General features: G+C 37.8%; 1 protein-coding gene across 1 annotated transcript; it reads right to left on the bottom strand.

Moving 5' to 3' along the window:
• Window positions 1–1,144: 1,144 nt before the first annotated feature.
• LOC145942358 (protein Wnt-6) lies at window positions 1,145–37,433 on the bottom strand. The gene is made up of 5 exons (XM_083048985.1): window positions 35,748–37,433; window positions 20,893–21,113; window positions 4,701–4,817; window positions 4,156–4,352; window positions 1,145–3,675 (listed from the first exon to the last, which is right to left on the bottom strand). Exons 1-5 carry the CDS (start codon window positions 35,813–35,815, stop codon window positions 3,214–3,216), a joined length of 1,065 nt encoding a protein of 354 aa, XP_082905111.1. The 5' UTR covers window positions 35,816–37,433; the 3' UTR covers window positions 1,145–3,213.
• Between the last annotated feature and the right edge of the window lie 23,515 nt (window positions 37,434–60,948).

The raw sequence follows: 60,948 nt of genomic DNA, 5'->3' as shown, positions 1-60,948 counted from the left end.
TTCTTTTCCTAATTAAAAAGTTAGGAAAAGATTATAAAGTTGAAAAAAAGAGAAATAAAACATTCCCTGAAAGATACATCTAACTGTAAATCTGGACAAGCTTTATCATTAGAAAATTAATTAAAATTAAGATTAGTTTGCTGTAAAAATATTATTTTCATAAATACATGTCAATCGATATTTAACATTAGTTATATTAAAATCAATAGTCTCAACATACACTGCAAATCTAAACTCTCTACAATATTCATAAATCAAAAAGAAAATCTGCCAACTTTCAGAAGTTTAGATTTGAGAAAACAGAACCTCTCGACAGGGCGGAAAATGTAATAAAAAATAAAGGAAAGGCTCGCTTCTTTTCGGCTTTATGGCTTCCGTTATCGCCGAAACGCGCCGAGTGCACACGCGATATGACGCGAGTCTTCGGCAACCTTTATGGTTATGCGAAATTCCTTTCTTTTGACGGTGGCCATAAAACTATTTTACAAGAAATGGTGGTAGTCCTTTACTGCCCAACTGTCATGTATAAACCTGAATTACAGGTAACTTCCATGTTTTACATCGTACCTTGATATACGAGGCCTCCAAGTTTTCGATGTTTCTTTAATTTATCCCTATTATCACGTTTTTTCAAGCATGTCTGAGAACGTACATATATACCAAAAATTCCTCATTATTCGAGGACGTCTTTGGAGATTAATTTTTTAGCGCTTCGTTTTTACTCAAAGTTTGACAAAAGATTTTTTTCTTAAGAGAGTGTCCTATCCAAATAAAACAAAATCAGAGAGAGAAACAAACAAGGCAAATCTAACACTAACAATAGTTGAAGACTGTTGACACGTCTAATCTTAAACTCTAAGGAGAAAACTAATGTACAAATAAAATAAATTTTATAACACCGATCTCTCTTTCACGACATTTTTAAATTTATCTCTGCTATCTAAGTTAAACATTTAAAGAGAAAAAGATTTCAAAAATTTCAAACGTACACAATATAATATGCTTTATACTTGTCAAATATTACTACAATTCATTAAAAATATATAGGATAGTTTTACACTTACCTGCAATCATATAAGAGGGCGGAGGATAAAATCGAGGGAGGATCATTCGAAGTAAAATTGAATGAAGTTAAATGCTGAAATTTCAAATACAATTAAAATCATATATTTCTTCCTTCTATATATATGTTCGCATCCTAAAATAGGGGTCGTCACTACTAATAAATCTTAATATAGTAACAACGAGATTCGTCCGTAGATACAATTTTTTTCGCACCTAACTCATATATTGCGCAAGAGTGCAAACATTAATAAATTCAGTCTTATGTACACAAAAGAGGAAGCCCTGTAACGCGATAAGGCTCGTTAACCGATTAAAAAGTGAATTATTCGAGAAACGGAAGAAGCTCGTGTATAGTTCATTGATCGATACATGCGTGAACAAGTATCGATCGATCGAATCGCGATGTATGGCACAAAAGCTTATATATCACGCGAGAAAAAAAAAGCGAAACATATAACTGGATATAGACGCGCAATCGAGAGCAAAATCCCAAATTTTCCCGACTATAATCAAAAACTTGATGCGACATAACGTCGAGATGTTTGTGATACGCCGTTAATGTCGAATTGATCATTCGGGATTTCGCTCGGAGCCCGACCTCGCGGCGATTCAAGCAGAGAAAGCGAGGCATTACTATGCGAATTGATGACGCGTTATGATGGTCCGACGGATATACTTTACATAAATTCATCATACGACTACGTGCGTATTAATATGTATTACGAGCACTGGAGATACGTGGAAAGCTTCAGCACGAGTAAAAAAAGGAAAGATCACGTTGCGTTGACGGCGTCGACGATGCTGATAACAACTATTATATGTAGGATCGATTCTACATAGCAGAAACCCCTTAGAAATCTAGTCAAAACGGTTTTCGCTTTCATTAAAATATATTCAATTTTTTAAAATTAAAAATATGAAAAGTATATTAATGAGATTTATTAAATCCTGAGGGGATATTTAGACATTTTGTTATCGCTAAGATTAGAGAAAAATATTTTTAGGTGATGTTGCTAATCGAATTTGGAGAAGAGATTAACAGTCTAAAAAAAAAATAAAAAAAAGAACCGATCTCGATTATAATAATAAAATTCTTTGGCCTATATTCTGGATCTTCTTTTAGCGATAAAAGCACTTTTAAGCATACAGTTTCTGTAACAGAAATGATATGCTTAAAAGCGCTTTTATCGCTAAAAGAAGATCCAGAATATGGGCCTTTGACTGCAACCTGTGTTGTCAATATTGATATTTTATAACAATAAGAACTACATCGAGTTCTATATCAAAAATATTCAATTTCACAACTACAAGCATTCATAGATACGCAGTCGAAGATACTGTCCTGCAAAACGCGAAGAATCGCGTCTAGTTGCATCGCGGACTCGCGTCTGACTCTGCACGCGCATGCACTACTGACGTTCTCGATCCCGCTCCTTGCGCGAGCGCGCGCGTTCGCGCGTTCGATAAATCATTTTATAAATCCTAAACACATACATCTCCTAAGTAACCTAGATTTAACTGAGACCGAAAATATACGGTCGCGGTATAAATCGTAAATCACATGTCATCTGAACATTCGTCGTTGAACATTCAAGATCGAACCGTATATAAATCGTAAAAGTTCTTATATATTACAAAACATTATTATATAATAGAGCATTATCACGAGCGTACCAAGGGAAAGATTGCCGATAGCAATGGCAATAAAAGTCGAAAAGTTTTAAGCATCAATAATGAATATAAAAAAAGCATGCTTCATATGCCAGTCAATTTATACAATATGTATCAGACCTGGTTTGGATGCTGCAATAATTAACACAAGTTAATTGCTAACGTCTCCCACAGAAATTGATAGTGAGACAACAAGGAAAAGTTTGATTAAATATTCGTGAATATTCCTTTTCATTGTTGAAAAAAATGCATTTTTTAACATTCAACAGTATAACTCTCTGCGAAACTCTGCAACTTCGACTATAATTATATTCTGACTCACGCAAAGAATATAAATCATTCCTCTCGGTACATTGTGTCACCTCAGTCTATTCTAACACGTATAAAATCGCTGCAAAATCAACTCAAAAAATTCTCGACGTTGTCATATATTTGTATCGATATATGAAAAAGTTTTTCACTTACTACTTCGACACTCTAGCGGCAAGTGTTGACGGTCTTCTTGACGAGGCATGTGTTGCACGTGACCTCGCAACACCACCGAAACCTACACTGGCAATTGGTCTTCTCCTTGATGATCTTAGTGTCGTAACCTCTGCCGCAGCAGAGCAACTCACAGCCCTCGATCCCGGGACTAGTCGCGTTGCACTGACGATCTGCCGTCCCTAGCGAGCCGGTCTTACGATTCAGCTTGCAAAAGTCCGGCGAGTCTTCGCTGTAAATCAGGTCGAATCTACCGGGCGGCTTGATCGTGGGACCCTCGGTGATAAAACTGTGACCGTCGTTGCTGGGAATGACCTTGGCTGCGCCGTCGAAGGACTCCTTCAAGCGATTACCGACCTCCCGGAACGGTGGCATTTTGCGCCAACAAGTGCGCACCGTACAGGAACCGGAAAGTCCGTGACACTTGCACTCAGTCTTCATAAAGTTACGTACAGCCTGAGGAGCGAATGTAAGCAACGCGTCGAATTGCAATCTTTCGATCTTATCTTTCTAACGTAATCTGACGGTTTTAAGATTCTAACAACAATGCATAGTAAATCGAGTTGAAGAATCAATAGTTGAATGAAACGGCAGTTGTATATAAATCACATTGCTTATTAAATATAGCCATGATAATTTTAAAATACAGCCTCTAATTTTGTTAGAACATTTGTTGAAGATGTAAAATCAGTGTCATAAAAAAATTAAACTGAAATATATATATTTCGTGAATAAATATTTTCCATTGCATTTGTGTGTAATTATCAGAGTAGTATACAATATTCATCAAATTGTGCATTATGAAACTAATAGTATAAAAAATTATAAAAGAATTAATATCGTTTATCATCAAGTATGATAAGCATTGATAGCAAGCAATAGTAATACACAGTGAGTTGAAAATGCATAAAGAGTAAATATAAAAATAATTCTTACCAAACGTCCAGCATCATTGTTGTGGAGCTTTACCAGCGTTTTAATGTCGCTTCGTTTACGATAAGGCGCATCCATAAAGTCACGAGATTTTCTGAAGCCGAAATTAACGTTATCACCGCATCCACCCCATTCCCATTCTCCCTCTGTTGGCAAACTTTTCTTGGCCTCGGCTCGCGCGAATTTAGCCAAACGATTACCTACGCAAACAATCGCCACATTTTCTTCCTCTTTCAACATTTAATTTTCGCGAAAATACTGATAATATCACATATATAATGAACAAAAAATTGCATATTATATGTGCAATTTTGAGGAATTTATTATCGATATCATGCGTTACACAATTTTTTTTATTAAAAAATAGAGATATAAAAATATGCTCCTCTTTTTTACTTATTCTAGAAAATAATAATGATTTTAGTGTATATTGAGAAAAATTTTAAAAGTCTATAAATTATTATAGATTCTCTTCTATATGTGAGATTGATGAGAAATCGATATGCGAATTAAATTATAAGAGAGATTAAAGAAGCAAGAGCTTTTACCCTTCGTCATCTTATCGCAGGAACATTCCACGAGGTCACCCATAGTACAGGCTCTCGTAATCGCATAAGTAACTCCAGCTGCGGTGATGGCATTCACGAAACCCGTCTCCCGCGTATCTGAAAGCACATGGCGGAGAATCCAAGATCAATTAATGGACTATTACCTTGGTAGCAGTGTGATCTGCGACGTAAATCACCGATCGTGAAACAAAAAGAAACGCGCCATGTGCACGGTAAGCAAGTAGAAATAAAAAAAATTAGCAAGAATCTTCTCCCGGTTGCGTATGGAGAGTCACGAAGTCGGAGAAGGATGCCGGGAGATAAGAAGCAATGTCGGCGAATAAAGTTGAAGAAGGTCACGTAATCAGATCGCTCGAGAAACAAATCGGATTACGCGTCGACCGGCGAATAAGACAATTTAGAGCCTTCGTGTGTGTGTGTGTGTCTGTCTGTGTCCGGAGATCTTTGAAATATATATTAATTAATAATATATTTCATACTTAAAAATAAATTCCAGAAAGTTTCATTTAAGAATACTTTTATGCTAATAAATTCCACGATAATCAATAAAATTGATCAATCAATCGTATAACTTTGACATAGTTACACTTGATGCATCACGTAATACGATTAATAAATGTATACAATATAAGAATAATAAAGGTTTATAATATTATTATAATATTTATATATTTATTTTTATTATATTTATTATTAATTATTATATTTATTATTATTATAATATTATAATATAATATTATTATAATAATAAACCTTTTTGTCGTTAATATTTCTTAGATTGATAAAGAGTTTAAAATCATTTGAGCAACTTTTCAACAAACGTATCTTGCGGAAATCATTACTTGGCTCTCTGAATGATCTAGGTCAATTGATCTGCCTAGGTATAGATCTGATTACGACAGCATTTAACCATGAACAAGTTATACAGATCGGAACATCTACGATATCACAAGATCTCCGTACGTTGTCATCCAAATGTCAAGTATAAAATAAACGATGCGATGTAAGGTATAATTTAACACCTGACATTTATTATTAGACGCGCTGCAGTAGTTGTTTATATGGCAAAGTAGAAGTCATATATAACAATTATCGATGTAGCAATATGCGATTAACGCTTCTTCGAATTTTTTTTCGCAGACAAATCGTCAACTGCAAATAACAAAATTATTTCTTATCGGGTTACATATAGGGCACGCATTCTTTAATACTACAACTTCCTGCCTTCAATCACTTGACCTTGAATCCGTACGCACCCTACATCCGAGATATCAAATTGCATTATTCTGTCCGGTAATTCGGTGAGTTGTGGGTGGCGCCGATCGCGAATAGACCGCACGAAAAGATCAGCATGAAAGGGGGATAAATCGTCAATGTCGAAGGTCTTGGGAGCAGAGGCCCATTGGTGGGTCCCACAATCCCAGCCCACGCTTGTCTGACTGCGATAGGTGTACCCACGGGGATCCAGGGAGACTCGTGGAGCGTGTGCGTGTATTCGGTTTCACCTGTCACGTCTCCACTCAATCATTAAGCGGACAATGCACACGACGCGGAATTTCACCCCTTTTCAAAACGGAATATCGCTCGGTCGACCATTGTCTCTGGCCTCCTCTCGAGCATCCGGTTTTCGCAGGGTGCATGTCAGATCATGTTCTCATTTTTGCATTCTACGTATGCATTTCACCCGTTTCTTTAACTCTTACCTTATCATTTTTTTATTTTAAATATGTTTCTTGCTTACGATTTATTTAATAGATTATTTATTTATTTATTAAACGCGTGTATAGAAAGAATTTTTAACGGTGAATATTGTACAGATATATAGTGCAAAACTTCAATATGAGATGCGACACCTCATTAAATTGACGTCGTCCTTCTTGCGAGATACTCGTCGTGGATCGTCGAGAAGGTCTCGCGGATCTTGAATTGATATGATCTTCACTTCAACGCCGATACGTCGGAATTAACTCATAACGGGGAATGCCCACCCAATTACGGATTCCAGGGAAAGGAGAGAAGAGCAAAATCGGTAGCCATCGTGAATATCGAGCAGCGATGCATCGACGATGCGAAATTGCACCGCGATCGCATCTCGGTTCCTTTTCAGAAACTTGTTGTGCGATTCTCTGTCAATTATCTCGATATGGACGGTGATGTCGATAATATCGATCGTTGTGCCGCCGACGAGAAGAACAACAACGTATTGTTCCGATCCCTCTTTTTGCATTTTTATTATCTCTTTTCATTTTTGTTGGCTCTTATACACGTCTATCGTATCTTATAAATTTATTATTACATAGAATTTCTAAAACGATACATTATTGTCTCATACTATTTAAAATAATGTCAATATTATTAATATAAAAAAGAAAAAAATAATTAAAAAAAAAGAAAAAAAAATAAATCGAGTGGAAGAAAGAGAAAGCACGTATGTGTATCAAAGTAGTGGACCGGAGGCAAACGCGGAGATGAGACGTACAGGGGTCCGAATGCTGGACTGCGACGACGCTAGGGAGGAGTTATACGCGTTAAGCCTGGTTCTCCATGGTTCCCATGGATTCCAAGCGGGTATCTTTAGCGCGGATCGACAGCGCGGACGGAACGGGAGGACGCAGGCCTGGGGAGAGAGAAGAAGGCTGCCTGCCACCGCCCGCGTATCTTCTGATGCATCGCCTCACCTTTCAGTGCGTATTTAAACGATACGATAGTTTTATACGAGCGATCTGATATCGGTGCCTCGAGAGCGAGAGAGGCCTGGCTCTGGCTCTCTTCTCGTCTCGTCTCCTCTCCTCTTCTTCTTCTTCTTCCTTCATGGCCGATCGATCGCTCGTTCCATCTCGTTCCGGCTCCGGTTCGAAACGGCACATCGGGCCCTTTAACATGACGGAAGCATCGAGGCTCTTTCGAGCTCACGCGGCTGGATCGTTTACGAGAGTCCTCGCTGCTCCTTTTTCGCAGCCTCCTCTTTCTTCACTCGGATCTCGAGGCGCCGTTGAGATCGGTCCTAAATCTGAACGAATCTCAAGAAAACCGAGAAGAAAGTAGTCCTCGAGGAAATTTTCTGAATTATGACTGCGACACGCAGTCAAGATTTTTTTTTTTTCTTCAGCGAAGATTATTTTAATCTGTCATATTGCTGTGTGTGATTTATATCTGAATAATCACAACAAAGTTATCTTATTTAATATCCGCCATAATTAAACCCTAATAAATCGATAGTTAATTAAATTTGCATTAACGATAGATTCGCGTATAATAAAAGACATCGTAGATTGGTCGAGAAAAGTTGCTTTCGATCTGCGTCTCGAAATATTTCTCCGAACGACAATTCATCTGAGCATTTTGATGATGCGCGGGGAATGCCGGAGAAACGGCAGATAATATAAATCACTTGGAATCAATTAGACACGAGGGATCGCGGGACCGATGATCTCTTCGCGATGCCAGCTGCACCTGTGAGCCCTTCGTCTCGGGTCGTCCCGGACGGTTCGGCCAATTATCAGCATTCCGGGGCATTATCCTCGAAGCGGGACTTACGCCGTGTTTAATTGCACGAGTAGTCTCCTCTTCTTCTTCCTTCCTCCTCCATCTCCCTCGCGACCTTCTTCGACTCTCTTTTTCGTAACGTTCTCTTCATTATTCTAGACGAAGAAATAACTCAGACGGCAATAAAATGCGTCTCCGCTAGTAATTTCACTTCCGGAAAATATCCTTTCCGCGAAAATATTTTTTCAATGTTTTTTTAAAACGTATAATCGTCTCAAGATAAGACAGCACGAATGGTGTAAAATAACATGGATATAGACATGATTTGTAGTTAAAAGAAGATATTGTTAGATAATTATATTAGAGACTTTAATGCGTCATGTAACATCAGAATAAATTAAATGCAATATACTCTGTCTCGAATCTTGCCTTCAATGTATGGAGAAAGAGCGACTCGCGATGCACCTTTTAGTTTTACGAACCGCTCGTATCACCTTAATAATGTCGAGCATATCTTCGAATTCTTTAACGGAGGATTGAGTCAGGGACCGTTTATGGGTAAAAAGAGATTATACCGCCTGTCTCGCGCAAATTACTCGCATTGCATCAGCGTCGCCGACTGACATATGCATATAAATATACACGGTGCATCGGCGGCATTCTTTCAATATTGCTGTATACTGTGAAGGAGGAATATCGCGAATGACATTCCACTTGCCGCAAACATATACACACGTCGTTCCGTCGAGATAATCGTGATCCATTTGCTTGTCAATTATGTAACCTCGTGAATTACGCGAGATATCCTTGCACTGTGGAAATATGCGCGTTTTTTATTCACTACATGCGGCACAATCCTATAATAGTGGCGAATCTTAAAAGATTGATTATGCTAAACCTAGATTACTAATTCGAATAACACATTATTCAATTTATCACATTTTTCCATTTGATTTCCTTCCACATGCATAATTTCTTCCAATAATCTCCTCCAATCGTACAATCTTTTTTGCAAAATAAATCCGAGAAAGCCAATCATAATTTACAGGTACATCGTTTTTATAATAAAATTTTCCGTGAGATAAATGAAATAGAGAGCTAAATGAATATAATATAAAATTTTATGTTACAAAAAAAACTTAAGTTTCTTAGAAATAAATCATTAACATCTTCTACAACGCTAGATTAACGCTACATATAAATCCGATATATATTTGTGAAAATATGCAAGAGTGTGCAAATGTGCAATTGCATTACACAGCCGTGCAAACCTCTCTAGGGATTGAACAAATCCCTCGTAAATCTCGCGGTGATTAATCGATCGGTCGGATCATGCAAACGCGCAATTTGCGGAGATGCGTCGGGCCGCCATTGTAAGAATTATGTCGCCGTTGTGGCCGATCGACGCACGTAGATGGTATCGATCGTTCGTTCGCAATCGAGTGATTTGTTTAGCCGCGTGACGATCTATCGAGCCGGATGCACCGATTCATGCGCAATAGAGATCGTACTTGGTACTCAATCCTCGTTCATTCTCGCCGATTCTTGTCTTCGATAGTGCTTCGATCTATTCTTAACACATTTACCGCAAATTTTCAATGTATTATATTTTACACCATATATCTAATATACTTTTCCCTAAATAAAATAATTCATTATAATGCACCTATAATAAAATATCTCAAAAAATAAGGTGTCGATAAAGTTATAGAAATAATTAAAATTTTTGACGGACGATTATACCTTGCAATTGCACATTTGTAAAGTATTATTGTATATTAATTGATAAAGAAAATAAAGATTTTTTAGAAATAAGTTATCATATTTGATCATCTCTCTAGTCAGACAAATAAATGGCAGTTAATTTGAAGAATACAGAACAATCATATTTTTTTAGAATAATTTACATATATTTCTTCCTCGTGTGCATCATTTTCGTACGTACCGCGTGATACCGTAAAAATACGATGTACCTGAGGGCATAGAAGAGAAAGAAGAAGAAGGAAAGAAAGGGGGAAGGGAAGGAAATAACATTAGACGACGTAGGCGAACACGAGAAAGGAAAGAGCAGACGACGTTGAAGCAGGTTAAAGCGAAAAGAGCAGCGCGAACGACGATAAATCTCGACGGGCATCCGTAAATAAAGTGGAGAATATTCAATGAGAGAGGAAGGTAGCGTGCGCGCGCTTAGGGCCGCGAGTGCAGAGGATCGAGAGGAGGGAAGAAAGTAACCACGAGGAGAGATCGGCTCGATCGCTCGCGCGAGTACCACAGATCGTCGCGACGACGGGCCCCGTTTCTCGACTCTTCGAGGGCGCGCGGATATATACATATACCAGAGGGGGAAGAAAACCTTTCCAATAAATACCGCGCGCGAGGAACGGACGCATGAATGCTGGCAAAAATCGCGGAATGACCAATTGCGGCGCGGGAGCTCCTCCGGCTCGCTCGCCTTTTCCTCGCGCGGATTCCAGAGGATTTTTGAGCGCCGTATCACCGCCGGATTTCTGCACTCTCTTGCAGGAATTTCTCTATCGCTCTTTCGCACTAAGCGTCTCCGAGTTCTAAGCTGCGTTTCACCGCAAAGATGCACCAAGCGCGCCTCATCGTCGTACGATGAGATACCGTGGCAATTATCAAAAAAACTAGAGGTACCCCGAAGGAAACGACGTACTATCGTTTTGTTCACCCTCTTTTGTATACCGTCTAACGCGTATCGAGAGTGTAACTCTCTTCGAATTGTATGCTTTCTATATTTTTTTCTTAAAATTATCCGAATTTACATTAACACTCAAGAAACGAAGCAGTTGATCATCAGTGAATATTTTAAAGAGAACGAGTCAAAATTATTAAAATACCCCCTTCTATTTAGATGAAAATTATCTTGAAAATTATTTAAAGATATCCAGAATATCGTTAGAATTAAGATAAGAACAGAGAGATTAAGACAATTAATTTCTATATCTTGAAAAAGAATAAAAGTTCGCGAGACTGTCAAGATTCACGAATGCGCAAAAACAGTCAAAGTGTCTGACAATGAGATGACAACTAAGTTTCAATTTTAAATATGCGCGGATGTTTTATAAAGCGTAAGAAAAATACACAAGCACACACATCAGAAATGTCACATGACTAGATTTAAATATAATGCACGCGAGAGAGTATGCGAGAAGAAGAGCACTTATACTCGCCCGTTGTTCATTCTATAAAACCCGCGAACAAATACACCAAAGTTTGACAAAAACCCATAAGATACGGTGAAAGAAAGACAAAATAAAGACGACAATCGCGTCGGTAAGTCCTTCCTCTCTTTCCAGTTTCTCCCGTTCTTCTTTCGATGCCGTGGAATCGACGAAGCATTCAAATGTCAGGCCGACAAGGTCTAACGGAGTAACAGATCTGTCCTGTTCCGGTTCTTTTTTTTTTCGTCAGTCTGTCCTATGTTATCTCCTTCTCCTCCTCCTTCCACACCCTCCCACGTCCAACGACAGAAGAGTTAAACGTACGGTAGTCGAGATACAATAAACGCACGGGACACTAAACTGTTTGCTGTTGTCAATCCTTTGTGAAGAGAATACCGGTCCAGGTATCCTCGCGATGCAGTGGGCCTATTGCTCTTTCAAGTACAGTTCTTACAAAGAGTAATCGCACAAAAGCTTAGTTAAAATTATCGATAATATATCGATAATAGCTGACGAAATCAAAGATTCATCAATTGAATAAATGCACAAATGTGATACATCGCTACTTTTTTAAATATTAATTAAACAATTTTTTGTCTCTGAGAGAAGAGATTAATTGCACATGGCATGTGTATGCAGTCACACCTCGCACATTCCGTTCCATTTATAGATTTCGTTCGCCGAAAGAGCACGCACGGTTCACGTTCACGGTTAACATCGGAGCTAATAGTGTTAATAAAATGACACGGACTTTCGTCCTCTCGGAAAGCAACACGAGAAATATTCCTTCTCTCTATCTCTCTGTTTTTCTCTCTTCTTCCTTTATATGCGTTTATTTCTTACGGGATACTCATGTCAGGATCGGTCGTCTTTAGTCACGGATAATTTCCTTCCTACCGGTTTTTACGATCTCTAGAAAAGCGAGAAAAATCAAGCTATTCCTTCGCCTTCGATTTCGACACGCTTTCATCATGATTGACGCTCATGATTGCCATTGTTGCCGCTGTCGTGAAGATGATCTTTACTTCATAAATAATTCATGTGAATCGGCGCTCACTCTGGACCCATCGTGCGCCAATAGTATTTTGCGCATTTTTGTGTCAGAACCGAAAGCGAGGAAACCCCCCATAGCGAATTTGAAAATCCCCATAGTGGTCGTGACAAAGTGGCACCGCGGGTGATAAAGATAGTCACTATAAAAGTAAAGTACTCTTGATATACACAACTTGCAGTCACGATTGTATTTGCTTCATTAACCTTCTTTGTGACAAGCAAGCGAAAAGTCAGGGTATCGTCACAACGTGAATATAATTTATTTTTAAATTCTAGTTTAACTATCGCTAGATTATTTCAAATAAAATAATGACAAAATACGTGAAAATATTTGACAACCTATTTTTTCGCAATTATTTAAATATTAATTTTATAATTTAAAACATTGTGATGCACAATGCACTTTATGCACATTTTATTTTAATAGTAACTGTAAAAGTAAAAATAAATTGTTCTTTCAAAATCGTCCTGCATTCATCTAAAAAAATATATCTAATTTGAATTTAAAACAAATCTAAAATTATGTAATCGACATGTGTTTTAAAGTTAAAATAATTTTCATTATTTATAGATTTAAATAAATATGTTTACTAATCTTTATCAAATATAATTACAAACTCACTGCGTTTTTAATAGTTTCCTCTCGCGATAAATTTCCGTAATCCTGCATGGTACTTTAACATTTCGTCGACAATGATCCACGCAAAGATCCACGCAAGAATCGGCACGAAAGGGACTGACGAAGCTCGAACGACGTGGCGGACAAACATCTTTTAAAGGCCTTTTAGTAGGTGCTTGACACGTATGCGTGACGTTATTTAATTTCCGTATACGTGCGAGAAAGACGGAGAAATGGCAGAGACGCGAAAGCGGGCAGGCCGGGAACGCTATACGGAGCGCATTAGTTAGCGCCGCATTTTCGCGAGGCGACGAAACACTTAGCGCCGTACCGCTAAATCCGTTTCAGTCCCTCTGGTTATCGCTGCTTCGCGTTCGCGCAAATTTCAGCGCGCGGTCTTAATCCGTTTAAGGGACGAGTCAAGGTCGCGGATTTCGCACAACAATATTCCCGCGGACATTCCAATTGATTAATATATGAAAATCGTATAACAAAACGTATAAGATATAAAATATTAGATAGTATTAAGATATGAGAAAGATCAGGCTCTATTATCTAATAAAAAATCAATATTTGAATATTAAGAAGAACATTTCAAAATATCTCTCGTTGTAGAACTTTTCAATCTTCTTCGAATTTCCCAAATTCGAAATTTCACGCCCATTCCTCATGCCCTGTGCATTTCTGTGTTCTATAAGAAGTCGTCCAGGGATCGTAAAATAGGATGAACCGAAGATTTTACGAGCGATATTAGCGGGATAGTCGGCGCCCTCACTGCCAAATAATTAGTACCCGATTTAGTGGAGATTCCATTAAACTTGCCGCCCTGTCCTATTAGGGATAAAATCCAGACAACCCCGCGAGAAAGATTCGGGAAGCGCGGGCGTACCTGTCGGACCACCTTCGTGGAGGAGCTGCGGTAACACATTTTATTACGCGTAAACTGTTCTTTTTATTTTCATCAGGTATACCAGCGCATCGGAGGATCCTCCCATCTTCCTGCTCTTTCCTTCTCTTCTCTCCGTTTTCTCTTGATAATCTCGTATATATTTCTCAATTTATACCGCATCATTCTTTTGATGCGATGAAAGCTAGAATGTGTGTGTTTATAAAGATAAAATATATATTTTATATCAATAAAAATAATAATAAAAAATATATCAAATAAAATTTTTTAGTTAAACGGTTTACGTTTTGCTGTATTCATCATTCGCGAATCCCGTATCTCGAAGAAATTTCAATTTGCAGGAACATAAATGATTTCGCGATCGTTCTCGCGGAAGAAAAGTATCGCGAGTGAACGGACAAAGGCACGGACTCTCGAGGCCCAAGGTGAGCATCCTCGTTAAAGAGTTGGGAAACGGCGAAGAAAAAGAGACGTCTCCATGAGGTAATCCCAAGGTAGCAGAGAGCGTTCAAACGCAGTAAAACAAAGTCATCGCGAAAGTGAGGCAATCAATCCAATTGCTACCGATAAATGACGCGGTTCGCATCGCGACACCTCAACTTCGAGAAATTTCTTCAGGATTCGAAAAAGCGCGCACGATCCAGCCATTAACTTTAAGCTTCTTCTCAATAAAAAAAAAATAAAATAAAATAAAATCATTTTACGTTAATTCCTTCCTTTTCCCCTCATACCGTTTCAGAGAAAAGAAGAGCAGAAAGAGAGGGCAATTTGTTGATTCGAGAAGGCGACCACTTAGGCGACCGTTTTCTTCGTCACTCCATGGATTCCCCCGTGGAATCTCGGAATGAATGAAGGAAAGCACTCTCTTAATTTGGTCGAAGCCCATCGATTCGACGATCGTACCTGCGAGGAGAGGCGAACCTCGCAGCAGAGGCTGTGGATGCGCTGCATCACAATAAATTCCTGCCTCCTCCGTTTCCCTTTACCCCCAGAGGTAGCTCTTTCCACGGGTTTTGACGCCCGTGTTCGTCTTATCGCGACACGCGGCACCCCTCAATTAAGAGGTGCTGCTCGTCCACGAATGTTATACCAGAGGCCTCCGTGGGCCCCCGGGGACCCCGCAGGACCACACAGCGGGAGCTACCTGCCGGGCCTTAACCTATCGGCCGCATCGCGCCCATAAAAATTAAACGTCGCCAGATAAATAAACGTCAATCGGGAATTAAGATAGGCGCCGCCGGTAGCGTGGATCCTCATGCGCTTTTCCCCTCTCTCTATCCGGCATCCGTTAGGAATTTTTCCTAGAGCCGTATCCGGGAGTGGACGATAGATAAAGCGACATCGACCTCTGATGTATCGTCAGTCGAATTTTCGGCTTGGGAAAAAGAGACCCGTTGACACATATCTCCGTGAGTAATGGATAATTACCGAATAACCTCGAGTACATAACCGGACAATTCATTGAAACAACCCTGTCCAAAGATTGCTAATCCAAAAATTATCGCTTATACAATACAAACGGAAAATATTGTATATTCATTAACATAATATGTTATTGCTTTCTCAATAGTGTCATTATTTTTTTAATGTCTCTGCTATTTATAATAAAATACTATTTAATTATTTTAACCTTGTTTTTGTCACAAAGGAATCTGCTGAAAACGGTCAGAACATTTGTTACCTTATCCTGTTTTCGTTCTCACTTCTGTTGAAAGAGAAGGGACATTTGCTTTCACATTTCTCGTAGGACTCTTTTCTTTCTAAACTACTCCGAAGAGAAATTACATTGGCGACAGCCAATCGAACAGCAGGATTCGGTAGCTAGACTCCACGTGTTGCTTGAAATCTTTCTAGACGGGTGGCCCCGAAACTCGTATATTTCTTCCGCCTAGATTTCTAACGACGATCTGTCTTCAGCTTGTAATAGATAATAGTCTCGACGTGTATCAATGGACCCTATTCACCAAATTCTGCACTCGTAATGAACAAACTGTTACGTTGAAGATTAAAAGCGATAGATAGATAATAAATTTTTTCTTCAATATAATTTCGGTACGCGCAATTTCAAGTTTTATATATATTTAAAATATATACAATGCTCTCTAATTTTATATATGAGACAGAAAAAAATTTCGAAATCTTATTTTGTTTGATCAATAAAATAATAATAAATTATTTTACAAATTATCTGACAAAATTCAATTTTTGGCTAAAAAATCAAATGTAAGCAAGAAACCATAGCAAATTAATAATAATGTTATTCTAATGTATAACAGTAGTTAATATTAATATAATAATAAAATGTATATTAATGTAATATAGAATGATATAATAATAAAATGTTAATAATGACAATTCAACAAGAGTACAATAACCAAAATACAGGAGTAAGAACACACACAGGGACGCTACCAAGGGACGACCCAATAAAAAACGATGTAACGCTTACACAGGACGTCCTAGGGCGAGCTGTCCGCAAGCGGAGTCGCAGATAAATGACGATAGCGAGAATTGTCACCCGAAACGACCAGTTAACACATTGCGGTCCCTGTCATCGATCCACAGCGTCCAATAGCGCATCCAGTATATAGACGAGATTTATATATCTGCGGTCCAGCCTTTTCCCGACAGACCCACCATTTAAAGTAAATTTTTGGCTGCATTGTGAAACCTTCGCTATACAAAACGGTTCTCCCCAGGCAAACTGATTTATCCCATGTGCTTTTTATTCTTAATATTGGTGTTATTATATCATTGTATATTATTTATTTTATATCTGAATATATTTATTTATATGATATTTATGTAAATATTTCTCCTATTTTTTATGTTAATATTTCTCCCTTATTATGTACGTATTTATATAGTAATTCTAATTGTCTTAATCTCTCATTGCCATTGATCGTTCGATGGAAAATGAGAAAAAATATTTGTTGCTCTATCTGACACAAGTGCTGTGAAATAATAATTCATCAGATATACGAAGGTGAATACATTCGTACCTAATAGAAAATCACCGTTAAAGCAAAGACTACAAATTATTTACACCGCGACGCGAATACCACTACGAATTTTACGATTACCCGATGAAGCGTACAATCTGACTTTGTCGTTTTTATGGCGCGGTACCGTCTTTATGGGGTGAGGCGAGATTGGTAGGGAGGAGGTTGTAAGTGCCAGGTGGAACGCAAATTAGGTCTTCACCTGCCAGCTGCATAAATTTCAACGCCATGAACCCGATAGCGACGTTCTTAATCAAAGCAGAAAAATTAAAGCCGAGATTTAATAATTTTTTTATTACATTAAAGAAGGAGAGAGATGTCAAGTATGTATCCGGAGATTTATAGATCTTTTTTTATATTATATTTTTTTCGTAGAAAAATGAATAATTATAATTAAATTCTCTATCTCTGAATATAGTTAAAAATTATTATTAATAATAATATATAATAAATATAATTATTATTAAAAAGTATAATTATGAAAAAAATAATAATTAAGACAAAAAAATAAATATGAAAATATAAAATTTCAAAAATGTCATATTATAGCGCTTAATCAAATAATGCAATCATGTATTGTTTATACGTCACATATAGTCACATATTCCGACTGATTCCCAAGTGATTTAATCAATATCTAAGCAGCTTTTCGTTACATCTCTCGCGTATTATTACGCATGCTACGTTAATTGGAATTCAATTAAAATGCCGACACGCTCAGAATCAAATATTACGCGTCGTTAATCTTAGATATTACAACGCGTTCTAGGACGTATCGATTTTATTTCGACCGAAAACACACGGAGCGTGTCAGCAAGATGCCTTTAGCGCAATTTGTATTCGATTATTCCATCAGCTTATCTCGACGATATCGAACTGATCGTAAAACAGTATTACAGCATTTGTTTCGCGAGAAGTATCGTAATTAAAGTGTCGAACAATCGGTGTGTACAACATTCAATACTACAGCACAGTTATGCAACCACACGGGTATGTCCATCAGATATCCATCAAATATTCAGATATCCATTCGATATCCTATATCCGCAATCTAGATATTTCATATTTCTTAATATTACTGTTTCCTGCTCTACGAAGAATTTGTTCATGGCAATTGTTTTATATGAATCATACAATATCGAATGTTATTATATGTATATGTGTGACAAAAAATATTAAAAATTGCAACGTTATGTAACGTTATTTTTTTTCTTACTCAGTAACTTTTTCGTATAAAATGCCTTGATGTGATAGAAAATAATGACAGAAATATCTAGAAATCTTAATATTGTGAAATATTTAAATATCTGAAATATTAAAAATGGGAGCACCGAGTGTGACGCTAATTCGCTTAATTAAACTCGCTTTATTTGGGCCGATGGACGCGCTGTCTCGTTAATAATATACTATCTCCCGAAGAGAGCGAATGCCGATCGTCAGGCATCCTCGGCGGTGTCGTGCTTAATTCGATCATCGATCGTCGAGCGTGGATTCCACGCGCGTCCGCGTTTAACATCTTACCTGAGGAGGCCCCCGACGATCCTGCATCGAATCACGATCGATGGGATTGACGGCGATCTCTAGATCGCGAGAGCGCGGATAAAGGGGAAAGCGGGGAGGAGGAGGGGATGAGATCGAAAGACGACCGATCGCGACCCGTCGTGGCAGTGAGGCTTTAATTAAGGGAACATATAGCCACTAATATCCGACGGACAGTGTCAATCTGTCAAGCTACCATAAGACACCGATCTGATAGCGGTCCTAGAGATCAGCACAGTCTATTGGAGATGCTGTCTTCGATTTAGTTGTCGTAGCCAATCATCCGGAATTAATATATCGGACGCTTAGCCGCGCGAGCGAGCGAGCCACGCGGACAGCTTCACTTTTCGTCAAGAGTTTCGGGTTCAGGTTTACCTCGTAGAGAAAAAAAGAGCAAAAAGAAAGAAGAATATTTGATTCTGTATAAGAATCGATCCATAGTCGAGATGAAATTCGTTCACGCTTGTTTACCGATTCACTCAATAGGTGTATTTAGTATGTTTGCTTACGCAAGACCGACGAAAATGATATTCGTACATTACAGTCTCGAGATAAAATTAGATACAAAAATCGTCATCTTACTAGTGTCCTGCGCTAAATTTATTTAAATAGGCTTCTTCGAAAAAAATATTATAATAATATATACAGCTGTAATTTCTGAATGAAAATGCTACAACATATCTTTGTAAAAAAAGTATTTTTAAAAAAATATATAAAAGTTTTACTTAATGCTTTACAAACAATTAAAATATCAATGAATATAATTATTTTATATCTCATACAATCGAAAAAAAATAATCTGACATTTTTATAAATGAAAAATTTTATATAAATATATTTTCTTTTTTTTTTTTTTATTTGTCGTATTAATATCCTTTAAGAATATTGGAAATTCACAAAATATATCACAGAGTGCTACCCAGGCCACACGAATTATCACGAATAGCTTTAATCAAATTTTTCTCTTTGTTTTGTTACACTAATCATCTTTATTTTTGGTGTAAATCGCTGACGAAACAAGCAAGTCATCGAGAATCAATTTGTTAACAGATGATAATGACATGGGTGCGGATCTAGACATGAATGATCTATAATTGACGTAGTTCCTTGAACTTTTCCCAACATTCCCATCAGTATCGTCGTTGGTAATAACGATTATCATTATTATCATATTATTACACGCTGCTATTTACTGTGACACCTTACAATTTGATTTCATAGTTGTATACGTGTCGAAATAGTCCCACCATTAAAGACAGTAGTCATTATCTCTCTTTCCTAGCCACCGAAACTGTACCTCTAAGAGATCTCCCATTAAGGTTAATTTAAAAATAATTACCACTTATTCGCGCGCGCATCTCTGTAATGTATCCAAAGAAGGAGTCAACGGAATAATATATTGTAAAAGATTACAATAAAAAATATATATCTACAAATATCGATTCTTTTAAATATTTCCCTCTCTTTCTTGCCTTCAACATTTTTATAAAAGTATAATTCTCTTCCTTCATATACATATATCATATTCAAAGAAACTAGATGTGAATATAATTAAAATATAAGTGTCAAACAATATATATAAGAAACATAATGTTTAATAATATGCTATCATTTTTTTTATCGAATAATCGTCGATTATCCGAACTAAAAACACGAAAATATCAAGGCTATTATGTGCATCGTGTTTTACGATCGTTAATACACTCGAATCGGTATAGAGTGGTCAACGTCAGACTCCACACGCGGAGAGAGAGGTACCTTAAAGGCCTCGCACGTAGAAAGGTCCTTAAAGGTCCTAAAGAAGTAGCCCATTCTGGAGGTGTGCCGATCGGGCACCGACATTTAATCGTAACGAATCGCCTTCAGGGCCCGTAGGGGAGTGTGTAATCGACATCCGGTTCGCCTAATGTCGAACGAGTAGCGCCCTGTAATCTACCGCTAGTGTGTGCATTGTCGTGCTTAGGCTCTTTTCTCGCTCCTGAAAAGGGCTCCATGGGACCCGAAATCCTTTTCTCGGCGAGAGGGCGAGGCCCGGAATAGAGCCTCGATCTTGCGCCCATGACTCGCGAATAATGCGACCGGATTCACGAATTATTACGGGATCGAGTATCTGATGTGCGCAAAAAGACGCGGTGAGTTTTACATCCGCGCGAATAATGTTTAATTTGTCCCCTTTGTTTATGTCATGAACAAGAAGTAGTAATATTTAATAAGACAAAGAAGAAAAAAAGTCCAACTAAAAGATCGTGATCTCTCAAATGTAAAATATAAAAACTCGACTTTAATCGAACTATTTCTGGAATTAATTGCTTTTAGAGTTCTGGATTTGTAAATCTGTTAATTGGATTTTTTTTTTATCAAAGTGTAATTCGATGAAACTTACCGCGGAGCAGCATCTTCTTGAGAGATCTCCTGATGGTCGTACAATTCCACCTCCGATTCCGGAATTGATATTGACATTCCCTGGTACCTACTTGGACACCTCTCGTAATTTCTTTCAACAGGGATGGCTCCTTACGGCAAATATCAGCAAGTTTCCCCTTCAGTCTTCGTGTTTTCTTGCAGACGAGCATCGGATCCATGACCAGTGTGCTTCCTACGGTCCTGTAAAAATTAACCAAAAATCTAATTTTAATAAATACATATGTATATGCATTTTGTGCATCTGTTCAAAAGTTCGATAATTTCTTAGCAATAATATTAGAAAAATATTAATAGAGCACTTTTCGAGGACTAAAAAAATAAGCAGCTTTAACGTAAAAAATTGAAATTTGCGCTCAATATTAGATAGATCGATAGAACGTGAAATAGAACGATACAGTTGTAAAAAATCGCGACGAATTCATTTCCTTGAGACGCGACACACGTTAAAAAGAAAGAGGGTGATTTACGAAAGCTACAAATTCCGTCGACATGATATCGGCCAAGCTACCGGTTATTTAGTTGCGCGATATTTTCCCGGTCGCAATGTAGAAGATACAATTTTGCACTCGCGCAAAATTAAGCGAAAAAATTCGCGGTTTGCTTATTCGTTTCTCTTAGAGCACGGTAGATCTTAGGTAACTCTTTCTTTCTTTCTCTCTATAGCAGGCAAGTGTTGTGTCTCGTCGCTGCCCTGATCCTCGCGATTAATCGCACGCGTTTGTATCAGAATTTATTTCTCTTAAGCGCATAACCATCGTGTCTCATAAATCAGTCAAAGCCTCGCCATTTAAATCGGATTTACTTTATTATTGCCTGACAAATTTATCATTCCCAACACGTATTCCTTGATATTATTAATTTTTCGCATCTGTGCCACATGACTAATTAAATCTTGCATTCTAACGAGTTACATAATAAAGCAATAAATTAGCAAGAAAAACTTAAATCCCTATACATTTTATTCGATTGGCTAATTTTCTCCATGTGGTCAGTTTAATAATTTATTACGATAACAATGAGTAAATTATAGCAATTGTATTATTACCATGCAATTGCAGTCGACATAATGTAAAATTATTATGCCCGATGAAAGTCGTTATTCTTTTCGATTTTTACTTTTCTTTTTCTTTGCTCTCTAAATATATACCAGACATCTTCAGACGTTATCCAGCGGTAACATACCAAACTTTATTACGGCGGTTTTAATGATTGAACGAAACAGTCCAAAGAAGGTGACGAAGAGTAATAGGGCGAAATCACGATTGTATCCCGCGAAGCCGCGGAACTCTAATAACGAATGAGACGAACAGATTCGCGCCGTGATTCTTAACGAGAAGGAAAAGAAGTCGACGATGAAGGCAAGGAAGAAGGACGACTACGCTGCAGACAGTAGGTACGATACTCGAATCTGAACACGCTAACGCCATTACGATAATTAAAGCTCCGACGTAACCAATTCTATGAACGAAAAAGGAAGCCGTGAAGAAAAGAGAAATATTTCCGAAGGGGGGAGGAAAAGAAGACGATCTAGAAACGGAAAGAACGAACGAGTGTGCCGAGGGGGTGCGAAGAGGCAGGAGACGGCCGGATGATTGCGCTGGGAGTACAGAAAAAAAAAATAAAAGAAAAATAAAGCGGAATGGACTCCGAGTGAATACGCGAGCGGTGGGAACTACGAAGTTGAGGAGGACGACTTGGAGGCAGAAGAGGACCAAGAGAAGAGAAGTAGAGGAAGATGAGCGCGAAAGAAGCGCGGACGAGAACGAAGGCGGAAAGGTAAAGAGAGAAACGATTACGGACGCAGGCTGGGTTAGAGGAAGGAGAAGAAAATGGAGAAGAAGAAAAAGAAAGAGGACAGTCTGGGCGACCTTCGTTACGAAACGTTAATTAAGATCATTAGTTCTGCGTCGGTAGGATGCCGGGGTGCGTACACACGACGGCCTCTCGGGAATGCAACGACCTTAATGGCAATAATTCCGTTAAGGACGGTTGCTCGCGCTGCCCGACGTGCCCCTCGCTCGTCCGCTTTTCGTTCTGCACGAACGGGGAATAAGAAGCGACGGAGATAATACGACGTGGAGAGTCGTGCACGAGAGTGACATCGTCATTTGGGCGAAGAGAATTGCTACCTCTGAGAATGGCGACTATAACCGAGAAACGACGACGACGACGACGACGGACGACAGCAAGAACGATAAACGAGACGATATACAAACGGAAATTCACGAGAAATTCCTCGATCTCGAAGAGCAATTTTATGAACGAGACAAAGAGATAAGAAGAGATAGAGGCAGAAAAAAAACGAAAAAAAAAAAGAGTCTCGCTCTCTCTCTTTCTCTCCTTGGAGCAAAATATAGCGCATGTAATGTCTCGCGGGTTGATCAGACCCACTGACAGACTACAAGCCGCAGGAACTTGGACTTGTCGATATTCCTGTTAAAGACCCCGATAGAGTCTGACGGACGACAAGCGTCCAAGTTTCTTCAATCTGCTGTGAAGATTCTCCGAAGGAAAAAAACAATACCCTGTTATCGTATCGAAAAATATTTGCGCGTACATTACTATATTAAAATTTATATATATATTATTAAAATCATACGGGATATTTTTTCACGGGATACAATATTCAACAAGAAATTCTTGGCACTATGAATATATCCTTATATCTTCCTTCCCTCGAGTGAAATTTTAATTTTTTATCTTGTATATATTTTCCAGCTCTCTCTCTCTCTCTCTCTCTCTCTCCTAGATCACGACCAGCTGTTACGAAGTAACTCTTCTTGGAACTAATGTATGTACCATTTCTCGACTCGGCATCAATCTACGCGAGAATGCAACGAAACATCTAGACGCAAGATAATGGATGAGCGACATAGATATAGCTCTTCCGAGAAAAGTCGCGCTTGTACGCAAGAAGTTAAACATTGTATTAAATGTGGCTTATTGTGGCGGTGTAGAGAAGCCTTATGATGAATTTTATAGGAGTGGGCAAAAGTGGAAGTGTGGATATGCCCCTGCTGAGAAGATGGTAAACATTCACGCGTAGCATGCTTTATACACGCGGCCTGTTCAAATAAATTTTTAGATTTCCACATTTTTTGTGCAAACCTTAAAATATATAATTTACACATTTCATGTCTGGTCATGTAATATATTTATATATAGACAATTTGAGAAATAATAATATGATAAGCTAGATCTCTAAACAGCCTAATAAAACGATATTCATATTCAAATATTCCGCTGCGCGGTTATAAACCGCGTGTTGCCGTGAATTTTATGGTCGTGCTATGACGTTATCAATCGATTTCTGTCAGAGAGCGCACATGGCCCAAACGATTTAAAAATAGTGACCAATAAATCGCGGATCGAAGTGTAAGAAATAAATTAAAATAAAACTCGGCGCCACTCGGCAAAAATTCATCACGGCGTGTATCGCTCTACTATTTTATTGGATTCATTAATTTTTAATGATATAATAATTTCCAGGATAAAGTATGTCATGAGAGAAGAGGAAGGTAACATCTATAGCCGAAGGTTTATTCGACCTTTTAACTTCAAAGATTGTTTCCTAGTGTTTCCGCGCGTATCTCACCCTGGTTAGTCAAATAAACGGCAGGACCGCTGTGCGTGGATACTAAAAGATCAATCCTCGAGGCGGATAATAAAGTTACGACGTTATAGCAAACACGTCGCGTTTGACGCTTACGCGAACGTTTTGCACCCGCGCCTATTAATATCGCCGGAGGCGAGTTAATGGGAGTTGGAATGGTCAGGAGCTACGTTTTGCCATTCGTCTTTCGTCTGTGCCGATTGCTACTTTGTAACTTTCTACAGACTAACATTATTCGTTTGCATTTACACCAACGCTTTATTCGTTTCATTTAAAATAATCGCCAAGGATGTCATAAATAGGTAATTAAAAATAATTTTCAAAAATAATTTAAAAAATAATAAATAACTAAAAATAATTTTTAAAAAGTTTATTTTTCTATATACTAATTCTCTTTTTCTTCATATATGAAACATTTAATTATAGAGAAACATTTCATGACGGCGTATAAATTATCGTGACATCGAGCGACTTACTTATCGAACAACAAAATCTAACGTAGCGAATTTAAAAACACAGCGGGCTTAACAGGTCCTGTCAATCGTATATGATTGTATCTCTTTTCTTGTAAAGTAACCCTCGTAAAAATATCGCGAGATCCGCTATACTAGACGAAAAAACGAGGGAAGACTCGGTTTAATCGACGACAATCGAGTCAGCGAAACGCCCGAGGGGTAAGAGAAGAAGACCCGACTAGAATCGAGGAGATGTGGGCCCTACCTCGCGTACGCGGAGGCAAGAAAAGAACTCGAGGATGGACACGTCGCGTCGCGAACGAAAAGCGTGGAGAGGCCGGTTAGGGCGGTCGACTTATTTATTGCCTCATTAGACGCCCTCACTTTGCTCGAAGGCAGCTCCACGCTGTCTGCTCGGATAGACAGTGACGAGAGAGCAATGTTGCTGGACTCTTTTGGTCGACCGGCCGGTTTGCAGAACGAACGGCGAACGGAGAAGAAAGAAGGAGAGAGAAGTCGGGAGAGAAAGAGAAACGTCTGCCATAGAACGGGAAAAAGAAAAGGGATCGCTTCTCTCAGCGAATGAGTCCGCGAAAAGAAGCAAGAGAACGAGAAGACAAGTTGACAGGCTCACAAGTAGATTCCTCAAATATTTTGCGAATAAAAATTGCCGTAGAAAGAAAGAGGTCACGGGAAAAGAAAATCGAAAATTTCATGATCAAAAAGTTTATCATCGCTTCTTTATAATTTTATATGATATACTTGATGCAAGAGAAATATACTAAACTCTATTGCGACTTTCTTCGCTCTCAGTGTTGTACTTCGTTAAGTATGCAATGAATTAATGAGATAGAGATTCAAAGAAAAAATTTCTGCTTCAAGTTATTAGGTCATGATTAAAACAAGATTTGAAATGAGAATCATTTTCTCTCAAAGAAAAAGAAATAGATTAGATGCAGATAGGTATATTGAATGAGAATGTAAAGAAACACGAAGGCATCTGGAACGTGACGCACATGATAAGAGTGATTATCTCGAAGTAGTCGATATAGAGAAAGAGAGAAGGGAGAAAGCGCTTTATGAAAGAATGACGGGCGGAAGTAGAAAGTCACAACAGCTCGTGGCTGCTAAATATGCGCGTTCGATCTAAATCATCCTCTTGTTGCTCGACGACGTGAGGCAGACAGCGGCGTCGTGCCACGCAAATGACGAAAAGGAGTAGCACGACGAAACGGAGCCACTCTATCACTGAGTTTACATGTGCCAAAGTGGTTCCGGACGCGTGCTCGTTTTACGCGCCCGTTCCTGACTCTAGTTTACTTTCTTCGCGACCGCAAATGTGTGATGAGAGAATTCTCGCCGAAAAAATCGAACGGCTTGGAGCGATAACATATCTACGACTCTTTTGAGCTTAATTCTGCAAACAAAGTCACGATACTTCGATAAAAGAGTCTAAATTGCATTCTCTGAATGTCCTCGCAAAATTCATTTCAATTTAATTAATAAATACATTCACGAAAAGAGTATCTAAGTATCTATAGTGAGATGAGATTACTTTTTGCATTTTGTTTATGCGATTTAACTTTGTGCAACTCAATTTCCTTTTAATTCGCAAAATTATAACATTTTTAATTTAAGTGAATCTCTCTCAGAATTTTTTTCGTAATTAAATATTTAAATTCAGAAATATAGATCTATGCAACAAACAATCGAATTTATGATAGTAGACAGACGAAGAGAGGACATAGAAGTAGACCATATTGTAGCATGGGATTATACATGGAGCGAGAACCATGGATGGAAAAAGAAGCAAGTCGATTCAACCTGAGAATGTCCCGAACAAATTGATGGCAAGGGTCACCAGGACCGGGTTACATTTTGGATAGTCCTTTTTGTGAATCGCGAAGAATTCGTGCTTTAAACTTGAATGTCGAATCGAGCGGCAGAAAAAAAATAGGTACGCGATCTCGTCACGGTATTGCGCAAATTTTTAATCAGCTTTTTCGGAGTCGAGTTTTCGCGCTCGTAATGAATTATTCGTGGTATGCGTTCGCTTTAATAAAACCGATAATAGGACATGATCGATAAAGTTCGGGCAATCTGTGATAGCGCCGAGGTCTTGAAATTCCGTACATAGCAGATGCGTCCTGCACGTGCCATTAAAATAATTTAAAATTCTTCTTCTGGCATGTCCAAGCGCACAGAGAGAATGACATTTCTTTCTCTTTCTTTATTTCTTTCTCTTTTTCTTTTTTTTTTCTTTCCCTTTCTTTTAGATTTGGCATTCCATTAAAATCAATCGTAATTCATCATAACTACATACAATGACACGTCCAATAATGTAACATGCATTCCAGAATTACGTCACTTCTGGATTAATCGATTATGAATAATAAACGCAACGAAAGAGCATGATCTATAATATTAATATTATTAATAGATATTTCGCAAAATTAATTGAAAGAAATATTGCTAAATTTTGAATATGGCATTTTAACATGGAGTCGGTATTATAATTTTTGCAAACAGAAAGAAACAAAAAATGTCTATATAATAATAAAAACAATAATTTTTATCTAACATGTATTTCGTGCCCATTGCAGGAACATTATTACACAGAATTAAACGAATGGGAACAGAACGATATAAACGCGAGGAGAATGACTGAAGGCTCACAAATTGAAAAAGGGCCACGTACTTGTTCACGCCCGACATAAAGTCGCATTAACACCGTGCCATTGGCGCAACGAAACCATGACCAATGTTGCACTCTGTAGGGGGAACGTCCGGTAAATCATTTATAGGCACGGTAGTACACGAACGCGATGGTAAGAGAGGAGAGAATCAAGCGAGTCCCAGAGAGGTCAAGGCGAAGAAAGAAAGAGAGAGAAACGAGAACGAAGAAGAGAAAAGGGAGAGAGAGGTGGACGAAGGGTAGAAATAAACAAGAACGATAGCGCGAGAAAGGAGGAGAGAAAATTATTACGAGCATTGTGCGTGGTCCGCACGTGGTGCGTGCCGTTGCGTCACGCCATGCTGCATTTCGCGCAAAGAGAGGAGCCAGTGTGCGAGTACGAGGACCAAGGGGGCGAAGGGCCTCATTTCCCAACCGCGGACACCCGTCGTTAACCACCCCGTTTCTGATACCCGTGTCATTGCCGGTTCACTGCCGTTATTATGTCCGCCGTATTTTGACCCGACCCATGATTGACATGCACCGCGTCGTGACAAATCGAGCATTTCTTTAGCGTGCCGCTCGCCAAAAAGAAAAAAAAAACAAACAAACTACGAAGGGCAAACTATGAGAACCGTTTTAAGCTGTTTAAATATTGTATTCTGCACGCAATGGTCGATGAAAAACTATGAAAAATACAGAAGCATTCAACAGAAGTTTGTTTTCTCAATAAAAACATAGATTGTTATTATATACAATATATGATATTTTAATATTGATTTAATAAATCATTAATTTTTATGCATCTTCTAATATACACTCGTCAACAAATTTAACGCATATGTATTTTAAGTCCAAATTTCGCATAATTTCAAATAAGCATAATTCCGCTAAAAATGATCTGATTTGAAAAATTTTTTTTTCACTGTCAAGCTTGAAGTCTACTTTAAAAACCATTCGTCAGATTTTTAATTTATCCTCCTCCCCCGTACGCTACTGCTTCAAAAGTAAGGAAAAAATGTATGGGTAACTTTCATATGTAATAACTCCGCGAAAAAAAATCGTACGAACTTTGCTTTTTTTTAAAATTTGTAGTAAAAAGTCCACATTTTACGATAGTTATGATAAGATTTGCGAAAAAAATTTATTCCACTCCGTGGAGTGCGTCAAAGTACGCAATTTTTTAGAGACAAAACACGTCAAGCTTGACAGTGAAAAACAAATTTTTCAAATCCGATCATTTTTAGCGGAGTTATGCTTATTTGAAATTATGCGAAATTTTGACTTAAAATACATATGTGTTAATTTTGTTGACGAGTGTATATTCATGACATAATAATATTTCATAAATTGTATTAATAATAATAATAATAATAATAATGAACAAATGTGAACATTATTTATTAATAAATTAATTAATATGTATGCAAACGATAGAGAAGATCGCAAAATAATTCGTAACTGCAAATTTATAAATTGCACTTATATTCGCATATAAGTTCGATAACGTTTCGAAAACAATTATAAATTACAAAATGACGGGCAATAATTATTAGCACTCAACGAGAGTGAGATTAAACAAAGCAAGTCGAAAACGAGGCAAGTCTGATTCTCGCTACGTAAGAGGTTTATATCAATTATAAATCCGCCCGAGATATCGCGGTATTATTAAAGCTTCAACAAAACCATAATTAGAGTAGCAGATTCTCACTGTTATCATCCGCGAACGTTTTACAACTTGTGGCAAATGTCATCGTAAACTGTCGGAAACGATCGTAATTACAGCTTAACCAAGCAGTCTTGTTGATTACAACAACCGTTAAATGACCGCTCCGAATTCCTGGCGGCGAATCTTTCCTATAAAACCTTTTGTGAGATCTGATTTTTCTCCCAATATTAAGTATTATTAACACTCGATCGCGCTAAATAAATTAACCGCTACAATAAAGTCACAATTTGGCCATAATAAACAAATAGCGTTATATTTAATATTGCCAAATATTTTTACCAAAAAAAATGCAACGTTCGCTAAAATCTCATTCCACATGTTATCAATCTTGCATGCACAGCGCACATGAATTATACGTCTGTCGTATTTCCGTTTCGCAAGTGGTAGAGACCGTCTCGCGGATGACAGAGGACTGCAGAGTCCAGAGAGTGGGGCATTATATTTAATTCAGAAATTTTGCATTCACGGCGGCGGATGCATATCAAGCTGGATAACCGCAGTTTGTAAAAAAAGGGGGATAAATTATGCGTGTTTTCGCATTGCCATCGCAAGACGACGACCCACTCGCTTTACAAGCACAAAGATCGAGGATTTCACTTCGCCACCCACGCGAGAAGAAATATTTCGAGATAGAAGAGAGATCTGCGATCTTGCGAATCAATTTGAATCAATCTCAATGATGGATCTTTCCGAAAGACTCTCTTTTGATTTTTATCGTAATACATGTACAAAAGTATTATATTATATTCGAATTGCCTAGATACACGGTGAAAAGTTGCACGATTAAATTGAACACATATATTGAATAAAAAATATAATAGAGATTTAAGATATCACAGATCTTGCTTGACGTGTTCCGAGAATCAAATTCGTACGAGATGATTACAAGATCGCCTTAGCACTGATCGATACGATCAGTTACGTTAAAATTACACCGTGGAACTACCATAATTATAGTAATCAAGAATTATTACGCGCTACCCGGACTAATAATATTCACATTATGAACGTGTCGTAAAGTATGCCTTTCCGCGCGAAACGCGTCATAAATTATTATAGATAGCATTAAAGAGTGTGTAATTAAATTGATTTTAATTTAATCCAATTTAACAAACCCACCGTCGCTAATATCGATCCGCACTCGTGAAACATGCAAGCGAAAAATCATCAGTTACGAATTGCCTATGGCGTACATTTATTCTATTTTAAGAAAAATAAGAAAGAACTTGCATTCTTCATAATAAAACAAAAAATTATATAAATATATTCAAATATAAAAAATTATTTTCCCAAAGTTTTTATATTATATACAACTTTTCCTACAAAATTTCAAACAAGTATCTATTTTATTTGTAATTTAAAAAAAAAAGAAAAGGAAGAAGTCAAAAAGTTTTCAAACTAATCATTCAACAAGCATGTATATCGATTCTGAGCATTATAACCAGGCGTTTGATGCTTTGGGGCTTCCGCGACAAGTTGTAGAAAAGAAAACATCAAACGCAACTCTCTGTTGCATAACGCGGGAGTCTCTTCACTAACAGACTCAAGATTCGATTACATATGTATGTGCTCGAATTTTTTAAATAAATAAATCCCACATCTGTACCCTCCGCGATCCTCGGCATAATGTAACTCCGCTGCACCCGCGATGCATCTGAAATCGCATGCGCGCGCTCACGCACATGCGGCGAGCTCACAGTCTTATGATTATGAATATACGGCAGGTGAGAGAACGCGCGAGATGGAGAGAATGGTCCAGGTGAGAGCGTGGGGGAGCAGATCGGGTTGTCCAACCAGCGAGATGGTAGCCGTGGACTGCCCACCGCGGCCCATTGGCCGGATTCGCGAGTCCGCTATCGTATTATCGCCGGGAACTCTCGACTGGAATCGCCGTTACGATACATCGATGCGGTCCATTTATCTCGGAGTCTGATGCTTACGCACCGCTTACGTCCGCGATCGATCTCGCGCGATATCTATCCGCCGCCCGATCGAAGGAGCGACGAAGCAGCGCGTGAAAACGCGCGTCCTTATTATTATTAATCGCGGGCGCGATGAAATCTCCTCTCGTATGAAAATACCGGAATGGTCCGTAACGTAATTTATAATCACGGTATAATCCTCTCAATTTCACGGAAAATTCCGTAAAAATGTTTAAAATTCAAGATCGTAGATTAGTAAAGAAAAAAATCGCGTAAACCTGCAACGATAAACTGTGCAATCGCAAATGAGACGGTTAAAAAATATGACCATAGGCAGGAAATGTCTATGAAAAATTATTTCAATGCGCTCCATTTGTGTATGAGAAATCTCTTTATGTTAAACGCTCTTTTCTAAGGATATGTTAATATGTATTGCTCCTGAAACAGACGACGAATATCTCTCTATACGATTCTCTGATATTTTTAGTAGAATAACTATTATACGCTGGCAAAGAGCCCGCACTTCCTTCTTCACTTTTCAGTAAACACGGTGTGTAATGTTTGACAGCTGATTATAAATCTGATTCATTTAATTATGCTTTAAAATTAATCACATCTTTCTTTATTTGATCTCTAAATAAAAACGGTACCGAATTTTATCTTATTCTTTAGGTTTTCATTTCAAAATTTCATTAAAAATTCTATTATTATACGAGGAGAGATCTCGGAAAATAAAAAATAGCAATGTCTGATAGTTTCACGATCGACCGTATTGTTTTTTCTACCCCCTGTATCGATATAAAAACCAATAGTATATCGCGTTCAACATATATAGCACTTGGAAGAAATGCATGAAGTCGCCGAGGAATAGCCGATTGGAACGAAAGCTGCGTAGGAACGTGGAACGAACTTCGGTGTATCTCCGATCCTCGGTTAAGGCCCTCCGGATCTCGGAGCGAGAAAGGGAACGCGGTTGCCGGAGGACGAAGGGGAACGAAGGGGGACCAAGGGGGGCTCCCGCCGACTTACAAATTATACGCGCTCAACGAGATTTACGGGTGACGCTTTGAGCGAGACCATTGTCCATCCTCGCTCACTTCTTTACCTCTTTACTCCTCCACTTGGTCCGTCTTTGTCCCCTCGTGAATCGCCCATCCTCCACCACCGGCTTCTCCGCGAGAGTCCCTTCGTTCCCAGAGGACCGCGCGAGAAGGACGGAAGGACGCGGCGTTCGCGCGAACACATGAGAACGAGAGGGAGATGGAGCAGTATATTCGTCGCGAAAAAACCGAGGAATGCCGATCGACGAAAGGGAATCCGGTTCCAATCGGATAATCGGGGCTCCGGGTCCTCTCGCGGGCCCTAGGAGGACTCGCGAGAAGGGCGTAATGCGCGACTCGATGACGAACGATCGTACGAGCGACTGATTTATGGACCTCGCGATATTTTCGGAGCAGGGATGGCATTCCGCAGGAATGAGGACCGGAGAGATGACGAATCTCCGGCTCTCGATGGATACATTTTCGCGAATCTCCGCTATTTATTAAATATTTAATTAAATTTGTTAAATATTTTAAATTCATATGTCTTGACCCGTGTCTCACGTCTTTGATAAATCCTCTTAAAGGCCCTTATTAATCTATTACCTAAGTCCTAAGTATTTATATATCAAAGCCTTTTCGTTTTATTATATTCCGCTATTTAATTTCAATATTTTAATCTCATATATAATTCTGATTTATTAAATTGTTTTCATTTAATGTAAATATATTGATATACAATGTACAAGTGTATAGAATCAATAAAATTATAACAAAGCAACTTGTAACTCTTAATCGTTTCACGTGATCGCTTTCATATATAATGTAAAATTAAAAAATTTATACATTAAAATCGACGTTCATTTTTATTGATTCTATTTATATTCTACTACATTACACATCACTGTAATATAGTGTAATCAATAGATATGTTATTTTCGACAATATTAAAATATCATAATAAAAAAAATTATTTCTGTTTAAAAAAAATAAAAAGAGAATAATTTTGCTTAAATTTATAAAATCCAGTATATATATATATAGATAAATAAATAATAATTCTAGTTTTATATATGAAATATATTTATAAAATTAAATTTGTATACCTGTCACATATTGTAATGTGTCACGAGTATTGTTGAAACGGATAAAACAATGCGATAGTAGCCGTAGATTAACTTGCAGATGGTAAACAAAGCACGCGGAGAAGAAAAGAAGCGAAACGTTTCCCGTTTGACCGTTAAATACTTGTTATCGAAACAAACCGTCATCCTCCTAATATATTTATCAAACACACCGTGAACGACGGCTGAGCCAAAAAGCAACGAGGTGCGGACTCACAACAGTCGTCAGAACGCAGAAATCCGCTTTAAATCGAAAACAAATATTTAACGGATCTCTCGAGAGGGTCTCTCCTTCTTCGCCCCTGAGAGCTATCCTGCGTGTACAATCCTGGTTGTCCCGTCGTATTCGAAAAGTCATTTTATTCCTCATCATACAAAATAAAATCTACGGTCCACGTGAAAATTGAATTAATTGAAAATTAATTTAATAATTTATTTAATAATTTATTTAATATATGTGTAGTAATTAATTTTATGATTATTATACGATAGATGATAGTAATAAAATAATTTTCACCTTGTTATGATGCACACAAAGTTCACGCTACGCTCGGTAGAAGATAATAGTTACGAGATGGTCCGTCTCCGGATGCTGTGTAATCCCGAGTGACACGGGCACGATAACGGTCTATCATCGTGTAAACATTTGCATAACAAAGTGTAGTACACAGCGAATGTGTCGCACTACCGAGTGATTTATCATTACTCGTCGAGATAAATTGGATTTCAGCCACGCAGCTACCGAAAGCGTCTCACCTGATTTCGCGTTCTACGATGTTCGATATTCCGGAGAATCTCGAATCTTCGTTAACCGAAACGAAGTCGTAATATTATATAGTTTAAGGACACGCAGAAGTAGAGTAGTAATTTTAGAGTAGTAATTTCATAAATAGGCAAGAATTCACTTTAGGGATTACGCTCGGAAATAAAGAGAGATATTTAGAAAAGCATTTTGCGCGCCGTCAATAATAAGCGGACTTACGTTAGTGCAAAATGAAGCCATAAATCTCGAGACACAGTCTGCTTATAAGAGCATGGATAACTACCAAAGGAGGATTTATAGCACCATTACTCATCTCTTATACGTGCGCGTAACGTGCGATGTAATTGATAACCCAGATGACGCACCTCGAAACTGGAGCGCACTCGTTAGTTCTTCATGTTCGCCAAGTATTGGCGTTAATGCAACAAATCTCGTATGTGTAATTCACTGCAGCGCTTGTGCAAGATTTAAGATACAAGAGATACTCGAGCGAGAATATTAGCAATCAGTTGAAAACGACGTTAGTTAAACACAATGAAAATTTGCTCGTACAATTTACTGTATTTTAACGAGGCAGTTAAATAAAGCATGATATAGAATTCGATATAGAATTTAACTCGAGCGAATAAATTGCGTAAGGAGAAAATTGTGAAGAAAATAAAGCCGTGACATCATCGGAATCGCGACGAAACGTATCACTCGTATTTATTATTCGTTACACCAGGTTGGACACGAATCTTAAAAATGGACTCTTTTCTTTCTTAAAGGAATTATATTTCCCTTTTTTTTTTCTTACCTAACGCAAGCAACGCGAGCTACCAGAGATACCAGATACATATAACTTGTGTTTGTTTTAACCCTCGTTTTTATGGCCGTCACGTGTTACGGCGCTAAGGACATGCCAAGCTGTTACGTGTCACTCTTTATCTCACTTTTGAGAGACTTCGACGAGGGAAGTGAGAACGCGTTGTTATTCCTATCGTGGAGGCAACCGTCCTGACCGAGCGTTAAGATAATCAGATTGAAAATAGTGAGAAACGTTTTCATTTACCACTGCGTCAGACTCATAAAATCCAAAGGTATATTGTACAAAAAAAAATGTTCTTTTGTTCGCGCGAGATGCAATATAAATTCTCGTTGCGCACGCAAGGGCACGTATTGTTGTAAATGTGATTCCTTTTATCTTATGTCAGATATCTTGTGTCGTGACTACTTGCAATCTTCGATTAGACAAATAAAATTCAAAATCAAAAGATCATATTTAAGGCACGAATAAAGACCAAAACCAAGCAGTAAATTACTTTGCTTTTTAACAAAAAAATAATAAAAATAAAATAACTGTTTAGAGGAATCTTGACATGCTCCGTTCAGCTGGCCCCGTTATTGAGTTTAACTAATGTAAATCGAACGTAAATATACGTGATTTTACAAGGATGCAGCAACCAAAACGAAAAAAAAAAAAAAAAGATATTTCGCAAAATATGAGTCACTCACCAGAAAGAACCGGTGATGGGGGTGACTAGGAGGAGGCAGATCGCCACGAGAACGAAACGCATCTCCATCCCCTCCGCACCTGGTGGCACACTTCCGAAAATCACCGATTATGTTTCCTTTGTCCGTTCTGCTCACTAATTATAGATGACAACCGCAAACGAAATCATACGCGAAACGAAATTGAACGCGATAGCGATGCCCGTGACAATTTACCGGGTCCACTACGAAATCGATAGGATGCGAATCGCCGCGAATTCACCAAGTACGTATATGTTCTCTGTTAGATTTCGGATACACCTTCGTAATAGAATATTAGCACGCGAACTAATTACAAATATCCCCCTTTCTACCACGCGACTCCCTTGTTGATCCATCCAACAAAACTTGACATCGCGATGTGTGTATGTGTAATTATTCGCTCGTAGAATGTCTTGAAAGCCTTGAAATCGATGTTTTCACAGTTTCGTGATAGACTAGATTTTTTTTCAGAATGTCAACAGAAATGTTGAAGGATGATCACATCTTTTGCCGAAGATTCACTTGCCGCGCGCAGAATTCTTCTCGATCGTTGCGTTCTTATCGAAAGAATTATTCTCGATATTGCGTTTTTCGAGATGTCTTGCGAAGCGAAAGTACGTCTTCAAATTCAAGCAGCCACGATGATGTGTGCTTGATCCTCATGATCATATCGCACTGAGAGTGCTTGAAGATGATGCAAAATTCGTTGTAAGAAACGTCTTCAAGATTGCGAAAAAGGGGCTCGCAATTCGAGAAAGATCCGGAAGAGAGAGGACCACTGATTTCCGGTCCTTTGAATCATCTGCCTCTTCTTTTTTCCCCCACCCCAATCACCCTCTCTCTCTCTCTCTCTCTCTCTCTCTCTCTCTCTCTCTCTCTCTTTCTCTTTCTGGCTCTTTCTCTCTTTCGCTAGCTCCCTCTTCCCTTTTCTCTCTGTCTGTCGAAGTATTTGATGTCCTCTTCCTTCTCCTCGCTTTCTCTACTTCCGTGTCTTGCTCCTTCTGTCTGTCTCTCCTTCTCTCAAAAGTAGCAGCTACGTAAGGCACAGACGAGGCGTAGGAAAGTTCTCTTTTCTTGCTACGTGGACAAAAACGCGTCGCGTTCCTGCCAGAACTACGTCACCACGATCTTTGAGTGTTGCCTTACCCCCACCAACGAAGTTCTGAGGAGCAGAGAGAAGAGCTGCCCCCACTAACGTACGCCGTTTTCTTCTTCTTCCTCTTCTTCTTCTTTTTCTTCTTCACCATGCACCAGCATCACCACCACCACCACCACCATAACAACCATCACCACCGCGAGACCACCGCCACCGAACCCGGCGACGGGTGCATCCTCGATTTCGTCGTCTTTCGAAGAGATGCGATCTTCGGGGAGGAGATCATCCCCTTGAGAGAAGACGTTAAAGATTTTTCAATTTCGCATTCAAGCAGATCGATCGCGTGGAAGTGGATTTCGCAAATTTCGTACAACACGTGCGGGAAAATTGTAGGCGGGAACGAGAACAGAGGGAAGCTGACACAAGGACGGAAATTACAGAAAGGGGCAAGAGGAGAGTGGGGAAAGAAGGGTGGAAAACCTGTGAGAGAGCCTGCGGAGGTGGAAAAATCGAGATGGTAGGGGAGAGAGACAACGAGAGATGTTGGTTGTCTGTGATCGCCGGCGAAGCTCCTTGCCGGAGCGAACTGTATGAGACTGTTGCGGACTAGGCAGGCAGGTGAGCGCCGCTCGGCGGCAACGAAACGCAACCAAGCCCCTCTTTTCCTCTTTTAACTCGCCTATGGAACCCGCTGGGCACGAGGAACCCGCTTGCGTGGGTTCCTCTCTGCTCCAATGCCTAGGATCCCACGGAGGGAGGCACGATCTTTCGAATTCGAACGCGCAATGTCAAGATAATCAACGCTAGGCGACGAATGATAGTATTACGATCAAGAATTGTTAACAGATAACAAGAAAGAATACTTTAAAAATATTAAAAAGTTACCTGTTAATGTGTACGATATACACCTATATAATAATTTTTTAAAGTTGATACGATAAAATATATCGAGCGGAAAGATTGAAACTTCTAAAAAATGCTCTATTACGAGAGTTTCGACGCAATTAATGTTAAATAAAAAATCACTAAAATTTTCATGCCAATTATAAGTTATGTAATTCTGGAATGTACCAAAGTATATATTGAAATATATAATTATAATAAGACAAATATAATAAATATATAACATATATTGAAATATTTTAGCTACCATTTTCGTTATACGTAAGCTTAAATGCTCTGGCTTGTATTTTTATGAAAATATGTATAGTAATATTTAAGATTTACATATCTATAATTTTAATTTCAATTTATATCTAAATTGCTTTTATTATTATATTTATGATATAATAATTAATTATTATCGTAATAACATGACGTAACGAAATTTTAAAATGAGAACCTAAGAAAAAACTGCGAGTCTATGATTTGCTGCTCCTAAAATAAAAGATTCCATCGCAAGATTATGCAGAGATCTCAATTCTACGCTCGAGTATACCTTTTTCATCCCTCTACTACCCTCTTATCCCCTGATTCCCATAATAAGGAGTTCGCTGCACCTTGTCAAACGAATCTCGCCCGACGTGTCGCTCTTCTATCCCTCTTTTCTTTGCCAATAGCAGCACGACAAAGAGAACTCTTTTACCGGATGATGAGTTCTCGGATCGGGAAGCGCCACGAGAAAAGCAGGTATCGATGACACTGACATTTTCCGCGCCATCGTCCACCTACACATGAAAGACACGAGAACGATTCGTGTGTATATGTGTGTGCGCGCGCGAGAAGATCTGTGATCTCTCTCTTTCTTCTTTCGCGGCCCTTACCAATACGAGTACGAAACGAGTAAGGGCTAATAACGGGGTCCCGGTAAGTCCCATTCTGATGCTTTGTGAAGGCGAGCTCTCTCCGCTCGGTAGCCGTCTCATGCCTCGTCCCCCTTCGAGTCGCCTCGCCACGGCCGGTCCCTTCTTCGCATCTCATCCTCGCTTCTTTTTCTCTTCCACCTTTTCGACCGGCGACCTGCTCCCTCCATCTCTCTTCTCCCGCCGTATCATGGCTTCGGTACACGCTGCCCTCGTAGAGGGCTATTGAGGGCTTAAGCTGTCGGCGTGTGGCTCGCTACATCCTTTTCATCTCCGCCGCCACGACAAAGCCGCGAGCGTTCGCGGCCGCAGCCTTTACCGGTTTCCGAGCACTTCACCGTTTCGGAGTATCGGCCGCTCCGAATTCTATTGCGGCAGACGCGCTGTTCAATAATACAACGTGCAAGCTTCTGAGAGCCTAACATCGTTCTATTTCGGTAGCGACATTCGCGCCCTTAACGGCTGATCATTAACGCACGATAATTATAGCTTTCGAGAACACGTTTACTGCCGTATGATGATACATGACGGTATTTTACAATTTATACATCTCTAACTTGTGTCTGAATAATATAATGGTTGCTCAGCTGATAAACTGAGAATCGTTAAGAGCTCATCGACTTTAATCTCGCGAATCGTCATTCATAATCATGATCTGTGCGATCTGTGAGAGAGAGAGAGAGAGAAACGGTAATCGACCTTGAGAAACTTTGCGCGTCTAATAAAATCAACAGAGTTATTAAAAGCTTAATTAATCGTTCTTTGCAATCCGTGTCATCGATCGACTTACGGGTTGCAACGATCGAATGATTGGCCTAATTGCTGGATCGACGGCGAGCCGTGGGTCAACTGCTTCATTGACCGAACATTGCAAGAAATAGTTCTCGGTGTCACGACTACATTCGCCGTTACTTCCCGGAATAATAGTCGGGAAAAGAGAGCTGTGAGCTAGTTTGTTTAATGACAAAAACGGCGTTTCTCTTATATTATTAGCTTTGATCTACTTTTTTACCTCTAATTTAACGTGTCAATAAAAAAAGCAATGGTTTTTCAGAAACATTTTTATACGACAAATTGATCTCTTAAAGAAAGTTAATGCTGTGTAATAATTCGCTTTAAATCATTTTTTTTTTTTTTTGCCTCAGTATTTCCATAAATATTTCTTTTTTTCTGAGCGCGCGATTTCAGGAATGAAACGGTCATTGATGGGATTCCGGTGATAGAGACAAAAGCGATAATAGCGGCGACGAAAAAGCAGAAGATAAAAAAAAATCGGGAAGCAAAAATATTGCAGGAAGAGTCGACAGCAGAAGAAGTCGTCTCATGTGGTCATATCATAACCGGCGGGCCAAACAGCGTGAGTGGTTTTAAGCGGCGACGAAAGGGAGGAGAAATGCTTCGGAGTATGGTTCAAGGAAGGCCGGCGGGAAGAGGGGATATTCAGCGGGGGTCCATATTACAGCTCATTTAGCAGCGGGGTCCTGTGCCCCTTTCTTCGGCGCCCCGAGAGATCCGCTCGGTCCAGAACAGGTCCGCGGACCTACGGCAAAGATGAGCCCGTTTCGTTCCCATAGAGAGTACCGGATCTCCCGGCACTTAGAGAACCTTCCGCCGCTTAAATAGTCCATCTGTTCCTATCTAGATATTTTATTCATACGCGATATCGCGTGGAGAAAAATGTTGACATGTTTCCGACAGACTTATCGAGATGTAATAGATGACCGTAAAATTTTGTAATAAAATTATGTAAATTCTTATTCAAGAGAGAGAAATTAATTACACGCAAATTCATATTTAATTATGAGATACCGTAGAAAGCGTAAACAAAACATAATTCATAGAAAATACGTATAAAAAAAAGACGTCAGAATAACAAGGTGTAATGATCAAGATTTTACAAGTTTACGTTCGCGAATTCTGAGATGTCACGATGCGTCCTTGCGTCTCTTGTATACGTCATTTTCAGGCAGAAATTTTGAGTGACCAACACCAGTGCCAGAAGAAGCGTAGGAAGAGCGGCGGGGGAGAAGTTGGAACGTGGCGGGACGGGAGGTGGAAACGGGTGTTACCGACTCGTGACCAACACAGACGCGAAATAGCCAGTAATTTATGGGTGAGACTAATTACCGGGGAATGCAGCTCCTTCGACTCTCCTCTGTTCCTAAGACCGCAACTGCACCAGACCAGTTTTCAGAGATGAGGAGAGTCGCTTCTCTTATCCCTGCGGGATAAGATAACTTCTTCTTTCGCTCTCTTTCTCTATCGTCTCAATTCGTCCCTTCGCCCTGCCCTTCTTGCACCCCCTTTTGTCCGAGCGTTTACGCGCTTGAACTTGCATATTAATTCTGCGGTTGTTGTCTTTGTGTGCTAATTACATCATTTCTTTCCGCGAAACGATCTATTTGTTTCTACGATCTATTTTCATATCTCTGTACATGGAACAGAATTTAATGTGTACAACGTGCTCTCTTTCTACCGAAGTACATCAAACACATAGTCTCAAAAATATGGCTTAATTAATTAATAATAAAAATCAATTTCTTTAAAGAAATTCTCAATATAGTATTTTTTTAAATTAAGTTAATCAGTTTAGCTTAAAAAATAATCCCGATAATTAGAAGCTTCACTTGATTTGTTGAATGATAAGTTAAAAAATTAAAACAATAAGAATCGAAGAAATCTACGAAAACGAAGATCGATTCTTAACGACGATAATAAATAGAAAAAAAAAGAGGCGGGTCGTTTTCTCACGGAGTAGCGCGTCCGGAGAAAGCTGTTAGAACAATATCCACGATAGTCATCGGTTGTCATTTGTACATTAGCCCGACCCGATAATTTGAGCCGCGCTCGGTGCAACGCGGAATAATTCCTATTCGTTAAATGCCATTATCCGTTTCACCTGAACACCCGGTCGCCGCATGAGTCGTGAATTCCTGAGAACCTGCTCGAAACGATAGAGGCGGACCAGCGTTACAGAGGGAGGGAACAGAATCTTTTATTATGACGAGAATATCGAGAAAAAGGGGGAGAGAAAGAGAGAAACGTGGAAAAAAAGGAAGGACGAGACACACTAATGTATATACACGCGCGATGTGTGAGCGCGCCTCGACAAAGCTGCAGAATGTTCTATGGCCCGATTTTTTTCAGTCCCGATTCTCACTGTATCCTCTCGTTGTTCTGCATGCCGATTCGGCCGATAGCACGCTAGGCATTCGGGGGCAAGTAATAGGAACGGATCGTTATAACGACCGAAGTCACGGGTGTCTGGTAATCAATTCGGCTAATTGACTGCATGAGAATGGCAAGAGTTTTCGCCTAGCTCCCCGCTACTAATGATCTGGACTTTGCGGAATGAATTTTGTGGTTGCGGTCCCAAATCCTCTCGAAAGGATCGTTGCATTTTTACATATTGCCGGCATCAATCTCAGCGCGTGCGTTAACTTCATATTATTTTTAAAAAAAATTTACAGAAATTTACATAATTGATTCCAAAATAATTATCTCTTTTTACGTTAAAATGTTTAAATAAACAATTTCTCACTCACCGATACGTACAGTAGCGGAATTGTAGTCCACAGCACATTGATCTGAAAACAAAATATTCAAATTATGTATATAGGTATGTATATGTGTGTGTCGAATATCTCATATATACAATATAAATATGTAAGCTAGAATATTTAATTAGCTTTCGCTTTATTAATATTTTTTGAAAGAAATCAGCTGATTAAAGCGTTAATTTACTAATTAATTTTTAAAATAATATGTTATAAAAATTAAAATAATATGTTATAATACTTTAAACGCGATTAATATTTTTGACAGTTATCAGCTGATTTCTGTCAAAAAATATTAATCGCGGATAAGATATATTATAACATATTATTAACAACATATTACTATTTTAATTTTTTAACTTATTATTATTTTAAAATTTAATTAGCAAATTAACGCTTTAATCAACTAATTTCTGTGAAAAAATATTAATCGATGAGTTTAAACAAATTTTATTTTTTTTAAATATCATTCTTTTTAATATAAAATCGAAGAATGGCGCGCGCATAGCGCGCGCTTGTGTTGTTCTAGTTAAATATATATTGTAGATATTCACATTTATAGATTTTATCAATAGAAACATAATTCCCCGATAAAAATACAAAAATGACTTTATGAAATAATAAGCATGCAGATAACATCTCAAGAACGATTTATCGTGTTTTAGTGATTTAAAGTAACTATTTTTTTGCAACAGAAATTACGCGTCTTTCGTGTCAATTTTACATCATTTACAATCATAACTTGGAGTAGTAATAGAATCAGCCGTGAAATTTTAAAGGTAATCTTTAACCCTTTCCGAATCTATGAATAAGAAGAACGAAGTGAACAACGGCGCAAGGATAAGAAAGAGAGGGTGCTGAAGGGAAAGATCAGCAGACATTTTTTTGCCACGAATTTCGCAAGGCCGCGTCGCAGACGGTCGAGCTGGACTTTGTGATCGAGCAATGGATCCAGAAGCTATGGTTGAGACCAATGGCGTGTCATCGGTCCCACGACAAAGAAACAGTGGGACGAAATGAATCCATCTGTTTTTCTGTATCGTGACGTTTCGCCGTTTTATTGCGGTGTCCCACTCTCTATCATCTACCTTCCAATATCAAATTTTTTCAAATCTTTGCAATCGTTGATTCGCGTTAAAACATACGATCTCTAGTCCACGTTCTCTTCTTCTAGAAAAGACATTTTTTCAAAGCCTGGAAGAGACTGTGAAACGCGCGATGGTGTACTAGAATTACTTAATTTAAAAAAACTTACAGAAATTTAAATAATTAATTCTAAGTGGAATATCTTTTTTTGACGTTTGAAATTATATGAATTTTTTAAATTGAAAATTATTAAAAATATTAAAGACAAGTAACAAATAAAAAAAGTCCTTTAAAAAAGGTGTCTTATAAACGTAATGGTAATAAGTTAAAAATAAAATATTAAATATACGACAGATACAATCAGATATTAGAAATCGAGACTAAATATATTGAGATGTTACTGAAGATCGATGCGCTTTTCTCGCGATGTCGAAAAGTCATTATCTATCTCATTCATTGTCAGTAATAATATTTTCTTTCCTAATTACTGAAGGCCACTACAGCGAACCGTTGCGAAACAATGTTCGTCATATACGCAGCAGATATCAATCGGCAAACCGTTTCTGCAGGTAATAAGCATGCTCTTTTACCAAGATGGAAACCGATTCGAGCAATCTCGAATAGACGTTTATAGCTCGGCGCATTTCGCGATCGAAGTGGGTAAACAGATGGCCGAGTAAACGCACCGTAGCAATTAGAATACATAGCTCACGATCCCGAGATACATGCTACAAAGTAGTTTCTATATTTCTTTTTATTTCCCTCCACATCTACTTTCGTATCATATCTCCTTCTTTTACTTCGACGTGAGTTTCTACAATGATAATTACGAGGCAACTCGGCTCGTAAATTTCAGATAAGCTAAACGCATGGAGCAATTGCGAACGTCGCGTGCCTACTTTCTATTTCCCATAAGATCTCCCGTTTGTAATGTGTACAAGCAGATATAGATACGTTCTAATCTGTGATGAAGGATCGGAGGGAACAGAGAAGTGGAGGATAAGCCGACTGACTCGACCGAGTTAGGTGACTTCATGTACACAGCCTGTTCTCCACTTGTTCCATGGTCGAGATTGCCGTTCAAATCTCTCTCCCTCTCTGTTTCTTCTCTCCTTTTAACGCGACATTATTGATACGTGATCGAGCTTTCGATTCTTAAGGCCTAAACACAATGCTAGGCGATAGCGATAAGAATAACGATAGCTATAGCTATAGCACAGCGATATGGAAACCATAGAATTCCAATACTAGGGAATCCATATGCCAATGCAGAATGGAATATAGGAACAGGCAACAGCGATAAATTTCCGACGAGTTGGAATTCTATATCTATTGCCTTATAGCATACCAATCAGCGTTCAGAGTTCAGATTCTTGCCGAGATACAAGGCTGTCAGATCCGCAGTCTTCGCAGCATACTTAACCAAACGAAAACCGCATACTTATATCAATGTTTCACAAGTACTTACCAAATAATATTTAACTTACTCTAAAATCTGCTGACAAATGTAAAACGTTTTGACAGTTACAAATTATGTACTGTCATACGTTTGAAAAAGTGACACGATTCTGATTGGTTGGCTTTTATTCCTATCGTGCCATTGTGCAACGGGTGGCGACAATTTTTATCACTATTTCTATTCTATCGTTATTTCCCTATAGCTATCACTATCGCCTAGCATTGTGTTTAGGCCTTTATATTATATTCCGGCCGATATATTGGTCGTAAGATAAATCATCGGTTTATAGACATAAAACTTTGGATTTTTTTTTTAAAGAGAGACAATTCGTTCAATCTTTGTCTCTTTGCCTTCGTCAAGAATAAAAATATGTATCGCCTATTTATAGAAAAGTAGATCAAACGTTAAAATATGTTTAACACTATATTTAATAAAAAATATTATTTATATAAATATATAAAATTATTAATTATTATATTTTTTTATTTAAATATTTCAAGAATTTTAAAATAAAATCTTTAGAATACTAAGATATATCTCTAGTATATATATTTGTAGAATACTCTATTATATATCTCTTTTAGCGCATTATATTACACGATAATGTAAAATAAATCACTACCGCAGAGATAAATGAGCAATTAATTGCACGCACAAGTAACAAATCTAAAATAAATAAATTATAAATCATTCGCCTTCTTTAGGCGCCCGCCGTCGTCTGATACCTTCCCGGATCTTTTCCTTTTCTCTTGTTTATTCTTTATAGCACTCACATAATACATTTGTGACAACACGGTTAATTACTGTCATTCGCTCATTAATCACTATAGAATACGATAATCGCACAACTTTTTAATATTATTACGGCGTACAGCGCGTTGTTATTTTTTACACCGTCTTCTCGAAATAGTGACAGATATTACACGAGATACCAGACCCAATTATTCTCCGAAACAATGAAAGTATCATTGCGCGTAATTAAATTTCACAAACATATCAAGATGATCGAAGCAAATTTTTCGAACAATTTATTCATTAAAAATAGAAATAGAAGCGATAGAGTATATGACAATTACTAGTTATCATTTTATTGCAAATTGTATAATTATTTACGAGTAACTGTGTTTCTCTATAAAACTTGCAATGATGTGAATACTTATGAAACTTACATTAGACTAAAATAAAATTGTAAGAAATAGAGTGACGCGTCCTTGTTTACATACATGACGTTTGGTATGTCAGTGCGGTGTGCGGGGCGATATTAAAATATTATTTGTTTTCTCGAATCATTTTCTCAAATCAAGATTGCGAAGTAATATATAAATAACGATTAATAAAGTAATAAAGTATAACAGGAACTTTATTATATTATCAACCATTTATTAATGCATAATATGTGTATTTAGCTGGTATATACAATATATATATTATATCGCGCAGGAATAAGTTAATCGATAACTTTTTTATAATCATGACGAATCATCGCGTATATAATAACGTGCGAATTGCATGCGATTAACGTCGGAAGTGCTGTACAAAATGCCAAGCAATTGTCGTATTTTAGTGTGGGAGCGATCGTAATTAACCGAGTATTGTCGCGAGTGATTATTGTGCATGTGCTACAAACAAAAAAAATGAACATGAGAGGAAGAGCAGACCTTGAGAGGCATCATGCAACAACGATGCACCTGCGGGATAAGCAATTCATAATTCATTTATTTTATATTTATTATATACTTGTGTGAAATAAACAGCTCTTTTATCTTCATAATAATGATTTATTTTACATTTTATTGTGTTGTAAAGTATTCTAAAGATTTTATTTTGAAATTCTTAAAATAATTAAATAAATAATAATAATATCTTTATATATAGAATGTTTTTCAACATTTAAAAAAAACCATTGTAAAAAAATTTACTTTGTTTTTATGCAATCAATATTTTTATATGGGTTTTACAAGCATGTGATACCTACTAAACATGTGACACATATGACAATTTTCACCATGCTTTAATATTAAAGAAACAGTAATTAAGATTTAATTAGTGCCACATTTAATCATCATACTGTTTTTTTAAATATATAAAATAATATTCTTCCTGATAATAATTTCTTTATAAAGTGTTATCTGTTCAATAGGTATGTCAGAATTGACCACGATGAACGAAAGTTTTGAATCGATTAATATATTAGCAATCGATTAATACGTAATATAGAAATTTCTTCCTCGTTCGCGTGTTGTTAATCGAGGTTTCGTGATCGAATCTGTTTGTGTGTCTCGCTAGAAGCTTAAGATGTGTCTCGGACCCATCAAAAGCGAGCCCGAGTCCGAGCCGGCGTTATAATTTGAGGCGGTTTCAGGGAGGTCCTGGGCCCAAAGCCCAAGAGGGCCCAGTTCAATGAAGTCATCAGCTAGCTCGGCCTGTGTGCAGCGCTCTGTTATTATGCCGCGGTACCGCGGCACCATGCTCGCTCCTTCCTTCCTCCTTCGCAACAGCTACATCGATTCCTTTGAATATTCCACGTTTATGGATTTCGCGCATTTTAAATCTTCGAATTATGAAAATCGGGCTCATTACGCGCGCGGTAAAAGGCTACAAAGCCTCGATCAATTAAATATCCGAGAACATGTACTTTCGCAAACAAAATTAAAATAAGGATATCGTAAAAATTTCGTAAGAAATTGTTATTGGTTATAAATTTTACTAAATAATAATAATAAATGAAAATCTCTACAAATAATTTTTCTTAGCAACTTTCAATTTAACGTTTATATAGTTTCTTTCTAATATAGTATTATACACACAATTTCAAAAAATAAAAACAAGTTTAATGAAAAAGAAGAAGAGAAAGAGAGAGAGAATAAAAAAAGAGAATATATATTTTAAACAATATTTCGTTTTGCCAATTGTAGAATATGTATGTCAGTACAAAAGACCTATCTAGTCTGACAATATTTACACTAATAATACGTGAGAAATGCACATGCAACAATTTTCAATCACAGCAAGTCATAAACGTTTCTACCTACGAGAGAGAAGTAATTAAGTATCTCCTCAAATAATCAGTTGTAGCAAGACCTTAAGTCTAGATATTCAACTTAACTAATAGCAAACTGTTCTCTCTCGGGTGGGCTCGATAGAAAAATGCAACTGATACGGCAGGTAGTTCTTTATTATATAAAAAAACTCCAATAGTCTTATCAGTCTTGACAGAGCCGATAACGCAGCCAATAGCGGGTAAAGTATGCGGAAGCAAAGATTAAGGACCGTAAAGCGATTGGAAAGCCGATAGAAATACGGATAAACACAGGCAGGTTCTCCAACGACAGATTGGAAACCATGCAGGAATGGGAGATAAGATAATTCTCTGGGGGTAAATGCATACGCACTATACAAATTCTAATCTCGGCAGTAAGGCCAACCAAGGGTTTCTTTGATAATCTTAGCCGGAGTCCAATTAGATTCGAACTTCTTAATCCGTTTATCAACTACGCCATGATGCACGACTCACTTCCATCGGAACGAATAAAAGAAACTCTGTAGACTCGGTGATGAAAAGACGAAACGACGATTAACGATGAAAAACTGTCATGTTTGCCTCTCAGTAATGCATTGATTATTTGTCATGTGTAAAGTTATGCTACACGCTGATAACTATGCTCCAATTTGAATAATTTCAAGCAATTTATAAAGCAATTTTAATAGAAATGATAATCCATCGATATATAATTTAGAATTTAAATAATCTGCAAAAACAACTATTTTTATTCACAAGTTATCCGTAGAATTTATAAAATATCATTTCATAAAAATATGTAATTCAAAAGGACTCTTCTCGGCATATTTTATTTTTTTATTTAAAATAAAATATAATTAAACTGTAAATATATTAAGCAATCGCGTTTCTTTCACACAAATTATATTATACATATATTACACGTATTCTTTTATTTTATTAAAGAAATAAAAAAAATTTTTAATTTTAATTAGTATACATTTTGTTGTTCAAATTTCGTGCATTATTTTTTTAAACGTTTATTTCTTACATTAATCGATTATAGATTATCATATATTTGCAATTAAATGTCAACTAACATATTTTCTGAAAACAAAGGCCTTCATATAATTTTAATATTTAAATCTTGATGTTGAATTTTATACGTAAGTATTGTAATATTTAAATAATAATGTTGAATATACGTAAATAGTCCTAATGTTAGTATAATACAATTGAAGTAAATTCTTTCATCACCCGACCACTGACAGTTACAAACTAATCCTGAGATTACATCGCGTAGAAAAAGAAAGGAAAGAAAGGAAGATGTTCGCACAGAAGATAGAGAAGGAAAAAACGCGGTCTGAAAGGAAAGGACAAACAATTAAATGCCGGCGCAAACATCGGCAAATGCCGGCGTAACGATTGCGTTTATTCCCTCGCTGGGGGCTTTGTGGCGGGCGCGTTCGGTAAACCAAGCCCCACGGGGCCCCCGTGGGTCCCCATTAAATCTCTAAGCGACCTCTTTTTTTTTCTTTTCCCCCGAGAGGACCGGCTAGCCACCTACTCGTTCGAAACTCGCCGCGAACGAATCCACGAGGCGAATCGCTGAATGCCGACGTAAAGCGCGCGATGGTAGCGTTGAAGCTTCCACTAATGACGCGCTGCATCCCCGGACAATACGAGCGTAGTTGCGTCAGCAACAACGTGTTTTTATCCCGCGCGCAGCCCTGACATAGGTCCCCTATACAAGCCCCAGAGAGATTCTCACATAATACAAGATTATTAATGATACGTAATGTTAGATATTAATTGCGATAATGTCGAACGAGCACAAAGTGTTAAAACATCTTAAAACATTGTACTTCCAGTTGTATGACAAATTTTAAAAAAACCTACTAGCTTGTCACTTCAATTCTTAACTTAAGAATTTAGCAAATTCGCTGTCAATGCTATTTGCAATTCAACAATATATAAATATAAGTTCAATACCATTAGTAAAGACCGTTAATAAAGTAGTAAAAGAATATGAAATATTGTTGTTTTTGATAAAGGAAGGAACAATTGCGTGACTCGAGTGATTGTGAAAAACACGCGAATGTGGCTTACACTTTAACGCAAAGAATCGAAGAAGTCAAACGATTGGGGTTGAAAACGTTTTTGTGGATACATCTACGATTTGTTTTGAAATGGAAGCGCATTAGTTTCACGAGAGACAGTCAAAACCCAGGAAAGTTTCAAGACACGCGAGGTTAAAGATAAAAAACAACAAACAGGAAGAAGAGCGAGGAAGAGAAGAGAAAGAGAAGGGAGAAAGATCTCTTACTCATCGCAAGGACTCCGACTGCCTCCCTCATCGGCGGGCCCCGTTGCACTGTGGGGGCCTCCGGCACGGCATTCGTGTGGATATTAGGGCGATTGTCGTGCCTGATTCGGTACGGTCTTGAAATAAAGCCCCCGCGGGCTGACAGCGGCAAGGGGCCCCTCGTACAAAGCTGGGTAACGGGGCCCACCCTTCGACTCTTCTGCACGAGTTCCTCTCCCTCCTCTTCACCCTGACACCTCCGAGCAGCCTAATCTGCCTCTCTTTCTCTTCTCTTTTGTTTCGATTCGCGACACGCACACGATCACGATATTTTCAACAGTAATATCAGAAATAGAACGACTCCATTGTTCGAAAACTATTATATAATTCGTCTCGCTTTCTCGTAGCACGCGTCTTTAATTAAACAAGTCTTTTATATATCTTGGAGATATTATATCCGAGCCATAATAGAAACGCTTGAAATCAACTAGCCAGTATATAAAAAAGCAAAATACAATCACGCGACATCTTCCGGAAGATGAAACGATCAGAACGATCTGCGAGGATCTTAAAGATTGAAGGTGATGGTAGCTCCTTCCGCGACTTCAGAACCTCTCTCGGAGGTCCACTCTCGTTTCATCTCTCTCCCTCGCGCGGCATCACCAGGTTCTGTATCATCCTCCCGGCCGGTGTACCAGTCGGCATCGTGTGAAGTCCGGCCGAGCTATTATATCCCCCTTGACCGCCTTCGAGGTGTATATACTATCCAGGCATCTTCAGGCACACATATATACATCGCGCGAGGGCGAAGAGATGCGAGAGAGGAGTTCTCTTTATATCTTTCTCGCTCTCCCGTTAATCTCTCTCTTCGGTCCCTCCTCTTCTCTCGCTTATACCTATTCGTAGAGGCGAAAGAGAATAAGACAGAAGAGAGAAGGAAAAGAGTGCGTGCTGGATCGTGGAGCCGAGAGGTGTCGGGGCCCGCATTAAGGGGGCGGTACGCCTCGAAGGGGCCCCGAATTATGACGTCACAGACCGCACACGACGCGATCAGGTGAACCGAATACAAAATGGATTGTTAATTACGGGGCCCTCCTCTCCCTCCAATTGCCACGGTGGCCGTCACTTACTTCAAGCTTATTTCAGCGAGGCTCTATGCGTCTTAGATGTAATATCTGTTTTCCACTAAAGACCTAAAGGCGATCAGTGCAATGACACTTAAGAGACGCAAACATTTATATTGATAAATTAATCAAAGACGAATAATTTAAGCAAGAAACGTGCACACATCAATATAAGTAATTCATTGCTAATGAATCATCTCTAACTCTACGCTTATTTTAATCATTTTTTTTCAAAATATTAATTTTAAATAATACCAGTTTTTACAAGAGTTCAAAATTATTTTTTCACAGTTTTATATATCTCTTTTTTTTAATCTACCACCACCTCTAAAAAATTATTTTATCTATTCGTAAAAATATTAATTTTACCAATTTTGATTTTTTCTATTGAAGTCATTTTCTATTGAGTCATTTGCAATGATTTAGAGAAGCGAATATAATCCGAAATTTTCCTAGCACAAAAGTGTTTACCAAAGTGTCGTTAGCGTCACTGAAAATGCAATTCCTCGAGTCTGTTGTATCCGTAAAAACACTCATCTCGAGCAATTCGATTTATTGCTGGGATCATAAAGATACCGTGTGTTACATCGACACCGAAGAAACACGCTCCGGGCAAAGAGAAAGAGAAGGGCGGTCAAAAGAATGCTTGGCTGGGGAGGAGGCAAGATCAACGGAGAAAGGAGTCATCAAATTCATTAGATCCACTCTCATGGGCGAACATTAACGAACTCAAACGTATGCTCAGCAGGCCATGCCATTCTGTGGACGGCAGAATCATCCGGTCGATTATGAGATAATGCTGCTCCAAAAAATAAAGAGTGGAAGACGGAAAGAGAAAAAAAAAGACAGAGAGAGAGGGGGGGCAGAAGCGGATGGAAAAGAAAAAGAAAATTAAAAAATAACATCTATGCCTGTCGAAACGACCACCAGGTATATCGAAAGAGAATTGTCTGAAAAGAGGGATGTAGGTATACAGAAGAGAAACCCAAAAGTTGAAAGGAAAACTAAGAAAAATGGAAGAACGACTACGGGGGCTGATGAAATGATGAGGCAAATTCACTTTCATTCACTGAAACTGTTTGTCTCCGTTTGTCAAAATCTTATAGAAATAGGTTTTTACAAGGTGGGAAACAATGTTGGACATTTCCCACTGTTTACCTCGTAGGTGGTCGGTACATTATGGACTTTTGCATTACGCAGCATATTGTGCGATGATTTCACACTGAAGAAAGTGTCATCATAAGCATCGCTGCGTTCGATCGTTGCGTTTATGATAAAGATCTTAATTACGCTGTTTCGTCAAACGAAATTTTAAATGTCATCGTTTTAATTTCTTCGATAATATTGATTCATCATGAAAGTTGTTTTCGTAATACTTGATATTTAATATTAAATCAATTAGGAATCAGGGAAGTATTAACTATTTTTATATATTATATATTTTAAAGCTCTACTTTTATAATATACCGATGATATATAAAGGAATTCATAATTATTACGAGAATATAATCTTAATAATATTATATACAAATTTGTTTTATATGCGGCAAATTTATTATAAAGATAAATGGATAAATTTGTTATACGAATAAATCTCGTTTGACTATACAAACTCATCGAGAATCTATTACAGAAAAATCAGAAACATTCACATGATAAATCCGTAATAATGATGAAACGTCAATTACTTCCTGACTAGGCGAAGATGTGGTAGCGTGAGAAAGGGTCAAGTATTGTGCCTGAAACGAATCGTAGATTGATCCAATCTGCGTTTAATCCGCCACCGATGTATCCACGAGCCGCGCAATATGAAGCACGTAACGATCCTTAATCGATTCGCGGATCAACACGCGATAATCAACTGCCTCTTGGGGAGCCGCGAGTTTCTAATCTCTGATATTTTAGCTTATACGTGAAACCACTTTGAAACGTTATGCTACCGTATGTGCTATTCTGAAATTTCTAATCATCGACATATCGGTGTATTATCTATAATTTCGAGGTAACGTGCGCCTGAATTATGCATTGCTTCATCTAACGTTACATCTATGATTACGAAATTATTTATAATGTCAGATATATAATTATCTTTATTATATGAAAATTATATAATCGACAATTTATTTTAATTTTTAAATTTTAGGAAGAAAATAATAAGTAGGATATATTTCAACGCAAATAAATAAATCGTCAATTATATAATAATAATTCGAAAATAAATTGTCGATTATGGTAATTTTAATATTAATACAGATCATCATATATTTTGCATTATAATTAATCTCGTATGAAAAAATGAATAAAAAGTGAGTAAGTGTATAATGGATGATAAAATAAATAAATCTCATATGATTTATAATTGTTTTTTCTATTATATTTAAAATAGTGGCAAATTAAATATGATATCATACAGTATAATATCATTTGAGAAAAGCAGCATTATCGGGCAATTATATAGAGAATATCAATATCGTATGACAATTATCTTTATCGTTACCGGTTAAACTTGTTGTTCCGTTATGGCGATTAAGTAATTGCGCGCAATTTGAAATATTACATAATATAATCTATCGTGATCGGATCGATCGCTAAAATAAACTAATCATTTTATTTAAAAGGTGGTAATTACTTATTTATCACCGATATTGCCCTATCATCGGGCCTATCGCCTTTACGACAATTTCGCGACGCTAGTCATACTTAAAAAGACGGCCGGCGCAATAAATATAGCCGGCAGCTAATAACCGCCGGTTGATTATGTGCACAAATTCGCATATTGGATCCGCCATCCGTATAAGCGTAACGAAGGCGACTTGGGCGGCGGTGAAAATCCACGGAGCGAACCCTGCCCCATACAAATGAGTATTTATGAACCCGTCGTGGCTCTATATTATGCCTCATTTTGCCGTAGGATCGATTAGCTCTAGTCGCGACATATAAACAAAGCATTAATAAAACATCCAGATCTTTTCGCGCGAGCGAGGAAGAAAAACAATAGAGGAGAAGATTGCTTGTCGAGGTATAAAAATATGTATATATTCATTCGTCGCGTGAGGCACGTGTTTCTTGCACGCGCATATATTCTTGTATAAGTGTGAATCTTAATTGAGGCATCAATTGCACTACGTTATTTAAATATATCTTTATACATACGAGTATAAAGCAGTTGAAAAAAATTTAGTCTTAAGCTTTAAGCGTATACAAAATATAATTTTTATAAACTTTCGCAAAATTGTAAGACCATAAAAATTATAGTAAACAATGTTATTTGTTAATTTTTAAAAACTTGTGCAACTATAACAGCAGACAAACTGTTGTATAGCCTCATGCATAAAAAATAATTTCCGACAAACTCGATATCAATAAAATTGGCTTACTCTCTTGTGATTATAAGTGAAAAGACACTGACGTAATTTAAACCGGTCGAGAGACAGATTGGTCTGGGAGAAACACGAGAAGGCAAATTAATTCACGAGTGTGTAGTCTGTAGTCTCAGATAGAGGTCTACTAATAGAAGCACCTATACATCAAGATATCGATTACTGCCGCGACTTATGAGTTCTTACATAAATAATTAAAGAACGCGTGAAAGATAATCTGGACGACTGCGATCATCGTTTACAAGTTTGATAAACGTGAAGGCGCCACAATAATATAGAGGCGCTTTGTGATCGAAATAATTTAAGAGAAAAATTAGAATACACAGTAGAATATACTAGCTGTTTAAAGTATACAGTACAAACTTTGTTATAACGTTAATCACTATATATCTTTTTTGTATATTAAATAATTATTAAGATTATTCAATTTGAAAGTTGACCATTAAATCGAATGCAGTGAAATCATTATTAGTTAATACTTAAATTTGGATTTAAAAAAATTAATTAACAAAAAATAAAATATTTTAAAAATTTATCCAAAGTTTGAAGAATTCATATAATAGTCTATTTTATATTAATATGATGATAATTTTTTTTAATATAAAAATACAATTAATATCAATTTATTTAATATTTGTCAAATACTATGTTAAAGAAGAGACAATTTTTTCAATTTTCTTTTCTCTTATCTCATATCTTATATATTGCATTTTGCAAACTTGGGAAAAATACTGAATTACTAATTGCATAAAATAAAAAAAAACAACGTAGAATCTATGTAAAGATCTCTGTAAGTAAAAAATCGCTATAACTCTCTCTCTCACAATCTCACGACAATCGATCTACCGAGATCGACAGATCAAAACAAGTCCCACAATTCCCTCGGGGCACGCCCGAAGGCTCGTTCACCGATCGAGAAATCGTAGATCGCGATCGACATCCAGCGAGATTCACGAAGAAACGCGTTTACCTCGAGAGCGCACACGTGATTGTACGGGTGGTCTCTCCTCGATCGAGATCTGCACTTTAAATCGTTGGAAGCTTAAGCTACAATCTGGTACGTTTTGACTTTATAATGGACTTTCTTGCCGCGTATCGCTCGCCATCAATTTTTGTCACCGCGCCAATATGACGATAATATTATAAGATGAGATATTCGATTGATTCATGAACGCGCGCGAAAATAGAGAGAAACATTTACTTATATAACATTTACTATGTTTAAATATTATTTTTCCCAGTTACATTGGCAAAAATCAAATTTGTTCGTATTAAAGCTGATATTCATGTGCTCTAAATAAAGATACGCAATTATCATATAAATCGTTAGTTCTGTCGAAACAGAGATCATCGCGGATCAAGTCGGGAGACCCACCGCGCAGCCGTGCAGGAAGTCTCGTCGATCTTTTCGTGGCACTCGATCGCGCGGGAGGGAAGGGAGTGAGCCGGGAGATCGGAGATCGGCTCTCTCACCGATCATTGCCATCGAGAGATGCCTGAATAATAGAGCCGCATCATCGTATTTAATAATCGTACAATGGGCGACGTGACGCGATAAGATCGCGATCGTTTCGGTGGACGGACGAGCCCTCGATAAGCTGGCCGCTCATAATAACGCAATTAACACTTCTTTATTCGATCAATTTTCGTCTCGCCCCGTCTCGGTGAATCGTCACGAATCGCAGCAACAGTACACGAAGAAAAAATCGCGATGCAGCCTTGCAATATGCTTATATATAACGTACCTTAATATATAATTTAAAATTAATCAAAAACATTTTTTTAGCTAAAAAAAATGCACCTCTCTCTCTTCTATGCATTAGCATTCTCTATATTTTCAATTTTTCACGTCAATTGTGCTCCTTATTCTACAATTAATAATTCAGTATTTTTGTTTAATAAAATTTGCAAAATACAATATGTAAGATAAACTAAAAAATAGAAATTTGATAAAACTTTCTCACTTGTATACATAAAATTTCACAAGTAAAGTAAATTAATCAATATATCCCTATCACAAAATTATCATCACCAAGTAAACTAATACACTAATTTTTCCGATAAATTAATTTTGTAAATATTTTAATTTACAATTATTTTAATGAAAATTTAATAAGTATCAAACTAATAATAAATTTATCTTATTCGATTATAGCATTTATTATAGCATTTATATTATTTGTACTTTTAAATTGAAAAAAAAATGATTAAGATTAAATTTCGAAACACTATTCGATCAATTTTTTGGCTTTTTTTGAACGCCAAAAAGAATGGAATAATATGATTTCTGTATGCTTGGATAATGCTAAAATAATTTCTCGCACCATACGAGTGCTCCGAAAGATCAATGTGAAAAGAGGAGAGAAAGTGGCACGGTTACGCAGCAGTTCACCGACAAACATACTAAGGTTCTCGATAAGGATTGTATATGCGAGGTGTAACTCAAAATATTGTCGTCGCGAAAAATTAAGAGGAAACATGCCAATAAAAGGAGCACGGCCGATAAATGTGCTCGTATCGTATAAGCTTATCGGGCCGCAAAACGGCTGCAAATCCTGTCAGACCGAGTGTCTCCTGTCAAATGGAACATAAAGTACTTATATTATATTAGCTAATATATTTCTCTCCGTAATTCCCGAACACCCTAAAGTGCCTGATACACTGACGAAGCTTGGCCCCGGTTGATTACGATCGTTTACGATCGCTAAATCATTCGGCGTCTCCCCCTTTTTCTCTTTATTTGCAAAACGTCATGATACCCCTAATCGCTGAAACCGGTAGTAAAACGATCGTTACTAGTCGCGACAAAGAAACCGCCACCTTCGAGAACAAACGAGCTAATAAAACCGCTTTACCGAGTCCCTTCCGTTTCGCCTGAAACCGCGCATCGCTACGCGTGTTTTTCTCATCGTACACTTAAAATTCCAGAAAAGTATGGAGAAGCGACTTCAGATACGCGACGGAAGAATATGACTGGTATAATGTATACTACCGTAACATTGAATATTTTGCGAGCAATTATGAAGTCTCGCATCAGAGTTTACATAAAGTTATGTGTGTGAAGCTAGCATATCATTCCGTAGAAGATCATAAATAGTTGAGTTCTGACTTTATTTTCAATAATTCTAGAGTTCTTGATAGTTTAAACAAATAATTCTGGCGATTAAATCAAAGAAAACCTAAAAACAAACTAATTTTCTTTGGTTTAATCGCCAGAACTATTTGTTTAAACTATCAAGAACTCCAGAATTATTAAAAATAAAGCCAGAACTCTTAATTATTTATGAGTTTCCACGAAATGAGACGCTTCACACACCCCTATTACCCCGCTATAGAAATGATATAAAATAAATAATTTCTCACTCACCGATACGTGCAATAGCGAAGTTGTAGTACACAGCACATTGATCTGAAAACAAAATATTCATATTAAACAAATTATGTATATACATATACATATGTGTGTGTGTGTGTATACAGGGTGTTTTGAAAGTCTGGAAACGAATATCTAATAAAGAATGCAGTTTAGAAAAAAAAGTTTTAATTTTGCATACCTCACAGTTGACCCGCTGTTGCCCGATGCCTCCCTGGGCCTCCTCCTCCTCTCATGATAGCACTCGCGAAAACACGAATAATTACGATCGCCCGACACTTTACACGGCACTCCCGACGCGTGAATCGCACGCGTATTTCGCGTACATTGTGCAATGAGAAAAAAACGACGCGAAAACTATAATCGCACGAATCAACGCCCGTTCGACACTGAAGAATCTTGCAGGCTCCCAAACTCGTGCGTTGCTAAATGGAAAAGCTTACCTGTTAACAAACAAAATACGTATATAATATATATAACAAATAAAATACATATATATATAGATATTTAAACAAATACAACAAAAATTATATGTTTCTTAAAAGAAATGTTATATATTTTTTCATACCTTAAAGTTGCCCCGCTGTTGCCCAATGCCTCCCCGGGCCTCCTCCTCCTCTCTTGGTCCTTCGTAGCACTCACGATACTCGCAAAAACACGAATAATTACGATCGCCCGACACTTTACACGGCACTCCCGACGCGACGCGTGAATCGCACGCGTATTTCGCGTATATTGCACAATGAAAAAAAACGATGCGAAAACACGAATAATTACGATCGCCCGACACTTTACACGGCACTCCCGACACGACGCGTGAATCGCACTGTGTATCGCAATGCTACCTGTAACAAATAAAATACAAACATATATTAGAATAATCTTATTATTTCGCATTATAACACACACAATATAAATGTAATTTTTTCATCGTATTATATTTTTATTAAAAAATGCAACAATTAAATGACAATATAGATAAAGAGAATATTCATTCTTTAATGCCTTTAAACTATTCTAGAATCGTTATTCTACTACTCGTTGTCGAAATACAGATAGAAAAATCGGATGTATCAGTTAAAAATCGTTTTCTCATTTTCTTCAGAAAAATATAATCCTTCCCTTTTCTAAGGGATTTTTCTGAAGAAAATAAGAAAAAGATTTTTAACTGATTATTTGTGCCTATTTCACAATAATATGGATCTTTTTCTTTCTTGTATAAAATTACGGTCACAGCAGGAGACTGAACTTTCCGTCTCTCATCAGTAATGGGAGATGGATTGGCGAAAGTGGATTAACGATCGATCCCTCTCACAGGCGCCAGTTTTATTACAAGCGACTGTCTAAAAATCCAACTGTCGTATTAACACATCTTAGCACGTTTCAATTGTCCCTTTCACAATAGCATAAATTTCAAAATATCCGTTGGCTGTTGGGCCTATCATCGGATATCTCATACATACAATGACATAAGCGTCAATACTTCTGTTTTTCTTTCTTATTCCCACTTCTATTTACCCGCATAGTTAGAGGCTATATTGCGTATCTAAAAGTTGACGTGACGTAGACAAACCTAACGCATCTCACGAGCATCCTCGGCGTGGGTGTCGAGATTCTAATCGGACTTGGCCGCAAGTAGAACAACAGCGATTAGGCTTCTCCGGAGCATATTTACTCGACCGGCTCTAATCTCTCTCTCTCTCTCTCTCTTTCTCTCGTAGGTGGCTCCGAGAGAGATAATCATCGCTAGCTATAAGAGTCGCTCAGAAAGGACACTTTATCAACTTCAACCCATTATATGATTTAAATCGCGCTACGATCTTTCGTTCTCGCATCTGCCATACCGGACACGCGATAAGAAAAGAAAAACAAATTCGATGTTTTCCACGATGATGATTCAACATCGACGATATGAATTTGTCATTAATATGATATAGCAGCTGTATAGCATTTTAATAATTTTATATGATGTATGTGTGTGTATGTATTCCTATCCTAATGTTTCGGTTGAAATAGTCTAAATTTTCTTATTTAGCTTTCTTTATTTATAAATTTTTTAAAGAATATATTTTTAAATATTTTTTATATATATATTATAATATCACAAATATATGAATAATATTTTACGTTTTACATGACACGTATAAAATATCATTATATAGCCATATTATTCAAGGGAAACATTTCACCCATAACACCAAAATATACGCAAAATCCAGGTTTTAAATCTTAGGAACCCGTCGAAAATTGGTTGGGAAAACGAACCCGATGTTTCACACGAAAATGGGCGAAACATTGCTTCGGGACACAAGATTACAAGGTTTAAAACGTCGACCGACGACGATTTGAAAAAACGTTTAGGGAGAGTGGATAGGGAGGATAGGGATTCACAGTCGAGGAAGAATGTACACACGATGTGCTGAATATAGTATATGGTCAAAGCATGAATCCCCCTGGTATACGCATACACCAGTATAGCTATCGGCGAGTGCGAGATCCGACAGCTTCGGAGGTGGCAATGAGCCCGGGTCCCGCCTGCCGCCACACCCACACGCATATATCTTATTTTCCCTTTTTATTTATTCGGATTGCCGTTGGTCGAGGACCACTCTTCGAATCCCCATAGCTCGGTTGCCATAATAGGCAAGCATGGTGGCCCGCCGCCCGCAATGGCCCGCCGGCCTTCCTTCTCCCTCGCGGGCTACTATTCTTCATCTGCGGATGCTTGGTGTGCATCCCGTTCACGCGCGCGCCATGCAAATGCTTTCAGAGATGCAATGATGCGCTCGTTTGACCAACCGTATCTACTTAAATCGCGCTAGTTTTTGACAATTGACTCTTTAACCGTAAATAAAAAATAAGTAAATATATAGTATAATTCCTGAAATAAAATATGCCAATTTTCAATTTATAATTAATCTAATTTTTAATTTAAATATTTTTATACAGTATAAGATTCGTGAAAGAAATTAGAAACTATCTATTTGCAGTTGCAAAAGATAA

Source organism: Prenolepis imparis, unplaced genomic scaffold (genome assembly GCF_030444845.1).
Source record: "Prenolepis imparis isolate NDT839.2.m4 unplaced genomic scaffold, iyPreImpa1.0 SCAF_11, whole genome shotgun sequence".
Lineage (NCBI taxonomy): Eukaryota > Metazoa > Arthropoda > Insecta > Hymenoptera > Formicidae > Prenolepis > Prenolepis imparis.
Note: the sequence above shows the minus strand (reverse complement) of the source record. Positions and strands in the feature narration are given on the sequence as shown.

Coding starts and splice junctions, on each gene's coding strand:
- LOC145942358 (XM_083048985.1), bottom strand. CDS start 35,815: ATGGAGATGCGTTTCGTTCTCGTGGCGATCTGCCTCCTCCTAGTCACC. Junction 4,353..4,700: donor CTGCGATAAGATGACGAAGG/GTAAAAGCTCTT, acceptor TTGTTTGCGTAG/GTAATCGTTTGGCTAAATTC. Junction 3,676..4,155: donor ACAATGATGCTGGACGTTTG/GTAAGAATTATT, acceptor TTCGCTCCTCAG/GCTGTACGTAACTTTATGAA.